The 72,089-nt window shown below is 41.6% G+C and overlaps 1 protein-coding gene and 1 pseudogene across 1 annotated transcript; both read right to left on the bottom strand.

Moving 5' to 3' along the window:
• Positions 1–36,845: 36,845 nt before the first annotated feature.
• Positions 36,846–37,560, bottom strand: LOC126647502 (uncharacterized; annotated as a pseudogene).
• Positions 37,561–38,184: 624 nt separating this feature from the next.
• Positions 38,185–46,122, bottom strand: LOC126647501 (maestro heat-like repeat family member 5). The gene is made up of 17 exons (XM_050329801.1): positions 46,070–46,122; positions 45,214–45,964; positions 43,378–43,645; positions 43,073–43,137; positions 42,811–42,960; positions 42,473–42,627; positions 41,957–42,104; positions 41,566–41,750; positions 41,339–41,476; positions 40,765–40,879; positions 40,222–40,359; positions 39,775–39,951; positions 39,486–39,641; positions 39,244–39,345; positions 38,972–39,074; positions 38,646–38,702; positions 38,185–38,333 (listed from the first exon to the last, which is right to left on the bottom strand). The coding sequence occupies exons 1-17, from the start codon at positions 46,120–46,122 to the stop codon at positions 38,185–38,187; spliced, it is 2,910 nt and encodes a 969-aa protein (XP_050185758.1).
• Between the last annotated feature and the right edge of the window lie 25,967 nt (positions 46,123–72,089).

Genomic DNA, 72,089 nt, shown 5'->3' with positions numbered 1-72,089 from the left:
ATTTCCTCAGCCCATTCAACCTTCAGAATCTGATATACTGAGACATGGGCAAGGAAACAAAAAAGGAAGTCCAAGGAGATGAAAGAAAGGGCATGAAATATAAGTAAGATGTGCCTGATGCAATATAAACTGCTTCAGCATGAATTTTGCTGCTGACTAGCGTTGTCATAATTGATTCATTAAAAAAGAGAGAAGAGGAGGGAATATGAGAATAGAGAACTGAAGAAAAAATAGATTCCTTACTAGGCATATTGGAAGATAATGCTGTGAAACATAAAAGTATCAAGTATTTTTTGATTTCTGGCTGCCAGTGAAAGCCTGACCTGTCTATATTCTGAGATAGGTAATTTATTTTTTTAGCATATTTCTATAAAATATTCATTTTTCCCATGCTAGCACAGTATCTGCAAGCTGTAGTTTATTAAAAATCTTACAAGTAAAAAATGGCAGTAATGAATTTTTTAACAACTCTTTTCTCTCTGAAGATGATCAAACAGTTTACAAGGTAGAAAAATAATATTAAAAATGCAAGTAAGAAATCAAAATCAATTAAGCAAACAAATCTAAGTAGAGCCTCTTAACCTCTTGCTTTCAGCAAGAAAATTGATCAGTGGGCCAAGTTTATGCTTTTAATTAGTAATATTGTTTATTCATTTGAAGTGTTGGGTTTTTTACTTATATCTTTGTTTCAGTAGGTACTCGGTGGGCTGCTAAGCAATGCAATAACATGTTTGCAAACAGCCTATCTTAGTTCCTTGTTTGTGTCATATTTCTTATGCATGGAAGGCATGTGAGGGAGTTTGGGAGGCGGGGGGGAAAGGAGAATGAAAAGGCACTTTTCAAACCTTGCTCCCTCTTCACCATAGGCTCAGACTGACATTGTAGATTTAATGCCTTCAGTCTTTGTAAAGCCCCTCAAGACCACAGGAGCTCCTCAGGTCAGGGAGACAATCAGGGAGAAAATGATCCTTGCTTTGGTTCAGTTACTTTATCAGGGAGATGTCACATCACCAAAAACATCCAGAATCATCCAGCTGAGGAGACAGCATGTTCCGCTGCATGGGTAAAGGAGGATTCCTCTCAAAAATGGCACAAACACAACACATTACTGAGTGGCAAACTGAGAACAACAAAGAAATGATGCAATTCATAGCAACATTCTATTGACTCCCAATGACTTGGTCAGACTGCTATAGTCAAGGAACAGAGATGCCATGTCAAAGCTGCCTTTTCAGATCATTTCCTTTCATGGTTTGAGTTTATGTGCTTTATGGTTCAGTTGCAGCCCAGAACTAAGGACATACTTAAAGACACTTTCAGGTAAGATCTGAAATAGGTAATGGGGAAGTCCCTGGGAAAAGACTGCTGGCTTTGGTGTCATTCCTAGACATGATCAAAAGCCAAGTACTCAAAAAATCTCACGAAGAAAGGAGGTGCTTGGCTAAGTCTCAAACTTCTGGGTCTTTGGCTGTTACTGAGCTCATCAGAGGACAGTACAGCAGCAGAACGGTAGAGCTGTGCTGGTTTATCCCCATGGATCAGTCTCAGTGCAAGGATTTTTGAAGTCTGAAGCCTGTGTTTTGGACTGTTGTTGAGAACTAAATCTCTGCTTTTAATGCACTGTCTTATCTGTGCAGAGTAAGGGACGTGCAGGGTGGATTTTGCTTCCTGAGGAGAAAAGAATAATAGAATAATAGAATAATAGAATAGATTGGGTTGGAAAAGACCTCCAAGATCATCAAGTCCAACCCCTGATCCAACTCTAATTACTATATCATGGCACTAAGGGCCATGTCCAATCTCTTTTTAAAAACTTCCAGGGATGGTGAATCCACCACCTCTCTGGGCAGGCCGTTCCAATGCCTGATCACCCTCTCTGTAAAGAATTTCTTCCTAACATCTAACCTAAACTTCCCCTGGCAGAGCCTGAGCCCATGTCCCCTTGTCCTGTTGTTGGTTGCCTGGGAGAAGAGACCAACCCCCACTTGGCTATAACTTCCCTTCAGGTAGTTGAAGAGAGTGATGAGGTCACCTCTAAGCCTTCTCTTCTCTAGACTAAACAATCCCAGCTCCCTCAGCCTCTCCTCATAGGACTTGTGCTCAAGTCCCTTCACCAGCCTCGTTGCTCTTCTCTGGACCCGCTCCAGCACCTCAATATCCTTCCTGAACTGAGGGGCCCAGAACTGAACACAATACTCAAGGTGCGGCCTCACCAGTGCTGAGTACAGGGGAAGGATCACTTCCCGTGCTCCTGCTGGCCACACTGTTCTTGATGCAGGCCAGGATGCCATTGGCCTTCTTGGCCACCTGGGCACACTGCTGGCTCATGTTCAGCCTCCTGGCAATCAGCACCCCCAGATCCCTTTCTGCCTGGCTGCTCTCCAGCCACTCTGTCCCCAGCCTGTAGCGCTGCAGGGGGTTGTTGTGGCCAAAGTGCAGGACCCGGCACTTGGCCTTGTTGAACTTCATCCCATTGGAGTCAGCCCATCTCTCCAGTCTATCCAGGTCCCTCTGCAGAGCCCTCCTGCCTTCTGGTAGGTTGACACTCCCTCCCAACTTGGTGTCATCTGCAAATTTGCTAATGATGGACTCAATCCCCTCATCTAGATCATCGATAAAGATGTTAAACAGGACTGGGCCCAGCACTGATCCCTGGGGACACCACTGGTGACCGGCCGCCAGCTGGATGCAGCCCCGTTCACCAGCACTCTCTGGGCCCGGCCCTCCAGCCAGTTCTTAACCCAGCACAGAGTGCCCCTGTCCAAGCCATGGGCTGCCAGCTTTTCCAGGAGTATATTATGGGAGACAGTGTCAAAGGCTTTGCTGAAGTCCAGATAGACACATCCACAGCCTTCCCCTCATCAACCAGGTGGGTCACCTGATCATAAAAGGAGATCAGGTTGGTCAAACAGGACCTGCCCCTCCTAAACCCGTGCTGGCTGGCTCTGATCCCTTGTCCATCCTGTAGCTGCTGTGTGATTGCACACAGGATGATCTGTTCCATAACTCTGCCAGGCACCGAGGTCAGGCTGACAGGCCTGTAGTTACCAGGGTCAGCCTTGCAGCCTTTTTTATGGATTGGGGTGATATTTGCCAACTTCCAATCATGTGGGACCTCCCCAGTGAGCCAGGACTGTTGGAAGATAATGGAGAGCGGCTTGGCAAGCTCTTCTGCCAGCTCCCTCATTACCCTAGGATGGATCCCATCTGGTCCCATAGACTTGTGAGGATCCAGGTGGCTCAGTAAGTCACTAACTATTTCCTCCTGGAATACAGGGGGCTATTTGGTTTCCTCTCTCTGTCTACCAGCTCCAGAGGCCAGTTGCCTTGAGGGCCACCTGTCTTACTGGTAAAAACTGAGGCAAAGTAGGTGTTAAGTACCTCAGCCTTCTCCTCATCTCTATTAACTATGTTTCCTCCGAGTCCATCAAAGAATGGAGGTTTTCTTTGCCCCTCCTTTTTGTTATTAATGTATTTATAGAAGGACTTTTTGTTATCCCTAACAGAAGTGGCCAATTTAACTTCAAATTGCGCTTTTGTATCCCTGATTTTCTTTCTGCATGATCTAGCTGTCTTCCTGAATTCTTCGTAAGTAGCCAGCCCTCTCTTCCATAGTCGATAAACTCTCTTTTATCCCTGATTTCCTTCAGAATCTCCCTGTTTAACCAGGCTGGTTGTCTTCCCTGCCGGCTTGCCTTCGGCACACCGGTATGGCCTGTTCCTGTGCACTCAAAACTTCCTGTTTGAAGCACATCCATCCCTCCTGGACTCCCTTGTTTTCAAGGGTTGTTTCCCAGGGTATGCTCTGGACTAGACTTCTGAATAGGTCAAAATCTGCCCTCCGGAAGTCCAGCGTAGAGGTTTTATTGTTGTTTCTCCTTGAATCTCTGAGTATTGAAAATTCTATTATTTCATGATCACTATTTCTAGAGCGGCCTTCAACCACTATATCTCCCACCAGCTCCTCTCTGTTTGTAAACAGCAGGTCTAGCGGGGCCTTACCCCTGGTAGGTTCATTTACCAGTTGATGAAGGAAATTGTCCTCTATACACTCCAGGAAATTCCTAGACTGCCTCTTCTCTGCAGTATTGAGCTCCCAGCAGATATCTGGCAGGTTAAAGTCACCTACAAGGACAAGGGCTGACAATTTCGAGACATCCGCCAGCTGCTTGTAGAATAATTCATCCCCTTCATCATCCTGGTAGGGCGGTCTGTAACAGACACCCATGATGATGTCAGCCTTGTTGGTCTTCCCCCTGATTTTGGTCCACAGGCACTCAACCTTATCGTTGCTGACCCCAAGTTCAATAGGGTCCAGAGAGTCTCTAACATATAAAGCCACCCCTCCACCTCTCCTCCCCTGCCTGTTCTTCCTGAAGAGCTTATAGCCTTCCATAGCAGCACTCCAGTCATGCGAGTCATCCCATCACGTTTCTGGGATGGTGACTACATCATAGCCTTCCTGCTGCACAATTGCCTCCAGCTCCTCTTGTTTGTTGCCCATACTGCGTGCATTAGTGTACATGCACTTCAGGTGGGCTGCTGATTTCATTCTTAACTCAGGCTTTCCATCCTTAGGCTGATCACTGGAGAGCCCGGTTTCAACCCCTTCCCCCTTCAAACCTAGTTTAAAGCCCTCCTAATCAGCCTCTCTAACTTATGGGCTACAGTCCTCTTCTTCTTCCTAGAAAGATGAATCCCATCTGATTTTAAGAGACTAGGTACCATGGAGTTTGCCCCATGGTCAAAGAAACCAAAATTTTGATGGTGGCACCAATTCTTTAGCCATCTGTTGAGGAGTTGGGCTTTTTTACTCCTCTCTTATTTAACTCCTCATCCATCCCAGATAGTACAGGAACTGAGGCAAATATCACCTGTGCTCCTGTCCCCTGAACTGACCGACCCAGTGCTTTAAAGTCTTTTTAATTATCCTGGCACTTCTTTGATTAATGTCCTCACTGCCAGCCTGGACTACCACCAGAGGATAATAGTCTGAGGGCTGAATTAACTCAGGAAGTCTCCTACTAACATCCCTCACCCTGGCCCCAGGAAGGCAGCATACTTCTCTCTGGGATGGGTCTGGGCGACATATAGGGCCCTCAGTTCCCCTCAAAAGGGAGTCACCTACTACAACTACCCTTCTTTTTTTTTTTATACCTGTGGTTGTAATCCGTCTTTTGGACAGGGCTGAACAAGGAGGCTCTCTAGAGGGATCATCTTGGCTGTCCTCTACCTGACTGTCTGGGTCCAGAGTCTCGTATCTATTCTTCAAGGGCACCCTGAGGGGTGATGGGGGTCTAGAAAGAATTCTTTCTACCTCTCCCATTAGGGACCTGTTTCCATTCCCCCCCATCATTTTGATCTGCTCCATCTGTCTTATGGCAGGAGAGGCAGGGCTTTGTCGTCTCCTGTTGGACTTCCTTAGGGTTTAAAAGGGTTTGACTCCACCAATCAATTTCCTTTTCACTCTCCCTAATGCACCTTAATCTCTCTACCTCTTCCTTAAGTTCTGCTACAAGGCACAGCAAATCACTCACCTGTTCGCATCGTACACAGCTACCTCCTACACCATCCTCCAGTACCAACGTCAGGCTCAGACACTCAGCACACCCAGAGACCTGGGTGGCTGCATCCTTCTTCGAGGGGAGTGTCTGAGCAAACACACTCCTAGTATTAACAGCAGTAACGGCTTTTATTTTTCTGGAAACCATTGCTAGCTTTAAAAAGCACACTCACCTACAAGAAAAGGGAGCTGGTTGTGCCCTGCAGGCTTGAAATGCCTTGAAATTGTTGTGCCACCCCCTGTTAGTCTACTCCTGTGGGGGTGTGTGAGCGAACTTCGCTCACGCTCCTGGAGGTTCTTATATAGCCTCCCCCAGCACTTGCTAACGAGCCTGACCCACCCCTCACTCACCTTAATCAGCTCTGAGGAAGAGTCAAGCCTGGACAGCAAATGGCCGAGTAGTTCTCCTGGAGGTTCTTATATAGCCTCCCCCAGCACTTGGGGTGTTTATACTTCTACTGCAACATAATTCAGAATTCTGTTTCATATAAGTCCCTGAAATGTATAGGACAAGCCCCAAGGGACAAAATCATAAAAAGAGACTGAAATCCCACATGCAGAAAGGATCCTTCAGATTCAGGAGATTAATTCTCATAGAAATTCAAGGTCAAGGTGGAAAGAAGAAGACAAAGATTCACTTTGCTATATATTTTCTGACAAATAATTTCTATTATATAAATATTGGAGCTTTGTGGATCCTTTTCCACTGTCAAGAAAGAAAAACAAGATGTAATGTGGTCACAAAAGCAAAACCTAGGTAGTTTTAGTCAAAACAATTCAGACCTAACTGCTTTACCACTGAATCAGCTCATAGAAGATTTATCAATGTCATTGTAATTTCTGCTGGATCCAGAAAGTGGAAGGAAAACCATTCCTGTTGTTCTTGCCTTAATTTTGTTGCTTAAAGAGGTTGCTTCAATATCTGCAGCTAGTGACACCAGCTCTCATTACTCTACTTACAGTCAGAATCATATAATAACTGAAAATAACAGCAGTAACATTAATGCTGCTGTCAGCTTTAGCTTTTTAAAAGGCCTTGGGTGAAGGAAGGACTTTGTGGTTTGAATGCAAATATTCAGTTGGCTGTCACCAGTTAAAGCAGGCCATTCTGTTGCATTCTGGTGGTGAGTGCATTTCTCAGGATTTTAGGATCCATGATCCTGCAGATCCAATAGCACTATACTTTTTCAGTGGCTTGTGCTTATAACAGGTATTTCAGTCCCAATTGTGCATCACGCACTTATAAAACCTTTACAACAACATCAAAGAGGACAAGTAAAAGGTCAAATTCTATCAAAACGCAGGAATACTTTGGAGTGCTGAAAAATTATAAAAAACAGCTTTTTGATTTTGAAAGCTGACTGTTGGTATAATCTTGTCCAGCTGAAGGTCCACAGTAGAAATAAGAGGGGGTTTTTTATGTATTGAAAGTGAAAGTTGATTGATACGATAAACTTGTCCACAATTTTAGGCATGGCTGTCTCTGAAGACAGTAGAGCTTCCACTGCACATAAACTCTGGGTCAAGAAATCAATTAATTAGCAATAATTGAAAAATATGTAAATCCTCATATAAGTGCTCATATAAGATTTAATATTTCCAATTAAAAATTTGGTGTTTCTGAGGAAAAGAAACAAGAAGAAACTGAAAGCCTGCTTTAGAAACATGTTTGTTACAAAAATTTCTACCACTCAAAAATTTTTCCTCTCCCCATCTAACACTCATTCTTCTTTCCCTTCCTTCCTCTCTCTCTCCCTCCCTACCTCCCCCTTTCCCTTTCAATATCACTACAATGCATGTTTCCTTTACCCAGCATATTGCATTAGGTTTCTCTCAGGACAAAGCAACATAAAAAATTAAATCTAAGGCTCAGCTCAAGCATTGCCTTGCCTTCATTTTTCTCTAAATGAATCCAGTGCCCTGACAGATTTCTGTCTGAACAGGAATGCTATAAAGCCCAGTATCTCATTATCCACTCAGCAGGTTTGCTGCTACCAGGGGTAGCACCAGCTTCTTCACATTGATCTGCTTCCAAAGTTTGGGTTCCCTGCAGTGACAGTTTTGGTTCTGAATCTATGATTGAACGAAACAAGTATAAACAATTACAATATTTTTTTCCAAAGCTAGATGATTCTTAGAGACTCCAGTTGCATTTCTGAAGCTGTTTTGTGTACAGGTATCTAACAAAAAAAGCTAAGTTCTTTTTACATGGTCAATATTTAATGAAGTCTTTAGACAGACACTCATTGTACAGTTAAGGAATTGTCTCCTGTAGAATGATTAAGAGAACAAATATCTTCTAAGCTGTTGTTAACATCAGCACTGCTTCTCCAAAATAGTTGGGCAATTAAAGTATGTTCCACAGTGCTTACACTTAAAAATGTCCATTCCAATTTAAATATAAGAGCATTTTCAGTATGTAACAGTATTTGGAAAATTTATATCTACCAGGATGCATTATTTTGACAGCCCTGAGTATACTTTTATGATGTTATGCGTAAAAGCTATCAAAGGCATAGAAATGACTGGTTTACTCCAGTTCTTTAAGTCTGGTGCATACCCAAAACAAGCACAAGATTTCAATATTTGAGATCTTAACAGATAGGAAGAATTTTTTTTTCTGTGTTAGTGATATTGAAATCAAAATGAGGCCAATTGGGCAAGTCACCTTTTGTTTTTTTACTGATATTTTAGTTTCTTTGGAGTGAGTATTGACTGTGAATGTGGGTGTGCAGACCATCTGACGTGATGAAGTCTGGGCCTCAGTTCTGACCTCTGTGTCCTGGCAGCAGCTTCCAAAGCACCTGCCCAAGCAAAACTCTGCAAGACATCATTGTACAAAGCCTCTGTTTCTGTTTAAGGACAGGCTGATACACAAAGGTGGGCTGCTGAGTTTCTGAGGCTATTGAAGTGAAAGTTTCCTTAAAACCTTAAATTCTTAGCCTAGGACAGCACTCACTGCTCCCTCAAACATTTTCATCAGCCATTATTGCCTAAAACGGAGCCCCTGGTGGTCTAGTGGTAAGGGCGCGGTGCTGTCACCGCCAAGACCCGGGTTCGATTCCTGGTCAGGGCCACTCCCGGGCAGGTGGAGCTCGTTAGCCCTTAAAGGCAACCGACCTACGTCCTAAGGACCTCGCTGCCACCGTCCAAGCTCGCTTGGCCCCGGCAGATGAACCTTAGGATTAAAGGGTGGGCTCAGTTCCGCGCACACTGTGTCTCACCTAAAAAATCCAATGCGCAGGCTGGAAGGTGTAAAGACCTTCCCTGGATCTTCACTCGTGAAGACTGGCCATTATATTATATTGCCTAAAACTATCATCCTCAGGTGATTGTGAAGGTGAGGGTTCTGGTGGTTAGGTTTTAAATGTTATAATAAATAAATCTGATAAATAAATAGATATTATAATAATAAGTGCTATAATTTCCCAAGTACAAGGGTCTAAGTATACATCAATGCATGGAGTTCACAAGAGGTCAAATAAGACAAAAAGTAGAGGTCTAGTTCTGACTTCAATGTAGTTCTTCCCATAAATGTCAAAGTTAGGATCCCGTCTCCAGTCTGCCCAAATTTTGCAGTCTAGACCTCTCTCTTTCAGGAACAGTTCTCAGAACAGCAGAGTCTAAAAAATTATTCATTAGAAACACCAGCTTCTGTGTACAGTGCTGAATTCAAATTCGTGCCATTTTCAAGAACAAAGAATTGAAACTTACCCAAGTCTCAGAAAAACACACCTTATCTTCTCAGTAGGATTTTCTCCCAGAGGAAAGTCACTCTCTGTTGCAGAATATTTTAAATCTAGGAGGTGAAAGGAGACAGGAACAGCTTGTGGGAATGTCCTGTTTCATCAAAAAATGCATAAGGGAGTTAACTTTAGACTGTAAATACTGTTCCTTTCTTAAAATAAAGTCAAAAGAAATTGAACTGTTAATTGAAATGCTTATCTGATTCAATGCTTTACAGTTCAGTTTAATTAACATGTTCCTCCTTTTCTGTTATTGTTTGGGCTGATATATAGATTTATAGCTCTTGTCACAGATGGATTTTTTTGATCTAACCTGTCCTGGGATGACTCTAGGGAAATCTGTGTGTCAAATATTTTTCCATGTTAGTAACTAACTTAGTCAGGAAAAGAGTAGTGAGGATCCAGAACTTGCTGAAGCATAATTCATTACACAGCTCTCATACTGCAGGTATTTTCAACAGAAAAGTGTATTTCAGAGCTTGGACTAAAGTTATAGTGTGAGATGGTAGTGCAGGCAGAAGTGTAGGAAATGTATTCTAAAACATGAAGAAAATGCAGCCCTTTGGTCAAATATCTGTGCCATGACTCCTGTGCATAGCCCCTATATCCCAGCTGATTTGGCCAGATGGCTGTTCTTTCTAGAACATAGCTGGGTATACCATTAAGAAACAACTCTCCTTTTCCAGCTATGACAGATAAAGTCAGGAATCATTGGTACTGCAGTTAACTCTTGTTACTTTCTCCTGGGAGACACTGCAGAACTGGGAATGAGGCAAAATACCAATGTGTGGGCAACTCACATACTACGGTGGGACACACAGAGTTATGCAGGCAGGTGCTAAAGGATGGAGAAGCACAGATTGATGCAGAAGACTGATCAGTGCAGAAATGTCCCTGGTGCCTCATTCATGAAGCTTCTCCAGTACTGCCAGAAAGCTGTCACTGTGTTAGGCTGAAGGATTCACAGTGCCCAAATGCAGGGTCTTTTCTCTCTCTTCAGAACAAGACCTGACATTCATGCTCTTTCTGTGTTGATAAACTGGTATGAATTCCCACACTGATGCTCAAGATGTCAATTGACTGTGGCATGCGAAACTGAGAAGTTGCTGGTTATTCTGGGGAGACCTTAATTTCTCACCATCCTGATTGATCTGTACTTCTGCTTCCACAAATAACAGACTTATACACAGCAATTTCAGATCCCACTAAGCCCTAAGAATAATTTACTGTACTAGGCTGTATGATCAATGTCACTTTCTAAAACAAAAAAAGGAGGGGAGCAGAAGGAAAGAAAAAGCTTGAGGATACTATAGAGATCACTAAATTTCCCCAGGCTTTATCCACATAGATATTGTGGTAGGGTTAACAGGATTTGCAGAATTATGATCATAATATCCACCAAGAATGAAACAATATGTTACTGTTACTGTCCTTGTCAGGAAAACAGAATATTCAGCCCCTCAAAGAAAATGTGGACTTGAAAGGTTGTGTATTGGAAATTTTATGAAGAAGAGCTTTCTTATGCACTGTTTACACTCAGTGTGTTTTGAGAAGTAGTGGAAGGAAAGGCAGTTAAAGAAGCCTAAATATCCATCTTCCCTCTACAAGACTGGAAAAATTGTTTCCCAGGGCTTTTCAGAGGGCTGATGGAATGCACCACAGCCAGACAAGGGGTCTGAAACTGTGCTGCTCGTTCATGGAGGCTGACTTCTGAGTTCCTTAGCCTCAAAAGCACCATCTTCTCTGCTTTCAGGGTTCTTCACACTACCAAAAATATTTTTATATTAGATTGAAATATTTGTCAAGTCGCTTGACTCTGCTGCAATGAGGTAAATTGCCCCAAACATCATCTCAGTTAGAGAGACATGCTGAGCAAAGAAGAATCCCATTCCTTTGGCTTCTTTCAATGCAGTAATTCCTGTGGTAGCTCAACTCTTGTAACCAATTATATGTTTTACTGTAAGTGAGATTGCAATCTAAGTAATAGTGATCGTAATCTGACCCGTAAAGTCTATTAACATATTTCTATTGGTAATCTAAACCTTAACCTGTGGTGATAAGTTTAAAATGGATTATGCTGCTATTATTATCTGGAAGTGTTGTAAGCTTGCTGTGTATGATAATGAAAATGTTGATTTGTTTCCCAAAAAATGGTGTGGGTCTTTTTCAGGTAAAAAATTGTGCATTGCTCATCATTTCTTAAAAAGGACAGACAAATCTCCAAGGGCAGTTGGCCTAGAACAAGTTCGGAAGTTTTCACAAACCTGTTTGCTGTCAGTCAGGCAGTGATAAATGACTTATGATGTTTCATATAGGAATCATCACCACAACTGTGGAAATCTTACTTTAAGCAATTCATAATTAAATGAAAAATTACAGTGCCTGTTAGTGCACAAAAGTTTTTTCTCTTCTGATAAATACCTCGGAGATCTTCATCTGTAATATGCATTTCTTAAGACAATGACAATATAAGATGGATGTGTGTATTATGAATATTTGTTGGGGATTTTCCCAGCCCAAACTTTTAAGCAAAGTACTGAATTAACCTGTAATGTAGATAGTAGAGCTGAGGCAACAAAGTGTGTATTAGATGTTCGTTGTTTTCCAGAAACAAGCTTTAGATATTAAGCCCTGTTCTATAACACACATTATTTAATGTATCTAGTGGATCCTGCAGAGCTTGAAAGCAACAGGTGTCTTGTTTTCATGACAGGTTTGCATTAGGTTCTGTGGTAATTGCCCATATATTTGCTCATATGATCATACTGCCCTGAGTTGTTGTAGGTAGCACCAGTCCAAATATTTATTTTGGCATGTCATTGGAAGTGAGAATTGCTGAGGTTTAGAGCAACTATTAGTCCTCCTGGATTTTTGTTCCACATGTTTTTACAGCTGCTGCAGAGACAGATTCAGTCTCCATTTGTCTTTGCATCTGAAGAGATGAGCCGTAAATCCAGTCATTGTTTTACACTAGTAGACGAGTCCTGAGAAGTGTTAAGATCATACCACTGAAAGCTTTGAGGAAAGGAATTGAGACCTTGAATTTGAATAAGAAATCTAGAGAAAGTATTATGACAGCAAGCAATGGTTCTACTAGTAGCCTGTGTTGCCAGAAACACAAACGGTAGCATTTGGTATGAGCTGATTTTTCGGGAGCTGTGGATTTCATTTATAGATAAAATCTATTGCTATAATAGGAGGAACTCTATCAAACACAGGTAAAACTCAGGAAAAATTCTCATCCTGTTACAGGACAATTTTCACACCACACGGAGGTGGTGGATGATATTCCATACAACGATTGCTGTGCAGAACCTAAGATACGCAAATGTAACAAAAACTGGTACTTTATTTTCTTATATGTATTTGTTCATTTATTAATATATATTTTTATATAAGCTTACTCATTTTTTATCTACATGCAAGTCTTCAGCTTTTCTCTGCCTTTTACTGCAACAATAGTCACAGCATTTTGGAATCCAAGTAAGTGGTCAATGTGGCTCTGTACTGCTTTAATTTATACCCCAAATATGATTTCTTTACTTTGGACCCACTCTTATTGTCTCTGCAATAAACAGCAGCTTTCCCATGACAGAAACATGAGCTGAAACTGCATTTTTTATGAAGGGCTGAGGTTTCCTGGGAGTCAAAGCTGATGTACAAGAGAGTTTTAAGAATTACAGATTCATTAAAAAGCAGCTTGAACACCTTTGCATCTTTAACACAGTAAGATAAGGCATAAGTCTATTCTTCTCTGTACACCTTTTTAATCTTAGTTCCCAAAGCAAAAGTAAATATTTTTCACATATACACTCTTAAGGAGGTACAGCTACAGGTTTGTCTCACAGGAAAGATCAGATATTTCTTGTGCTCCTGACATGACCTTATTGCCTGAATGAATGTATCAGCAAAATGATGGTAAATGTGCATAAACTAATGTGCATAAACATTTCCACCAAAATTTTGAGCTGTGGTGGTTTAGGGGGAAAGTTCCACATTACACTATAGGTCTAATTCTGCACATTCGGACATCTGTAACAAGTCAACAATAACAGGAGAGGTGATCAGTGCTTGTAAAATGTTATGTTCAATATATAACTTTTGATGTTATGATTTCATTCTCTGATTCATACAAATTCTGCACCAGAAAGATCAAGTGATCTTGAACATAAAATTGTATAGATTTATGACTTAAATGAAATGAAATAGATATTTAAGCTTTGCAGAGGACCACTGTCCTTGTTTCATCAGTGACAAAAGGATTTCCCAGAGCAAACAAGGGAAAGTAGCAAAGTATATGCTTTCCCATCTCCAGGTGAAAATTTAGGGGTTTTTTCCCCAAACCATGTATTTGTTAGTGAGTTAGAAAGAAAAATACAATGTTCTTTTCTTTTTACTAAACATAAATGGGTACCTTTGTATTCCAGCAGAGAAAACTAAATACTGTGAGGCAAATAATTCTAATTGATATTTGAGTCTAATCATTATCATAATCAAATAAATCATTTTCTTGTAAAAATATATTTGGTTTGCCATCCTTAATCTTGCAGGACAAAGTCATGTAAAGATTAATTTACACCTGTGTAATCTTTTAAACATAAATTGTTGCCTAAGTCTGGAGCTAAGATTGAATTCTGCTGCACACAGGCTCCTTTCTGAGAAGAGGTTTAGAAAGCCAGGGAGTTCCTTCTGCGCTCCATGACTCAATGGGAGGACTTCCCTTATAAATTTTGTCTGAAGTTCCCACTCCACGTGCATCAGCCATCTGCCTACATTTCAGGTTAAAATTCAGAGAATAGTTTCTGCCAGTGCTGGGAACCAGTTGAGAGCTGGGCTCAGGCAGCTAGATTCCCCTGGGTGGGGAAATGTTGATTTTGTTCACAAAATTATAGACCCATAGAGAGCTAGAAGAAAAAGAGCAGTCAAATGCAATAATCATAGAATTATCTAAGAATCATAGAATGATTTGTGTTGGAAAGTACCTTAAAGGTCACGTAGTATAATCCCCCTGCCATGAGCAGGGACATCTTCCACTAGATCAGGCTGCTCAAAGTCCCATTCAACCTGGCCTTGAATATCTCTAGTAATGAGGTGGCCACAACTTCTCTGGTCAACCTGTACCAGGGCCTCACCACCCTCGCAGTCAGGAATTTCTTCCCAATATACCATCTAACTCTGCCCTCTGTCAGTTTGAAGACATTCCCCCTTGTCCTGTCCCTCCATGCTGTTCTCAACAGTCCCTCTCCAGCTTTCCTGGAGTCCCTTTAGGTACTGGAAGGGGCTCTAAGTTCTCCCCAGAGCCTTTTCTATTCCAGGCTGTCTCTCTCAGCCTGTCTCCAGAGCAGAGGAGCTCTGGCCCTCTGACCCTCTTTGTGAAAAGTAATATCATCTTCAAAACCACATGATGACATGCAGAAGAACAAAGCCCCGGGGTTCTTCTGATGTGTGAAGTCTTTTTCTGGTCCAACAAAGGCAAATATCTGCACCAGCAGGATGGCGTTTATTCATTTTGTGTAAAAGGCGACATTTCATATCCCTACAGTTCTGAAATTAAAACTTCTCTTACAGGTCAGTAAGTGCAAATATCTCTGGCTTTTTCTCTTCCCTTCTGCTACTGAGATAGTTTTCTTTCCACTCATATTTGCTATTATAATCAGCTTTACACTGAACAAGGGAAAACTGACTGCACTGGTATATGGGCAAATCTGGAGTTTGCCTTTAAACTCAAAGACCTCACACATCATATAAAAAGTGTAAGATAGTCTCACTTTTTTATCATTGTCAATTTTTTATCAATAGTACTTACAATAGATGGAAGACTTAGTTCAGATATCCGTTCCTTACTGAAATTGTACCTTACTGACAAGGGAAAGAGAAAACCCTAATAAGCACATCCTCAAATGCAGGGAAGTTGGGGGAGAAATGTTCCTGAATGTAGAAATAGTCTGGGCACACTTTATATCCATTATATGTTTATTTTAATCACAACATAAATGAAACAGAAATAGAAAGAAATAGGAACAGTCCCCGAAACACCCACATACTAGCTTAACTGGAATCACCATAGGCAATCAGAAGTGGGTTAGCTCATTTTTCCTGAGTTTCAATGCACAAAGAGTACTGAATCAGGTTTAATGTTGAATGAGGATCCCATAAGCCCTAGCTGGCTCTTTATTTAGTAAACGCTTAAAATTAGGCATGTTGTCAAGTGCCTGCCAGAATCACAGCCCTGCTGCTCTGCAGTATCAAATATTCTCCCAACCTCAATTTAAGGGGATAAAAGGATAAGGATTTGAAAGATGTCGTCCTTCTTTTAGATTGTACTTCCTGGAATTAAAAATACCTTAATTTCACTTATTTTCCTTTTATAGAATCCAAGATATTCTGGTCATAAAAACTTCTATATAAGATAGAGTAGGAACACGGTGCCACTTAATCAGCTGAAAGTCTTTATTTGGAAGTTAGTTAATTTTCTCAATTTGTTTTGAGAAATACATAAATCAACAATTTGTTCTGTGGTTTCTTCAGCTAATTAATATCAATTTAAAAGCAAAAGAACTGGTTAGAGCTATTATTATATTCATGGTTGCCATTATAACTGTAAATGCTTATCTCTTCCTCTTTCGCCATTCAATAAAGACATACGTACCTTAGTACGTATTTTCTGCTGTTTCCAAAGAGATCCAATCCATTGTCTGTCTTCCAAATTTGCTTAAAACAGAAATGGAAAGAGACCCAAAATGGTCATCTACGCCTTTCAATATCCAAATCAAATTCACATAATACTTAACAACTCACAGAGAGACACATGTTCGACCTCATCAAATCAGGTGCATAATTGATATCAAAACCAGCTTTTAAAAATTAAGGGGGAGAAAGGGGGTGTTGGAGGCTACTGTTATTTTAGGGTTTAATCCTTCTTGGATGTGGTGGAGTCACCATCTCTGGGGGTGTTAAAGAAATGACTGGATGTGTCACTAAGTGCGGTCTAGTTGACAAGGTGGTGCGAGGTTGGACTAGATGATCTTGGAGGTTTTTTCTAACCTTACTGATTCAGTGATTCTATGTTGAGCTTGCATATCAATTTTGAGAAACAAATATTAATAAAAAACCAGGGATCCAGTTATTTGTAATGTGACTGCCTTACACAAAGATTTTAGTATGTTACTTGTTTTTAAAAACCAATGTCTCCCTAGAATGAATTAAAATCTATGGAGATTCTATCTGTAGTCTATAAAAATTATTGAAAGAAAGGCGGCTTTGAAAATCAAGGCCATAATCTTGATTATAAAACCAGAAGTTTTGGTGTTAAGTTCCATACCTCTATTTTTTTTAAAAAAAAACCTCCTTCCTTAATTCAAAGACCCAAGATTTACCTCTCACAATGCAGGGTACCCTTCCCCTGGATGCTACAGGAATGTGCCTGCTTTGCCAAACAGTGCTGCTCAAGCAGCAAGAACCACTGATCCCAGACAGCTCTCCGGTGACCCAGACACCACTTGGAAAACATCCAGACAAAGGGGCAAAACTCAGGTACATGTTGATACAAGCTTCAGATTTCCTGTAGATCTGTGGATTACTGTAAGAACTTGAGTTATTCAGGTATTAGTCTTTGAGTTTTCATCTTTTTGGGGCACTCTAATACTACAGTTACAGCATGTATTAAGTAATGTCTCTGAAAAACAATAAGTAATAAGTAATATCTGTGTAAAATATACACTTAATATATATAAAATAGAGCCAATATGGTGTTATGATACTATATTAATTATAGACATAACATGTAATACCATACTAATAGTATCTCATGATTTCAGAGGCTTCACTCTAAGGTTTCAATCAAAACATTATTGTGTATTGTTGCTCCTATGTGGGGTACACTCATGAGAACCACATGTCTATTTCTAGCTCATGAATGAGTTAATGAAGAACAAAATCTTATAAAATGGTAGGAATGGAACAAGAAACAAATACAATGTCCTCAGAAAATTATTTCACAGGCTTAAAACACTCTTCAGGAAGCCTATGTCCTCAGTGGGCAGTTATAGAAGGCACAGATACAGACCTTGATTTGTCTTCTGTGATAGGATATGTGTCTGTTTACTCACAGAATGAGTTAAAAATGTTACACAGAATCTGCAACACAGGACATTTTGAGACATTGACCTGATATAGCCTCATCTCAAAAGGGTTAAAATATGGATTCCCAACTATGGTAAGGGATTATGTTTCAATCAAAAAGCTTCACACCATTTAGAATAATAAGTTAGGAAAGGGAGGTCTGAGTCTTTTGTGAAGCTTGACATTTCCAAACAACCCCAGGTGCTGCATTTGAACATTGTCTTAATACCTGATATGTCATGTCCCTGTTGTCCTTTCCTGAGGGATAAGTAAAGTAAGTGTCTTAAAGCATGTTGGCTTTCCATTTTCCTCTCTTCTCATCTGATTTCATCAGATTTCTGACAAAAATAAACCTATTATAAAAAAATTGCAGAGCATAAGTATTCCAGAAAACCCCTTTCAAATCACATCAATTTTCAAAAAAGAGATGCAACTTCATGTGAAAATCCTGCCATATAAGGAAATATTTTAGTAAGTTGCAGTTTAGTGACTGTGAATATCAATGTATCAAATGCATTCCTAGCAGGTTCTTAACTCTAATGGATGTTACCGAGAAAAGCCTTCTCTGTGTAAGAAAATAAAAAGTGCTGTCTGAACATCTTCCTTAATTACTGATATATGAAGCTACCAATAAGTTTGAAGGAGATGCATCTTCCTTACTTGTTTGTTCATGATATCAACAGTCAGACCTAGGACCAAAGACACACAGTGTTTGATGTGGCATTGAAAACACTGAAATCTGTGGCTGCTATACAGTATCAGGAGAGATATTGAAAACAATTTTTAAAAGTTATTGACTCAGAGCAATGAATCCCCACAGGAGTTTTGAAAAGGCAACAAATGCTGAATATGGTCCAAAGTGACAACAGTAGTGAAACTTCTTCCCTAAATAACATTTTTATCCTTTAAACAACTGCGTTGTCTGGCCTGGATTTTCTAAGGATGTGAGTAATGTTTTGCTTAGACCAACTAGTGAGAAGAAACATAATCACATTTTGGAAAAAAGCAACTCTTTTGTACATCTCAGAATGCCACAATAAATCAAAGATTGTCAGTTGCTGTGGAAGAAATCTGTCTTTCCTTTGAAAAGGAAAAAGTTGAATTTTCTGTTTCCCATATCGACAGGTAGAGTCAGCCTGTTTTAACAACTGCAACTTCCACAAAAATCTTCAGAAGGGTAACAAGCTCTTCTTCAGTGATGTCTGTCTTATTTTCAAGGCCCTTCAGAGACCCAAAAACCCAAGGGCCATTCCAATCTCTGAGTGCATTTTCCTCATATATGAAAGCTTGAAATGTGAGGAATTTAAATATGAGTGTTTTGGGGGTTTTTAAAACACATTTGGAACTTGTGGAATGCATACTATTTAACAGTTTTACGAGGATGGGATGAAGAAAACAAGTGGTTACCCAATTATCATCATATATATGGCTCTAAAAAGCTTTAAGGTGGTCTCACTGATCCATCACCATATGTAAATTGAGCACATACTTAAACCATTGGATGCCAGAGAGCAGTTGGATGTGCAGTGCTCCTGGGGATACCCTGTCACTGTCACCCTCCTACTTGGATGATAAACTGTACAAGAATTATGAGCAATCACACTCAGTTTAACTCCTTTTGCCAGGTTCAATTTCATTCAGAGCTTGCCACACATTTTCATGTTTCCTACTGTGTGCCTTAAATCTAAGGAACATTTTCCTATCTAATTCTGTAGGACCTGTCTTTTGCTAACACATGGGAGTGCAGCTATGTTTTATAGATATTGTCTAGGATGGAAACTGGGAAAATGGAGAAAACTGCTCTTCCTCTGAAGCAACACAGGTAAAGTATTTTACTCTAAGCACTATGTTACATCTCAACTTCCATGACAATCTTCTGTTCATTCTTGGTTATCACAGGGATCACCCTTCTGTACTCAGACATATGTCTCATTTGTCCCAAAAGAAAATGCAGAAGCCGGAAATGACAGACAAACTTTATGCTTAGATAAGGTTCATCAGAGCTTGGTTTTCTGTGCTGTGGGGCACAGATTTGTCTTCTGAGACCTGTAATTTCTTGGGATCCAGTTTTACCATAGACAATAGTAGTATTTATGAACTGCATTTATTTAACCTGTGATGATTATTGTTTGAATGGGCACCTCATATCAAAGTAAAGAAGTTTTATATCCAAAACCAACATCTTATGTTAGTTTGTGCTGGTTGTTAATACTATTCTCATTACACCTGTTTAGACATGAATTAGTGCAGTCCCTAGGTTGCTTTGCTGATTTACCATGAGTAACATGGTAAATGTTCTCATGTCCTGCAGAAGGGTCAAGCCACAGAAATCTGTCACTTTGACCATGACTGTGACCTGCTCTCTAGTCCCTATAAGCCCAGATGACTTTTTCCCACTTCACTGTACAAACAAAGAGTATGGCACAGTCCTAGCCAAAAGACTTTGTTGTTCAAAAGAAGATTAAGAGGGGGAAAAAAAGCTTATGAAGGTAAAGTTGATTTCCAGCATTCAGGATAACAAGTGGTAAGCACACTCCAGAAGCATAGGTAAGAATTTCTTAAAGCAGAGTGTCATGGATTATTTGCTGAGTTAAAAAAGACCTCCAAACCAAGTGTGAACTGCTGAGGGATAATCCTGTCTCTTACTACCACCTTTGAACATCAGAAAAGAGGACCATTTATGGAAGATGGGGTAAAAGAGGGAATTATTTACCTCAAATTTCAGAGGGTTTTCGCTGAGAAATAAAGTGATATATCATTTTTGTTCTTCTTTTCTCCCCAGTGTTCTCAGGATGTGACAATGATATGGAATCTGCACATACAGGTTTCAAAACATTTCAAGAAGATTTCAGCCTAAAGAAAACATCCAGGATCTTATAAGTACTGAAGTATTCAGATAGCAACTTTATTTTCAAGCTCCTTACAAATGAACATAATAACATGCTATTAGTTTGAAAGAAGCTACAGATTTCACAGCTAACCTAAAATAAGAACAAATACGGATCTCTCTAACTTCTGAAATGCATAAAAAACGTCTGTCCTCTTTCTCTCTCTACATAGTTATTGTCCCTTCTGGGTTAGTTCTTCTTCCTCTGATAGAAGGTAGGTAATGAGAAGATGCAAAGTTACACAACAAAATTAGGAACACTTTGGAAGGAGGTAAATTTTCTGTTTGCAGGTGTGGAACAAATTCCAGCTGATATGGAATTAGGACAGCTTCTTATAAAACAGATATCCTACACCTACTGATGACTACAGGCTGTTGTTTAAGGCAAACCACTGAACTGGGAAGTTGCCCTGCCTTCTGGTCCATGATTTATTTTCAGTTCTTGAAATAGTTTCAATTGCATCAATTTTTTATCAGAAAGGAAATTAGTGCTGTGCATAGGTATGGTCCTTTGTTAGTATTTAATCAACTGGACTCTCTTTATAAAGTTTGCTGGTGATTTCTGCAGCTCTTCAGATGTCAGTAAAACATGGACTGTGTCACCAAAAAAAATGAAACAGACATAAAATTTCTCATCCTATTAACATTTCACATTTCTTTCTTTCCACATGTGAATTAAAAAAAAAAAAATCAATTTTTTAAAAAGCAGAAAATCTTTATATATTTTGAGCAAAAAAAGGGGACATTCAAGCTGCAGAATTGGTGCTTAATGGAATCTCACAATTTATTTTCACTTTTCCGACCTTTTTAAATCCTGTTTCCATGACGGAAATCTTTTAATTCAGCTAGTTTTTTCTCTCTAACTTGCATCTCTGTCAGCTTCATTCAGTATCTCCTCAATCTCCTTTTTTCCAGGATTAGTTTGAAAGTCAGACCACCACATCAAAGCAAAGCCAGGCATTTGCTTTATACAACAATGGAAGTGCTACAGCATTTTTCTCTTCCCTCCTGTGGGTATAATAAATTTTGGCTTTACACTGAAAATTGTCTTTGAACAGAATGGCTGCTCTGACTGGAGCCATCCTTCCTGTGTGCACACAGAGCTGTACCTGCTGCCTCTGCTGACTGATATAAATTATGAGTAACTCATCAGTGCCACTGCACCCACAGCCATAGGAGCTGGATCACTTACACATTCAGCAGCAGAGTGCAGATCATGGGTTCTTTATTGCTGCCTTTGCAAGAGACAAAATTAACCTGGCCTGACTTTCACGTTGAAAATTGAGTTTGTGCATTGGCAGCTTTAGGAGTAAAAGTAAGTTTTAAAAAGCAAGCAAAGTCATCTTTTTTACCAGCTACTACTGAGACCTATTTAAAAGTTGGAAAAGTATGGTAAACCAGGATTCGTCATTCCTATTTTGGGATCAGTGCTGATGTGACAAGATGAAAGCATGAAGGCAATAGCCGCAGACATGGTTTTCACTTTAACTGGGATCCAGATGTAGTATTACGCCGCTAGATGTAGATAGATTATCTTGAAAGAAAGTTTGAAATATCTGAGATTCTCACATTTCATTTCAACTGGTGTGCTGGTTTAAGGACATTCCTGGGTTTGGACATATTTATTCTTTTTGTCCAAGTTTTACATCAGTATTCCTTTTACAGAATCCAAATCCTGATACTACATTTGCCTAACTCCTTTGCCTTGCTCCATTTGACAACGAGTGAAATGAATTGTGTGTTTGTTCAACTGAAGGTTTTATGTTCCTTAGAGTTCCCTGGAGTATTCAGATTCCTCTTTTTCCAGAAGTGAAGTGCCTTGCCTGCTGTCTAATGACACAAAGCTTAGCTGTTTAGTCTTTCACTGAAATATACCTATGTAATGCGGAGAGGTTTTTTAACAGTTCCACGCTGTTCACAATTTCTTGCTCTAAAAAACATAAGCTGTATTTTAAACAAATTCCTAAAACAAATACTTCCCTAATTATCCTAAAGATTCTCAGCATGTCTTTCTACCTTCTCTTTCTAGAGACCTTTATTGAGACCTTTGAGCCTTGACTGGCAGATGACCCTATGCTTAGCAGCATCACATTAAATTGTCATGGGATGGCAAAATTACACAGTCATAGCATTGAGTATTTGCCTTCAAAGGGTATTACACTGCATCACCACATTTTTTATCTACCATCAGATTTTGTTCAGGGACTTTCTGCCAATGGGGTGCTGAGAAGAGCTACCTCCTCTCTTCTCATCTCACAAATAACTCAATCTTCTGGTTTTATTGTTTAGACTAGTTGCTTTTGTGTCTTCCTCGTGAAATAAGATACCCCTTTTATGCCTTTTCTTTGGTGTTCTCCCACAGAGCACACGACTGTAAGCTTTTGATTATTTTGTTTCTAAAAAGAACAGTGTGATGTCAGGTTTGTTGTAGCAGTTTTCTCTAGGGAACACAAAATTCGTTTTCATTCCACCTTGCAAGCATAGCTGGCCACAGCTCAAAAAATTCCCTATAGAGTTTTGTTGCACACCACTGAATTCTCCTCCTACTGTGTAAAGATTTCAGAGGGAAAAAAATTATTAAGTACAGTAAATTATACTCTATTTCTTGTGTACATCAATTCATTTTAGATGTGCACCCATATATAAGAACTGACCCTACTGGAGATGTGGGGGTCCTGGGATGGTTGGGGCATTTTTTTTAAGGTATTTGTTTTCTGAAGGAACTTCTACCTTTATTGAGGCCCAGGAATTGACTGAATACCACCTACTGACGGCAAGTTGAGAATACTTTTTCCCTCTCTCTTTGTTTCTATGCACAGTTTCCTTTTTTTCCCCCTTTTTTCTTTTTTTTAATTAAACTGTGTTTATCTTGACCTGCAACTTTTTCATCTTATTTTCTCACCCATCTGCTGAAGAAGAGGAATGAGAGAGCACCTTGGTGAGCCACTGGCAGCCAGCTAAGGTCAACCACCCCTGGTGACCCTTTTTCAAGAACCTGAGGTACCTGCATGCAGAGAGACACATTTGATTCCCTTCCATAGCCTTGTCTTCCACAACTGAGAGAGGAGATTTTGTTTTTGTCGTTGCCCTTGTCGTCATTTCTGATGAAACTGTCTGCTGCATGAATTAAGTGGTAACATATTCTGCAAGGGAAAATTCCTCAGGAGCATTCACTAAAAATGAAGTTGTCAAAATTTATAAAACTATTTAACATATGTGTTCAGACAAACACCACTCCACATTAAACCTATTCGCTGTGTCCAAATTACAATTTAGGTTGTTGACGTTTTCCAGTAATTTTGTTTCCATACAATTTTTGCACTTTATGTGAGCCAAGGAAACAAACACGCAATATGCAAAGTCAATAATTAATTGTTCCACTAATTAAAGATTGTAGTCTAGTCAATGGATAAGGTTAGTCTAGCTGCTACACTATTACCACATAGTCGAAATGATAACAACCTGTTGTATTATCCCTCAATGCAGAGATAGGTACCAGCAAGATTTACACTACATGACATTGCACAGCTAAGCAAAAGCTAAACAAAATTAGGCAATTGATCAACTGATCATTCATCAATTTCTATTTCAACCAAACAAGCTGAAAGAAAGCACCAGAGAGTTGACATAAATCAAGAGAAAGCCTGAGGAATCTCAAGGTCTGCATTTTTAGCCTAACACAAAGCCTGTGCCCTGTTACCTGTATGACAAAAATATGTTCACTGGGCTTCATGGTTTTGCGCTCTACAACAGGAACCACCAGCTGTTTTGAATCCTTATGCAAGAGTTGAACTTTCTATTTTTCTGAGCTAGAAATAAGATTAAAATCTAGTCTATGACCTACAGTCCTTGAGTGAGAAAAACAGTTTCAGAAATAAAACATTTTCCTCTTCTGCATTTCACAGAAGAAATGTTATTGAGTATGTCTTGCTTTGGATTTCTCTTAACCTGTCTTGACCTATATATAAAAGTATAAATACTGTTAGGAACTGTAAAGTCACTTGTGCACTTGCAATTATCATTGCATCAAGTGAGTCAGATTGATGAGTATTCAGTTAATAGAAATAATTCTCTAACTGCTTGTGGGAAATATGTATCTTTGGTTTTGAAAAAACTTCTCAAATTTTAATTACATTAAAATTCATGAGTGAACATATTAAACACATTTTTCCCATATGCACCAAGCACCACATAGATCAATGGTTACCCACCTAAACCACCAAGAAAGCACCCAATATTCACAGTTAATCAATCCATATTTTTATATTATCTATACAATCAAGGAAAAAAAACACCCTCAAACAAATCAAAACCATTTCTAACATTACATCTTAAAAACTGACTCAAAGAAATGAGCTAGATCTCCATATCGTATGAGAAGAATGATACTGTCCCCTATTTCCTGTAATACTGAATTCGAAGTGTGAAAAATATGTCAAACTGAAAGCCCTTGTGACTCATTAGCTCCTTTCCATAGGTAGAAAATAATCTCTAAAAGGACCTGAAGAACCCCTGTGCCACAAAATCCAAGCCTACAGACACCATCTATAGGAATGAGTGGATTTCCAGTCTCAGGCACTACTGTCTTTTCAGTGACACAAATCAGCAGAGGTCTGGCCCTACATCCTCCTCCACCCTGGTGAGTCTGCCACTCAGACTGCCAGTGATGCCATATGCAGTGGCAAAATAACTGCCCCCTCAGTATGAGGAAATGGTGCATAATTTCTGCCCTCCTTTACAATCATTTCTATAGCACTTTGTGCCTTCTTAAACCATGCAAACCCTTTCTGACAAATCTTGAAGTACTTTAATGCTGAATCCCCTGTCACAGCAAGTACAAGGATGTTCTGCCATGGTGAGTTGCCTTTTATTCCTTCTCACAGAGCATCATGTATTTATTACATCCCTGTGGAAAACAGATGAGCCAGGCTGAAAATCTCAAATAATAGACCTGCTCAAACCACATGCTGCTGCTAAAGATTTCAGCTGCTTGCACGGTGTCGCATGGATCAGTTCAGATTGCCCAAACTATAAATCAAACTTGTACTCACTCATTTTGAGGCTGGATCCAATGCTATTGAAGTGAACAGCATTCTGTTAACAGTAGCATCCTGTGTCTGCTCAGCCTTATATTTAACAAATATTTAATTGCTTCAAGAGGTTTTCAGAAGTGGCTGTGTGAATAACTGAAAACTGATGTGTTTACTAATATATTGATGTGTTTACTTTACCAGGTCTTTCTATAAGCACAAGTTCCTGTTCTGGTAGTTGCCTACAAGGATTAAGTTAGTGTTGAAACGAAAGTAATAAAAAAAACCAGATTCTGACACTCCCTGTCTTGTTGAAGATCTCTTACTCCAATGTGTTAATCTGGAGATGAAATGTCCTTTGGCCAAAGATAAATCATAGAGGACTTGGTACAAAAGACATTCAACTGCAAATGCACGTCAGAGAGCTGTTATCCATCTCGACCCTGCATAGAACTAAGATTTGCACACTGTAATATTGTCACACAACTTTTTCTGCAAAGCAGAGAGAAAGCTATCTCAAGGGATAATCTTTCATTAAACATTCAATAGAAGTGACAGACAAGTAAGTTACAATTGACTTATTAATAAATTTCTCCTCAGTCACTCTGGTGAGAAGAGCACAAACACAATCACAGGCTTGGCTGCCTCCTTTGGGATATGGGCCAGAAAGAGGAGTTCTTGTTTGTGGATATGACTACTAGCCCTGTAAAGCTGTGCAGAACACTCTCTTCCCATGGGCTCACACGTCCCAGCTGGACATTCATCTACATATTGCTCTCCAGGGTCATGTAAGGACACAAGGAGATCACGCCTCTGAGCACACTCTATTCAACAGAATGGGCAATAAATTATGTTCGTGGCTTGATTGCTAGTTCTTCCACAATTAGCAATAGTTATTTTCCGTTTTAATATATTGTTTGCATGAGTGACAAACACAAATAACATAATGACATTTCAAGAGACTGCAGGTCTCAACTGTAAGACAGAATCCAACTGTTTACACCTTTGTGTGCTCCTTGGTAGGAAAAGTTCCATCAACTCACTTCACATCTATGCAGGAGAGTTCTGGCAGGGTGGAACCCTGACTTTGACTGCTTTCTATTGATTTGTGATGTTTGACAATGACTGTCATATATGTGGCATTACATTTGCTGTACCACTGAATGTGTCTTTGTCAAGAAAATTTTATAAAGAGAGAAAAAAGGTATGCATTCTATTCTATGTTGTAGAATACTTCATCTGTTCATTAAGGATGTTTTCACATTATCATTTTGTTAACTGATTTGTAGTCCAAGCTTCCTATCAAGGCTGATCACTCATTAATCCCATTTCAAATGCACAAATGTGCATCTGGCTTCTGTCCTGTCACCTCATTCTTTGCATTTTATGTATATCTGTTTACAAGACATACATGGAGAAAAATAGAGATTGAGCTCCAGAACTATAGCAATGGCATTCATTCTACTCTTCTAAATGTCTGGAAGAACTTTGCAAGCAAGCCAAATATTTGCATGAAGATGGGAAATGGAAACAAGAACACTTTGGACCAGAATCCAAGGTCCTGAGTACAAAGCCAGCAGCCCTATTAACCCAACCTTATTGCCTACTTTAAAGTGTGGCAGATACAACTCAACCAAGTTACCCAGTCTTGAATCGTTCTCATATCCATCTGAGCTCTAAGCAGAACCTGTAGCGCTTCAGACTCCACCAGCACAATTCAGACAGTGAACCTGCATGCAAGGAAGCTATCCTGGCACAAAGAAAGTTATAGTCGTGGACACATTTCCCATAACCAAGCCTTCACCATCTGTTTCAGCCTATAAATGCAAGGAAAATGATTGTAATTCACAACTCAATCATGCCATGAAAAGTAGAAATGATTAAACTGCGTGTCCTTTACTTGATACAGTCGCTGTGCTTTTCTTTATAAATATTACAAATATAAATCATGAAAGCGCATTTCTTCCAAAGTAAGAAATCTAAATTTTTTTTTCTTTCCAATCTTTTCAAGCCTTAATGGAAAATTTAAGGATGTGCTCATAAGAGAACCTTTCTTCTTGAGGCCTAGCTTCATGTGTGGCAATACAAGTCTTACTATGCTCCCGTTTTCTAAGCCACTAATAGAAGTCAATTCTACACAACCCACTGCACAGTATATCAACCTGCATGTCATTGTAAGGAAAGCATTAAAGGGATATGATCGTCTCTTAAAAACTTCTGCTACTGTGATGTCTGTAAAAGCATTTTATGATATCGTGCCATTCAATCACAAACAAACTCTCAGAATTTCAAATTTATACCTGCATTTTTATTTTCTACCTGCTTTGGAATGTTTAGGGATTTTGTAACCAGTGGTGCTGTTAAGTGTTAGGGACAGCACCATCACTTAATGTCAAGCCACCAGACCTGTGTTAATTGATTAATGGTAGCAGACAGGTCCATTGCTGAACATCAGAAGTTGCAGCACAGGGTGGTTCAGGAAGTCAGGAAAAGTTTCAGATGGCACTATGAGGAATGGTGGAATTTCAGAACCCCTTAGAGTGTCCCCAGTGATGGCCAACGTGTACAGATAACCTGGAGGGGAGCACCAGAGACATGTTGGGAAATGGGGTCCTTCAAGAGCAGAGCACCAGCATAGCTATAGCTGCAACTGCAAGTTTGACATTGCCTTAATAATGCTCTTCAAAATCCAAAACCTGGGGCCAGACGTACACAAGGTGGAAGCAATGGGGGAAAAGTGGTTAGGACTGAGGTATTTATTTTGGTAGGAGTCTGTACTGGAGAAAGTGAAGAGCAAGGCCATCTGAGGGAGTTTAAGTCACAGATAAGGCCTTGATGTCCTTTGTGACATCACCAGGGGATGGATTGTGACCTTGTGTCTTATATTACATATTGTGTCTTTATTTTATATATTTCCAATTGTCACATTCAAATATGACACCACTGGGTGACAGAGAGTGATGTTACCAAATTGTAGCACCCCCAGGGGATGTATTGTGATATCATGACCCTCACTCCTTATTCAGGCACCATCAGAGACTGGCTCAACCCTGGACACCTGCAAGCGGGAGCAGCCACCAGTCCTTAGCTCTCCCCAGCCTTCTGCAACACGTTGACATGGACAGGGAGCCAAACCTGGAAGGGCTGCCAGAGGCCAGCAGCCAGCCAGGGACAGCTGCCAATACCCTGGCTGAAAACAACTCCTATTGCCCTATGGCTGTGGGTGGCCTCCAGCCTGAGGTCTGGGCAGGACTCTTCCGTCAGCAACAGCATCTCCTGGACCCTGTGCTGCCCTGGTTGCACCAGAGGCTGGTGGGAATATACTGGGACGAGTGGTGGCTGGTTGAGGCCGCAGAGAGCAGCATCCTGAACAGCCTCTGCATGTACGGTCCAGTTGCAGAGGTCTTGATCCAGAGGCTGCAGCATTTCCTCCATGAGCACACAGGACCACTGGTCCGCAGCGTCATCAGCATCATAGAGAGTTGGTGCAGTGAGAGGGCCCTTGGGCTCCTGCACTGCCACACTGACAGGGATGAGTATGATGACTCTGAAGCCACCTCCATCTCCAGCTTCAGCAGCTCCAGTTGCAGATGGGATCCAGCGGTACCCCATGGGAGTCTCAGCCTCTCCCAATCTGTGCCCATCCCTGCAGAGCAGGCCCAGCCCCAAGAAGAGCCAGGGCAACAAGTGGCCACAGGTTCCTCTGCCCAGGGCAGGAGCTGCAGCCCTTCCACTCCCAACCAGGGCAGGAACGACCTGCTTGGGAGGCCAAGGCACACCCCAAAGAGGAGGGACTCCAGGCCCCAAGACACCCCGCAGCCCAGCGAGAAGATTCCCCAGCAGCAGCACAAACAGGGCTGGAGCAAACCTTCATAACAAAAGAAATAAATGGCTCTTTCCCTGACACAGTCTCTAGGCATGGCTTTTTTCCCCTCCTCCCCCTCTGAGCCCATCCTTGGCTAACAGCCCTTAAGAACCCCAGGGCCACAGGAAATGCTGCTACAACCTTAACAGTGGAAGATTTTCTAAAAAAGCTTTGTGGTGGTGCTTGCAGAGAAGCCACGAGTGAAAGATTGACCTGACCCTCATCACAGAAAATACAGAAAACTCCAGTATTGCCTGACACAACTTCTGCCTAAGGCATGAGTGAAAAATGTACAGGTTGCTGATGCACAGTCAGAGGAAAGGCACAACCTGAAGGTACAACCAGTTGGTGTTCATTCAATTAGTGATGGTAAAAAGACCAATGCATTTATATAGAAAAGAGTGATGCAAAATGAAGGTTGGAAAAAATGAAATGTGCATTAAATTTGGGAGAGGAAGAAGAGGTATTATCAGAAACACTGTTCATCTGGACATTAATAATACATATTGATCCTGCTGGTGTGATTAAATGGTGATTCTTTTGTTGGAGAGAAGGAAAAATTAGTAAAGGCAGACAAAGAGGGGGAAAAAAAGGTAATAATGTTTAATAAATCACCTTTCTTTTTTCTGATGTTCCTCCAAACAATAAGCTCAGTGGTTACCTCGAGAGATGCTTCTGAGCTGCCTGCAGCCACAGCTCAGCCCACAAGAGCCTGGATGGCAAGAATTGCTCCCAGGAAGAGGGAGGAGAACTCAGCTGACTAATAGCCTCAGCCAGGGAAAATGCAGAACAGGAGCCTGGGAGCAGCTTGGGAGGTACCCCTCACTGTCCTCTCATGAAAAGCAAAGGACAGGACAAGAGCTGAAAGTCACACACTGCAAAGCCCAGTTCTGCAGTGATACCGACCTGCCTGTTGCTCTCTGATGCTGGCCCTTTTGAGAAATGGCATTTGTGAGTGCAAAGGCTCATGAAACCTCAACCACAGCACCAGAATTCATACTTTGAAGGGACAAAGATATGCTGGAACAGATCAAGTGTTTTTCACCAGTGTTCTTCATGCCAGAAAATGTACTTCCCTCAGAAATATGCTTCATCTGGAAGGAAAGTCTTGGGTGAGGCTTAACTCATTGAATTGGGATTGCCAGCAAGCTACTTAGAGGGGAAAGACCCCCTGGGATAATGGTTTGGGGCTTACGGTGATTTGGGGCTTCCCTAGTAGTGCTGGAGCACATCCAGTTAGTGTGCACTGAATTAACCTTGATCTGCTCATAATGAAAGTCATCCTCTGACCCACATCAACCACTGTGCAAACAAGGTAGTAGCTGCTGAAACCTTGACACTACACAATGCTCAGCTTTGCCAGGAGGGTTTAATCCTAAGGAAATCTAATTGTGAAAAAAAAATATGTGATCTGTGAGCTCGTTGACACTGCACCTATTCTTCTGTGACTGTAGGTCGTTTTGTGACGTTCCAATCTTCAACTAAATTGGATATTCTGGTTTTGACAAAGGACACTCATCATTATGCAGAGATATAACTACTAGTGACATTTCCTTTCTAGATTTATCCTGTTCATGTTCTACAATCTCCCATTGAGGTAGAACTCCTCATCTGGGACTCTAAGACAATCTTTTTAAAAGATTCTCTCCAAATATTTCAAATGACAGAAGAAACATTTTTGTTTTACCTAATTTAGGTAAATCAGTCAAGATGACTAGAAAAACACAAAAAAAAAAAAAAAGGAAAGAAAAACATAAATTTATTTGGTGAATAATTATTTAATTACTTTGTCCTACAGGAAAAAGATAAATTAATTTGTGTTAAAACAATGGATAGGAGTTCATAAATCTAGATTTTAGTACCATCTCTGGTGAAGAAATCCAATTCTTACATAGGGTTTTCAGTCTTCTCATTTGTGCATCTCAGTTCCCATCTGTTTATCTTCAGAAAATGAAGAATGAGGGCGTGATTGCATGAGCTATTCTGTTACTATGGTAATGGATGCCACTAAAAGAGCCCATTAATAAATATTTGAGAAATCTGCAGCCACCTCCTTGTCATCTCCTCGACAACTCTTACCCCTCCCACTTCATATTGTTTCACATTACTATTTTAAGGAAAGGTATGCGCATTTCAAATGTTGGTCTTTACATAAGGCAATCCCATCCTCCATATACACTCATTGGAAGAAAATAAAGCATTTTTGCATTCTATAGAATTTTGTAGGCATGTCTTATCCAGAAACACAGCAATATATAAGCACAGCAATTAGCCATAGACATACCTCCTTTTCATTTTAGGAAGATAAAGGAATTTATTTCCAAAATCTAACTCAATTTGTTTTTAACTCTTGAATGTTCAAAAGGATTGTTCAAGTTCAACAATGTTTGATAAGGTGTGTTAGGAAGAAAACGACCAGGCAGTGATGAAACACAACTGATGTGTGACTTCTGGCTGCTGCCTTGTAACAGTGGCCAGTGGTTGCTGTAAACCATGTCTGGAGTCATGGTACGGACATGGTATTGCTGCTGTTGACTCGGTTCAATAACTTCATAGACCTCTGGCCACATCACGCTAATTTATATGGGCATTTCAATTAGACTTGTCCTTTTGAGATAAATACAAAGCAAATACTACTGCACGTTTAAATGGAGACACTGGCTAAACTATATCAGTTGCTAATGGCACAGATCTTGCTGTTCAGGCAACAAGCAGTTGGGTTAAAACCATCTCAGGACCCATTGCAAGGAGGACAGTGGATGGTCACAACACTACAGCACAGAATTTCAAAATGGAGCAGGTACAAAACATTCAATTGATCTTAAGAGTCTGGTGTTACAACCATATCTTACTGTCAGAGTAATGGATCTAGTTCAATATCATAATGGTTTAGCAACCTTCCAAAAGGTTTAGCAACCTTCCAAGTTGTCAAGAATATGCAACTAGCTATATATTTACATAAGCATAAGATAGTAAATAAATTGATCAATGGAAACTCCTTTAGGGTTACTTGGAGAAGGATTTACTAGGTAGATATTCTGGTGGGAACTTATTACAGAACACCCAACCAGGATGAAGGTACAGATGAAATATTCTATAAGCAGCTGGAAGAAGTCTCGTGATCACTGGCCCTTGTTCTTATGGGGGTCTTGAACTTTAGAAGTTAGAAGTGCCAAAGCCTAGCTAGAACCTAATCTGACCACTGCTGTAAAGGACAACAAAAAGGGTTTCTACAAAGAAAAGGAAGGCCAAGGAGAATCTCTATATTTTGTTGGATATGGGGGGGAACTGTGACAAAGGATGAGGAATTACCTTCTTTGGTTCAGTCTTTAATAACAAGACCAGTTGTTGTCAAGGTACCCAGCTCCCATTAGCTGGAAGACAGAGACAGAGAGCGGAACGAAGCCCCCATACTCCGTGAGGGAATGGTCAACAAACTGCTATGCAGCTCAGCCCCACAGAGCTCCATGGGGCTGGAGGAGTTTCACCCTCAATTAAAACTGCATGTACAGCTTTCCTGGTTCTAGGTCTACACTTCTGATTTGGAGACCTGCAGTTCTCTGTGATTTTGTAAAACAAAATCTGTATGTGTTTACATTCCTAGTCAAAGTTTTTTACTTGGTAATGAAAACAAACAAACAAACAAACAAAAAACACAAACAAACAAAAAAAAACCACACCAAAAAAACCCCAAAAAACAAAACCAAGCAAAAATATATTTGGCTCTGAATTCCCACATGAGGAAGGAAAACTCACCAAACCCTTGCTTCTCATACAAGATCTCTAAACTAGCTTAGAATCAAATACTTCAGGTTAGAGATCAAGTTTCTTTTCATTTCAGTGAAGTTTGATATTGTCTCATGTCAGACGTGAAATCTCTTGAGAACCTCTTCATTCCCATCAGTTCTGGGTCTTTTCTAAAATACATATGTGCTATGGTTGGGGTCAGCCTCTTGGCTAACAGCACTAAAAATTATAGGCAACCTGAAAACCCAGGATCTGCTTGCAGCGGTAGCTGACCATCAGTAGCAGACAGAAACTTTGTACTTTTGCAGAAAAATTGAAAACATTAGAATATACTTTAAATTTTGACCATGTTCTGTTTATCTGGTTTATTTATCCAACCACTGCCTAGAGGTACAAGTGTCATAGACCTGACAACTCCTTTTGCCAAAGGAAAGCAATCTCACCCAGTGACTCTTAAGAATTTCTTTGCCAAGTAGATACAGAAATACTAGATTATATAGCTTTGGCTGTTTTCCTATTAATCATTCCACCTCTCAGGTTACATTTAATTAACACAACAAAAACTCCTAATGCTTTTAATAAGCTGAAGCAACGGAAAATCTTAATATCTATGGCTAGACCCACACACCTTCATGGACAGTTTAAAAGCCTCCTTTAAGTACAAGGAGTGTGTTGAGAATTGACATGGGAAAATATGATTAAAAATACATTTCACTGACAACTGTACAACCAAAAGTATGAAAACTTAAAAGGTTGAGGTGAAACTCTTCCAGGGTTGGTTTTTTTTCAAGTCAGTTGGTGGTGAGGGAAAATGCCATATACTTACCTGTATCTTCTCACATCCATTTTTCCTACAAGAATGCTTCCTCTAGAACTTCAGGCCAGAAAAAGCTGTGGCCTCCTAAGAGTGCCAAACTACCTAGTAGGACAAGCAGAAATCATAAAGAGTGTGGATCAGCAGATGTATAAGCATAAACCCTGCTTAAAATAAAGAATCAAAATTCATATAAAATAATCATAGTAATTTCTACAGAAGCAAAGGCAAAGGAAGCTGTGAGAAAATAACTTGTGCCTTCTGTGTATATTTCAGAACTAGTGTTTGTAATATTCCTAAGACCTGCCAATCGATATTATCTTTACATAGAAAAAATATATTTGTCTCAATATTTCTCAAATGGCAGAGAGTTGCTGGTGGATACAAAGCTGGAATATATTAGAAATGGACTTGATAACACTGAGCTAAAAGTCTTCTGTACAACCACCAGGAAAACCAGTAGAAAAATGTGAAGCTTTTGTGCAATATTCCTGTCACTATCACAAAAATGAAGTGTGATTCAGTTAGACTTATCCCTAATAAAAGGCATCTAAGGATATTGCTAGATAATCAGCTTGCTGAAAAAACACAAATAATAATGTTGTGTACATGTTTTTCACCATGGCTGCAAGGTGATAGCGATAACATGAGCTCAGACTGAGGAAAGGAATTGAACCAACAAATCTCTCCATGAGATTAAAAAAGAAGAAAGCTATTGACATTAAAGACTGTAAGTTGTTCTGCAGAGGGAAAATTACAGTGGAAGATGCTGATATTATATTTTTTTCCTACTTTAGTTTTGAAATAAAAACAAAACCCATGACAAAAATGACACAATCTAGAAAACCATAATATATGTTCAGGATTTTTTCAAAATAGATTTTAAAATAACCTCTTAAAGAGAAGTAACAAAATGTAATTGTAAACAAATAATTGTCTTGGAGATGATGGTTTTCTGCTGAGGCCTTGGAGGTGTCGTAGTCTAGGGTAGTTCACATTTTTAATGGTTATTAAAAAAACAGACATTTAAAGCTGTCAGTGGTAGTGTTTGCAAAGGAGTAAAGGAGGAAAAAGTAAAGCAGTAAGCTGACAGAAACCACTCTCTGATGAATTTTATGTGTGTAACCAAAGAACTACTGGCTTCCTTAAACAAAAAAAACCACCAAAACTGAAAACCAAACCAAACCAAAAAAACCAACAAAACAAAACAAACAAACAAACAAACAAAACCAAACACCAAAACAACAAAAAAAAAAGGGGGGGGGGGAAGAAGAAAAAGAGAAAAGGAAAATTATGAGGTATAAAGTTACACAGTTTGGACTTCTGCCCTTGAAAATCCCGGTCCACATGGTCAGTCCGTGGTTTTTTCCAGCTGCAAATGCCTCTAAGGTGTATATTCTTTTATGTGCTCACAGAGCTATCCAGTGGTTATTTACTGCCCAGGAGCACATGAATCTGACATCTTAATGAATGCTAAATCCTTAGGAGTTGCTTTCCAAAAGTGTTAAGATTCCATATGCTCTGATGGGAAAGTTTAACTTCCTGCCAATTTTTAGCATATCTGGAAATCAGGCCCTTGACTTAAAAATATATTTTTAAAGTATTTAAAAATGCTGTGCAGTCTTATGGCTTTGTTCTACTACTGAAACAGGTACATGAAATGTGTTGTAATTTTCATCACATCCAAATTGATCTGTAAAACTTTTCCTATAAAATAATCACTAAAAAAAAATGAAAAGGCAATCAATGGGCTGCTGGCCTTGCAAACTTCTCCTGCCTTTATCAGAGAATGAAGTCTTTTTAATTAAATCATAGAACAAATTCATCAGTACTAATTAGTTGATTCATACAGACTTGTTGATTTCTAAGTAAAACCACCATTTATTGAGTGGAAATGTGAATACTCCCTTCTACGAGGTCTGTAATATTAGAGATTCATTGTTGACCATACTAAGAAAATTAACATTTTGCCTCTTTTTTTTTTTTTTTTCTGATAGTCCCTCTTCTGCACTCTTTGTGATACCAGATACAGAGTTTATAGCAACGTGAACCATGGGCTGGCAGGGAATTGCAGAAGGCTCCCATGTCAACACTAAACATTCACATTTCCCAGGGCACCACTTCTTGCCTTTAATTTCAAACTACAGCTTACTGCCTACAGTAAAGGTTCCCACCTATAGCCTGTATTTGCATCTGGTTCTTACTTCCCTGTTGAGAAAATAAAGGTGCTTTGATCTCAGATCAAAATAAAGGGAATGGAGAGTCACATTTGGGGCAAATATAGAAAGAACAAATAGATATTTTTGCAGATATGTTGAGAAGTTATTTGCATATCCTGCATAAAAGGCAGAAGAAAGGTCAGACACTCTAACTTGCAAGGTGAGGTTTGCCAGTTTTTTTAGACTGATTTCTTAAGGCCAGACACTGAACCAAATCAGTTAGAAAATCAAAACCGTAAGAATATTTCAGAGAATATTGGCAACTATTCTGTCATGGTGCTTTTTTGCCTTAAATCTCTGACCATCCTTTGATTGGAGTAATTAAAGGAGATAGAAGCAATCATACTGTGCCTGTTGCACACAGTTCCTTGTCAGGAGTAATCCATGAAGAAATGCTGACAAGTCCACACCAGCAGCTGTTGCCATGCAGCTACCAAGCAGCAAATATGTATTTCTGCTACGCTTGGGCAGCAGAAGATGCTTCTGTGGAGCTGATTTTAGTTAGTGTTCACTTAAGATATAAGGCTTTGTGGTCAGCCTTCAATAAGGCAGTGCAACTAAGATTGTGTCAGAATGAAGTTAGTTTATGCACAGACCATGGAGCATGAGGAAAGCCAGCAACTGTGAAGGATTTAATTTCTTTCCATATCCTTTTTTTTTAAACTGCAATTTTATTGCAGTCTATTATTTAAACAGTGAAAACTTCTGACATGTGATTAGCTATGAGGTTGATTAAAGTCTGGTGAATCTTTCACTCATGACTTCTCCGGCACCATCACCCATGTGACCATTGGCCAACAATGACATTGACAAGGCCATGGACCAGAGGTTCAATATATACACTGAAGAGAGGCTATACTACTGGGACTAAGATTTTGGCATCTGGGCCATAGGCACAGAGGTCGTGCAGGATGCTGCTCTGTGAACTCTTCACCAGCCACCACTGATCCTGGTGTATTCCTTCCAGCCTCTGGCACCGCCAAGGCCACATGGGATCCCAGAGATGACACTGTCCTTTATAAAGTTCTGCCTAGATCTCGGGCAGGAGGCCACCCATATGCTACGGCTCCGCAACCCCCTGCTCAGCTGGGGACAGTGTCCCTTGTGGAGAAGACAGAGGAGGCACCACAAAGTGATGGGGGCTGTTTTCAGCCAGGTAGCTGGGAGCAACCCCTGCCAGACTGCTGATCTCTTGCAACTCTTTGGATGATGGCAAACTGTAGATAGTCCTGTTTGTCCTTCTCAGAGAACCTGACAGCCTCTACTGCTCTTCTGCAGAATGGGTACAATGGATTTCTCTTTGGCCCACTGCAGGATAAAGCCCAGGGAGAACTGATATCAACAGGGCAGAGAGAAGCCACGTCCTCCCAAGTGTCCTGGCAAATAGGGCAGGTGTAGTCTATCCAAGTGGCCATACCTGCTTGTTGCAGCAGGCTGGGAAGAGCTGAGGACCAGGAGCTGCTTCCATTAGCAGTCCTGCTTGGCAGGAGTCCTGGTTTGAGCTGAACTTCCCCAGATTCTGCTGGCTGCCAAGTATAAGCAGGAAGGGATGTTGCATTGCAATCCATTTTCCCTTGATGTCACAATCTGCTGCTTCGTGATACCACCCTCCACCACCCACACCTAGTCTACCCACCCTGCAGCAGTGCAGCCCTGAAGGAGCTTCCCAGAAGCAGATGAAATGGCCCCTCAGACCCCTCAACAATCCAGCCAGCAACACTCAGGTAGGACGCTGATGGTGGCTCATGGCTGGGAGAGCGTTCATGGACATCTCCTAGGACAAGTTTCTCAGGCATTCCCCACATCTCTGGATCTGCTCTCATCAGAACACTATCTCTCTCAGAAACATTAAAGCTTCAGCTGAACCACCAAAGGGTCAAGGGCCTTCCGGCCACTTTTTCTACCATGTTGCATGCCTAGGTCACTTGCTGCATAAGGACCCTTTTTCTCCTCTTCCCCAGTGCCCTGCAGACACCATGGACCAAAATAAAAAGCTTCTGACCCTCTCTGTATGATAACATGGTTTTTATATTCCTGTGCCAGGGTGGAAGAAAGTTGTCCTGTGGTTCAGGAGAGGCCAGGAACCTCTTGGCCTTCCTAGAAGGCTTAGAGGGCCCCAGCAGATGAAGCTCCCAGGATCAGCTCTGATCAGAGCTTGGAAAGCACAGGAAGATTCTGACCCAGAGAGAAGGCTATCTCCTCCATATCCTGTGGAGTTTGTCTTGTAGCAGCTGGAATCTGAAGGGCAACCGATGTCTTGGTGCAGTTCTTAGGATGCGCAGTGTTTGATCGGCCAGGGTTGAGATGGAGGGGCTGATGTCATTTGTCATTCCTGCAAGGGCTGGAACACAGAAGAATGGTGCCAAGATCAGCCCCCAGATTTATGAGATCTTCTGGAGCTCTTCTGGCAGGGCCATCCCATTCAGTTCTTCCTATAGTCAGGAGGGAGCAGGCACCAATGGGATCAGCTGGAAGGTGCTGGCCACAAATGCCTCACATGCCCCTGAAACCTCTCTCTGCTCTGCCCTGCTACCTCCTTTACCTGTACAGGGAGCAGAGCTCTTCCCAGCTGGGGCAGGGATTGCAGGTTCCTGCCCAGGCTCTTTACGTCTTCCTGATCAGCCCCAGTTGCTACCCCACTGCCCTCACTCACCATCACAGATGTTCTGGAACTCTTCCTGCTGTCCCCTCATGTGCTGTCCAGCGAGCCCTAGGAACACACACAGCCTCTCACAGCCCCAGTTGCATAGCTCCCTGAAGTGAGTGCTACCAGCCTGGCCAAACACCCTCCTCTGGTTGGGCTGAGCCCACAGCTGGCCCAGATCATGGCACCAGGGGTGAGAGAGGGTGGTGGGAACCATGGCCCTGCCCTTGGAGTTGGGGGGCCAGAGCCACTGAGCTGAATCCTGCTGCCAGTGCAGCAGCCAGGGCTGGGGCTGAGCTGCAGTGGAGCAGGGAGGGACTAGGGCTGTGGCTCACCGAGTAACCTGATAGCTGTCTCTCTCATGGACTCCTGTGAGCTCTCCAAGTATGTCAGGGACTGGCGCCGGTACTCGTCTGTTGTCCTCCTGCCCTCTGACATCTGGAGAGTGCACAAGGGGAAACAGGGAAGGGTTGGCACAGCTCTTCTTTTTGATCAGCTAGCAATGGACTCAGCAGTAGGCAGGAGCACAGCTGCCAGTCCCACACACTGGGTATTAGGGGCAGAGGGTTTTTTCAGGATGGTTTTGGGGCTTTGGAATTGTCCTTACTAGGCACTCACTGACTCTCCATGGCTGCTCCCTCTCCAGTAGTTGCATGAACCTCCTCTTCTTCAGGAACTTGGTTGCTTTTAGTAGGGTTTCCAGAGAGGCCTGAAGAGCAGCAGAGACTGAGAGATGGTACCTCAGCACAAGGCCAGGAGGAGGCTGGAGAGCTGCAGTCCATGAGTCACCAGGGCTAGAGGTAGCTGAGCCACCTCCCATGGGGACACCAGCAGCTCAAGAGTCCCCACCTCTGCCACACACTGGTTCTCATCATGCAGGTGGTAGAAGAGTGGGAGCAGACTTTGGTGCACACACATCTTCAGGTGCCTTTTTCCCTCTTTCTCTACACAGACTATCATGTCTCCAAAGAGGTGAATGGAGAGCAGTCGCACTCGACTGGCGTCCTTGTGGAAAGAAAGAGTGCAAGACCTTAGCACTGGCTGCTCCAGACTCACCTGGGTTTGGGACTCAAAATCCACATAGCACAAAATTTCCTGGTAGCACGCAGCACCCATGGTAGGGGGTGCAGATTCTTACATTGTCAAATAGTGGCAGCAGTGCCTCACCCAACTGCAGAGCGATGGGGGTGGCAATTGGAACCTCTCTGTCCAGGAGCACCTTGCTGAGCACCGGGAGGGTCAACTCAATCAGCTCCCCATCTACATCCTTCAGTAGTTCCATGAGGTTTTTAGTAAGGCTCTGCAACCTTTTGGCCTGTGTGGAATACAGTAATATGCTGATATACAATGGAAGGCTGCTCCACTAAATTCACTCTGGTGATGCAGCTCCATGCTGCTTCCTCTGAGCCCAGACTCCAAAGGCCTGTCCCAGAGGAATCAGGTAGCTGAATGGGGAGGCAGGATTGTTGAGAGCAGCTGCCATAGCTCCCAAAGCCCAGCCAAGTCCAAGGTACTGCATTACCCAACACTCCTCATCCAGCCCTGCGCTGCCAGCACAACTTCAGGCAGCTGGCCCCCTTCTCACCTTCAAGGGATTCTTGCAGAACATGAGGAGGCCTCTGAGCACCAGGTGACGCATTTCTTTGCAGTCACTCTGCAGGTGACTTGTCATGAGCTGCAGGATGGTGTCAACCAGCTCCTCTGTTTTAAGGCAGTTCAGGATCTGAAAGACACAGGTTGCATCAAACAACAATGGGGTGCCTGGCCTGCAGGACCCCAGCATTGCATAGGGCGTGGGTCATGGGCAGCACCCCAGGTAGCGCAGCCTAAAGGCTGTGCAGAGCTCCTGGGCTCCCTGCCCTGTGGAGATCTCTTGCCCACTCTGTTGTGTTCTCCTGCCCTCAGTAGCCTCAGATTCCTCTACCTTGAGGATCCATACCTTAAGCAAGGGCTGGTACTAGGCTGGCAGGAAACACAGGTGGAGATAAGCAGCAAGGGGCCAAGGGCACACAGCAGAACCCCTCCTCTGCCCCAGCTCCACTGACTGCCCTCCCCCCACAGCAGTGGCTATGAGAGGGCAGAGTAGCAGAAGGTAGCTCAGTGAGGCAGCACTCGCTACCAGGTTCACCTCAACAAGGAATGCCATGGCAGGGACCCTCCAGCGTGACTCCTCCCTGGTGAACAGCGTGAGCAGGTAGCGTGCGATCCCTTCACGCATGGGTCTGGAGACACGGTGCATCTCTCTGGCAGGAAAAAGACACCATCAACCCTGAGCAGGGTGGACAAATCTCTACCAAGATGACTCCCAGAGTCCCAGTCTTTCACTACCACCCCTCTCCAAGAGAAAGGCAGTGCCCAACACCAGAAGGCTGCTTTTGGGAAGACACTGGAGAAACACTTATGGAAGTTCCCCAGGCTCTGTCGCTGGCCCCCAGTGCAACCTGCCCTGCCCCAGCAGACTGTCCTCAGTGGGGCTGCCTACACAGACCCCCTGCTCTATGCCATCAGCCCAGGCTCCACAGGAGGGTATGCTGATGTTTTGGGAGGTGGCTGCTCTTATGCACCTGCCTCTCGCAGCCTTTTTATCTGCTGGGTCATCCCCTGGTGACAAGTCCCTCTCACCCACGGCAACAGGGACTATGTGGGGCTCCCTGTCTGCAGGGAAGAAATGATGGGGACTGTCAGGAGAAGGGGGATCTCACCTGGCCAGCAGACCCACTGCATAGCAGTGGGTGTCAGTGCTGAGCAGGGTGTCCCAACCTTTCTTACGTTCAACTGCCAGCACCACATCCTCAAGCTGCAGGCGACACAGCAGCGCTTTCACTGTCAGTACTGCAAACCTGTATGCAGAGCACAGCTCAGGTAATGCAGGGAGCCCTGGCCCCAGCCCCAGGGGCATGGGAGGGACAGAAGGACTGAGGTGGAGCACCTATTGGGGTTGGCAGGATGGTGGTGCCTCTGCCGGCATCTCCTCCAGAAGAAATTGATCTTACTTGGCATCTGCTCTGTGCTGCAGAAGACTTGGACAAGCAGAGCCACAAAGAGGCAGGGGACCACAAACGATGCCTGTGGGGACAAGGGCACCCGAATGATTTCCCACAGTGCCCTGGTTGCCTGAAAAAAACGAAACACCCAGAGACCATGTTCAGTCATTTCTCTGGGTCAGGGGAGGTGCCAGGTCAGCGCCCAGCCTGACTGCCTCTGAACCTGCCTCTAAGCCAGCCCAGTACCTGAGGCAGGGAGATGTAGAGATGGGGGAGAGTGGAGACCCAACAGACAGGGACAGGGAGGAACAAGAAAAGGCCTGATCAGAAACTCACAGCCAGAGCAAAGACTTCCTTGTTCTCCCCCTCAGAGGTGCAGGTGCTGTGCAGTGGCCAGTCCTCCAGCACGCAGGGCAGCTCTGACAGCACCCCCTCTGCAGTCCTGCTCGAAGACACCATCACCTTCCACATGGACACAGCGGCTCTGCAGGTACAGAGCTCTCTGTCAGCAGAGTCTCAGCCACAGTACCATGGCCTGGGCACCCACAAGGGTCCAAACTTGCTGCCAGCCCTGCCCCTGCCCACAGCCCTTTACCAGCAGCAACCAGCAAGACTGTCCCTGTGGGCAGGGTCAGTGCCTTGAGGGGCATGGAGTAAGCATGGCAGGAGGCTCTAGGGCTGACATGGGGAAGGAGGCAGGAGGTTCTGGGGCTGACAGAACTGGGAAACAGAGCAGCCAGAGGGTCCTGGAACTATCCATCAGTCTCTCAGCCCACACAGAATGGCCTCTGCAGGGTGATGGGTTCTAAAGGCTGGTGAGCTCTGAGCCCCCAAGCCAGGTGGGCCTCATACCTGTCACACGAAGGGGCACAGCACAAGAGGGTCACAACCACATCGTTGGGGTGTGCTTGCGCCAGCTTCAGAAGGCTCTTGTCAAGCCTGTGCTCCGCAGACAGATCTGTGTTGGCTTTGAGCCACCGGTACATATATGCCACAATTGTCGGCACCTGGAGGACACATGGGGGAGACTTGGGATGCTGCCAAAGTGACCCATATCCCCAGCAGATAATTGCTTCCACTCCCAATCCACCATGCTGGCCTTGAAGGATTTCGGTTGGGTGCTCATAGGGCCTAACTTGAGGGGACACACAATCTCCAGGAGGCCTGAGCCCCAGCCACAGGCTACTTACGCGCTTCAAATTGGGGATGTCACTCTGTACAAGTGAATTCAGCATGGCAGCACAAGCCTCTGGGTTATAGGAGTCAGAGTTCGCCATGCCCTCAATGGCTGTGATGGCCATTTCTTCACGTTCAGTGGTCTTGACAAATTTCCAAAAGGTCTGCAGAAGGAAGGGCCAGGCAGAGAGGGTTGTCCCATCAAGAGCTTCAATGGTGATGGCTCAGCTAAACAGCAACAGCATGTTCAGCCCAGGCAGGGATGGTAGCAGGTACCTGTATTCTATTGCTGAAACGCCTACGGATGAGCTCCTGCTCTTCTGTCAGGACTGCAACTGGATCTGGCAAAGACCAAGCAGAGCTGAGGGGTTGTGGGAAAGGTTGGAGAACATAGCCAAGCTTCCCCAAAGTTGTGCTCCCCAAGAAGGGCCATCCCCCAGATGTCCAATGAATGGATCATGACTGCCATGTGGATCAGTCTTATCTCCTCTTTTCCTCTTTCCCTGGGGATGTCCATAGGGGATGGAATGGGGCCAGGCTGGCTGCAGCCACTAGACCTGTGTCCCAGCTCTGCTACTCACCTGCCCGCAGTGGCTGGAACTCCTCCATCTTTTGAGGTGGCCATTCTGGGGCGGACCCAGGACCTTCCTCCTCCTTCTCCTTCACACTGGCCAGTCTGGTCACGCTGGACGGTCCCTCTGCCATCCAGCTGTCTGAATTCGAGGGCTCCTGACCCAGGGATGGTAGAGAAGGGGCAACACCAGGGCCTTCCTCCTCTTTCTTTACCGTGCCCTCTCCAAGCACACTCTGAGGTCTTGCTGCCATCCCACTCTCTAGCCTTAAGAGTTCCTGACACAGGGACTGGAGGTAACTAGGGAAAACACAGGGTCAGCAAGGAACAAGGCAGCTGTGTGAGAGATCCTAACACCACCACTCTGTCCCATGTTTTTCCATCATATACCATGTTGTTCCGTCATATCCCAGGCTGTTTCATCATATCCCATGATGTTCTGTCATGTCCCATGATGTTCTATCATATCCTTCAGGAACTGTGGGTGTCACAGCCAACACACGTATTGTGTTGGGTCACAAAGGGCTCTGTGAAATACTACCATGCCCCACGCCATCAACAGTGCCCATGTCACAGTATGTCACAAGGGCCTCTGTAATCACATGTGCCCTGGTGTGGGGTCTGGTTACACCAGGTGCTGCAAAGCATCCTGGGAGTTGTAGTTCTAAGTACTCTGTTACACATGCTCTGTTGAATGCTTGTATGGGATTGGCTTAAGTTACCTGTGTGACGTGGCAGCATTTGAAACTGCTATATAAGCTGGGACTCCTGGAATAAACGCTCTCTTGTTACACACCACGTTGGTGTCGCTATGGTCCCCATGGGACTTATTATTTATTACATTAATAACTGCTACATATGGCGCCCGAACAGGGACCTAAGCCTTATCCTGAATCAGGAAGAAATACGGACCAGACGTCAGGTACCAGCCTATATTTAACGCTGAAGGACGTCCGCCGTGAAAAAGAAAATAACGCCAGGTACCAGAGGAAAGGAAACTCTGATGGGCGAAGGCGGGAGAAACCGCGATTGAGCTCGAAAAAAGGCCTGAATTCGGTAGGAAATTGCCTACGTTTTGAGAGGACGCTCTCGAGAAGAAAAATCTACGTCCCAGGTGAGAGGGCGGGAGAAAAAAGAAAAAGAGAAAGAATGAAAACTTTTAATTCACATGGGCCGCAGAATGTTGCAGGGGCCCTAAGCTTGATATTGAAAAGACTTTGGAGACAGGTTAACAAACATAAAATAGCTGGACTTTTAAAATTGATGAAAATAACTGTTTTAGAACTGCTGTTATTTACAATTCTTAGTGAAATTCCTTGGAAAGAGGGGTGGAGAAGCAGGGAAAAAACAGAAGTAAAAAAGGTGGACACTTTAAAACCCTCGCAAGAGAACTCGTCCACAGAGAGAAACTTTGAATCTTCCCCTCCCCCAAACATTGTAAAGCATGGAACTCCACGTGCTACTGCAGTCTGGAAAGGGGGAGGGGGTCCGAGAGTACGGAAGAAAACCCTTAGAATATACCTTTTTGTACTGAATTTTCGCGGATGCGTAAATTCCAAGAAGAAGGCGCGTGTCGTGGGTTATGTGACTGGTAAAAGGGAACAAACTTTGAATCCCCAAGCCACTAAAAACCTGCAGACACGTGGAGACCACGCCGGAGCATGGGCGGCACCATCTTGCCCATGCCGGGAGCAGGAGGTAATGCCTTCTCTTCCTGTCTCGTGGCCATGTTATGGACTGCCTCTGCTGGAGGCATGCATGGAACATGGTCCGTGCTGGGAGCCGGTAGCTAAGCAACAGCTGCTGTGCCTACCAGCAACAGCGGAGCGATGTTTAAAAAAGATACGTGATAGCCGCTCGACGTTGCAAGCGGCGAGGCCGGCGGCGAGCACAGAGCGCGGGGCTGTCGGGACGCTCGGCAGCCGCAGCAAGTCAGGCCGGGGACGGAGCTGCACACGGCTCCGCAGGACTGCTGGTGGCGGGCGGCGACTCCAGCCCCCCCGGGGCGGGCGGCTCCGGGGCTCGGCGGCGACGGCGACTTCATCTCGCTGTGCCGGCTGGTGTCGACCAGGCTGCGGCGGCGATTCCTGCGCAAACCCAGACGGCAGCGGCGGTGGCACCACCAGGAGCGACGGGCCCGGCGCACAGCGTGGAGGGAGCCGGGCGGCCGGAGCGGCACCGCCGCGGGACGCCTCTGTCCGGAGCCCGCAAGCGGGCCAAGGTCCGGCCGAGGCGCGGCCGAACGGGAGGCGGTGACCCGAGCGCGGAAGCCCCGCCGCAGCTGGTGGCGACTCCCGCCGCGCCCCCGACCCGCGTAGAGCTCCCGACGGAGCTCCGCGTGGAACCCCGGGCCGGGGAGGCGGCCGCCGTGCCTGAGGAGAAGCCGCGGGGCGGCCCCGCAGCCATCCCGGGCGGCCGAGCAAGCTTGCACCGGGACTGTGACACAAGTTTGTAAATACAGCTGGAGCGGCGCGGGGCGCCGAAGGCGGCGCGGCGGCTTCGGCGAGCACATGTCGGCGGCGCAGAGCTGCGAGGCCTTCGCCGCCCGCCTGCACCTGGAACGAGGGCAGCCCGTGGCACCGGCGGCCGGGCCGTGCCTGGAACTGACGACTGCGTTCCACTACAGGAGCCAGCCCGCCCGTGCCGCCGCTCCCCTGAAGCGGACCCCGCGGCCGCAGCAGCGCGGCCCGGGACAGCCGCACATGCGGCACAACGCGGCGCCGAGCCGAGGCCCGGCGGCGATGACCAGCGACATGGCCCCGTGAACGGGACGGGCCACGGCCGCAGCAACTCCGGGAGCCTCAACAGTGACAACACCGCCTCCCCACTCCTGTGAGAGGGGCGGCGGCCCGGGCAAGGACCCGGGCCGGGACCAAAACTATACAGACACTATATTACTGACTGTTTTTACATGTTTTACATATAAGTCTTTAGAAATTATTACAAATGTTTTTGTCTAAAATAATTTAGTTAACTGTCTTTAGTTTTCTATTTAATAAGAGAAAAATTCAACATTTCCTTATTAATACATTTTTAAGTTTCTAATTTTCTTGTAACTTTGTTTAAATTACTAATAATCACATTAACTGAGTATTGTTTCAAATTGTTAAGTTCTTAAATGTATCTAAATAGGTTTAAGTTTGTAACTATCTCGTTTAAGTAGTAATTAGCATCTTTAAGAATTTCTATTGTTATTAACATATTGTAATAGTAACCTACCTATTCATGTCTCTAAGTACACACTCAGAAATATACACACTACTTACCACTCTTATACCTTTAAATTCATTAACTTTTCATATTCACAACAAAAGAAGGGGAGTAGACAGAATATGCATGTAATTAAGTAAGTAAATTCTGAGTCAAACAATTTTCATTCTGACCAAACACTACATAAAAGTTTAAGTTGTATAGCTAGAATATGAAAACAAAATAAAGATTACATGTATGCATGAATGAAAAATGATTGGGGTGGCCACCCAAATGAGTGAGAGATTGTGTGAATGTATGAATGTATGTAAACCATACTGCACCTTATATATGAAACAAACACAACATACACTACCTCTACCAAATCTCATTGAAAAAGAACTCAGAACATAATGTTCCTCCTTTAAACTTTTCCTTGTGTTTTAATAAAGTAAGTTTTCCCCAGTTATATATAAACCCTCAGATTGATAAAAGTTTTTGTTCTACCCAATTGCAAGAAACCCTTAGGTAAATAAGGTTTTTAATTAATAAAGTTTTGTTATTATATAGAACTCTTAAGTATATAAGGTTTAAGCAAAAAATAAGTTTACTATGTCAAGTGAAAAACGTTTTGTTAAAAATTACACTATTTTTTGAATTTACACTGTTTGTATCTTGTTATTAATAAAAATGGGGGAATTGTGGGGTCTGGTTACACCAGGTGCTGCAAAGCATCCTGGGAGTTGTAGTTCTAAGTACTCTGTCACACATACTCTGTTGAATGCTTGTATGGGATTGGCTTAAGTTACCTGTGTGACGTGGCAGCATTTGAAACTGCTATATAAGCTGGGACTCCTTGAATAAACTCTCTCTTGTTACACACCACGTTGGTGTTGCTATGGTCCCCATGGGACGTATTATTTATTATATTAATAACTGCTACACCCTGGTGCCTCCACCTGGCCCATCCCCTCAGTGCTGTTGGCCAGTGCATCCTCAGGGACGCCCATCAGCTCATCCATCAGGGCTTCTTGCCATCTCATCCTCTCAGGGCCTCCCAGCAGTCCAGTTTTGATGGTCACTCATCAGCAGCATCCCATTACAGTGCCACCTAGCCTTGGGCAAGTGGGATCTCTGAGGCTGCCTCAGCACAGATGTTCTCTCACTATGAAATATTTCTTATTATTCCACCTGTAACTAATTGTTCTCTCAGGCTGGGAGGGGGCCACCCCCCAGAGATGGTGGTTTTGAAGGAACACATGCTGAGCTCCTTAATGGCTCACTGTATTCAGCCTCCACTGCTCCTACTTGCTCTTCTCTGACTTGGTTCAGATCCTCGACAGTCCCTCTGACAGCATGAGGGCCTAACCCTGAACAACAGCCAAAATGTTTTTATTTTTATTCACTTTCCTTCAAGCTACCTGTTTGTTGTTGTTCACTTTGGAAACCGATGGGAGACGAGTTCCTTAAAATGTAAAATGGTTACTTTGACCATTCATTTTCCCAATGCTGTGAAACTTTCACTTCAGCTCAGTGCCAGACTGTTAGCTGAAGGATCTGTGCAGATGAAAAAGGACAAACCCAAAAACCTGAACAATTTTTCACCCTTTATCAAGACAGTGAAATAAATATGTTATTTTCTGTGACATACAGGCAAAATTTTCCACATTATTAACCAGGGGCTGACTATACTCCTGATTTTTTTTTTTTCTTTTGGTGATAAAAATTTTTGTTTTGTTTTAGGTCTAATAGTTAGACTTGGGTTGAGAACATGTATAGGAAAGTACTTTCTGGGAAACATCAAAAATTATAACATTGTAACTGTTTAAAACAAAAGCATGCCCATCTGTCTTAGCAAGTTCAAAGGACAAAAGGCCCGACACTTTTGATGGCAATGAAAGGAACAACAAAAAAAAAGATAAAAAGATTGAAGTAGAAACAAACAAAATAAGCTTTAGAAAATCAAGAACATGTGTCACATGAAACAACCATTTCAAACCCTATAAACGTCAAATAAATAGGAAATTGATCACTAAGCCAATCTTCTGCTGTTATAACTATTGCAAAACACAGCAATAATTTTCAGATAAGTACAGTGGAACTAATATATTTAGCAATGGAGATACTTTGCGTGTTCCCTGAAGAGGCATCAAATGAGTAATAGTATTTTCTGAAGCATTTAGTGGTGATTTTAGTTCTAAAGGAAAGTGTTGTTTCCTTGTAAACAGATTCATAAGACTGTGCATACAATATGTTTTTATATTTAAGTTATGGATGAGATAGTATTAGAACCATGCTGTCAGTGCAAACCCAACAGTTTCCAGGCAGTGTGAAAGAAGACATATTTGGAATCAAATGCTCCACAAGATGGGTTTGGACACCTTTGTTTCCTGTGGTTCTGTGATGAGACCTACCCAGGTGAACACATGCTTGCCTGTGCTGGGCTTCCAGTGAAATATTGATGTTAATAAATTAAATTTGATGCTAATAAATTAAACAGATTAAAGAATTAAACTATCCAGAATGCCAGTGATTTCAAACTGAACTTTGAAAACTGGAGTGTTGATTTCAGACTAGAGGAAGATAACAGCTCCACTGTTCATCCTTTTTTTTTCCCAGCTCCTTCAATTGGTGTTGTAAAATTTTCACCTTTTTCCTCATTTTTTCATGGTCAGGCAAACACTTGCTATAAAAACATTAGGCCGCCTAAGTGAGCTCTTTCGCTTTTCCACCATTTATCTGAGGGTGGTTATTGCTCTCTACTGGGATCATACCTAGAATCAGACTGTCCATGTAGAAGAAAGTTGGGCACAAGTGAGAGCCCAGCAACCACAGACACTGCTTTGTCATGACAAGATGGCCTACACTCCTCATTTCTCAAAGCATTCTCACCTCTTTCTCCTTGTAATGGAATATGCAATTGTTTGTCTTGCACAAATATAATTAAGATCTAAATCTCAGAATAAAACATCAACCTTGCATTCAGCTTGCCTAAAGTAGATATACTTGATTGCAATTTCCGTCATTTGCTGTGTTGTGTGCTAATTTTTTTTTTTAACCTTCTATTTTCAAAACAATTTTTTCCAATAGATTTGCCTAGTTCTTAAACAATTTCCTTGTTCTGACCCTAACAATGGTAATTTTATGTGTTGGCCTTAACAGAAGCACATACAGTAGTCCTCAGCTAATGCCAGGGAATGCTGAGTGTGTTTCAGACCTCTGAATTTGTGAAGTACTTGTTCCCATAAAAAGCAGAAGTTCAGAGAAAATGTCTTGTTCTCTTTTTCACCAATTTCTCTCCACACACTGAAATACCCTGAGAATTATACCCCTCTTTCCTTCAATTTAAACTAAAAGTCTAAGTGTTAACAAGTAGGGAAAATGATGGGAGTAGGGCCCAGGCACAGAGGATGAGGGTGTCTGGGCTGAAACTGAGCCTGGGAACTGGGGAGGAGTGTTGAAATTTTTACCTTTGCTTCTCAGTGCCTGAACCCATAATTCAATGTTTGTGCTAACTGACAAATGAATTAACTCCCCCTGACTTCCAATGCAGGAGTGAAATAAAGAAATACCTCTCATAAAGGGTGATTGTATTCATCAGCAAACAAGGAGCTGTTATTTGACTGATCCAGCACCAAGTGTGAAAAGATATCTAGAAGTGATGTTTCCAGGAAAGAAAAATGCTAATTCTTTTTTGCCAGAGTCAAGGTCAAATTCTTCCCACGCTAAAATGTCCTCCTTTCTTTTTTATTTAGGTGAGAATTGAATCTTGCTACTTTCAATATTCTTTTACATTCAAAAAGAGATTTAAACTGTCTTTTTTCAAAGGAGAGAGAGATTATGGAAGCAAGATCGATCCTCCACCTATGTTTAGTTTGGTTTGGTGTGTGTTTGTTGGATTGATTGGTTTGGTTTGCTTTCTTATGGCCTTGAGAATGCAGAAAGGTAAAACCCCTGGCAGTTGGATGCCTGGCAAACAGTTGGATGCATAAGACAGCATCTTTTTTCCCTAGATTTGACAGAGTAAACCCTGCTTTGTCTTTTCCTTTCTTCACCTGAGCCTTTTGCAAGTATTTGCAGTTTATCTATCATGAACACTGACAACAGATACCTTAATTTTTTTGTTTTCTTTTACTTTGGCTTAGGTCTAGAATGTTTTCAGGTTCCCCAGATAAGACATTCTTAACTGAAGGACGTAGAAAACATATGAAATGAGATTTTGTGTCTATGAAATGTCCAGGTCCACAGTACTCTCCTTGACATGAGCTGCAAGATCCAGACAGCCAAGCTTGTATTCCTGGATAAGAAAAGGAAGGTTTGTCTTCCAGTGATAAGCAAGAAGTTTTTCCAGCAAGCTGAGGGGTGCAGAAGGGAACACTTGAACCCCAGAAGCCCTGCAGAATTTGTCTATATCTCTCACATGCTTGTGGGCCTCATAAACAGACAGGCTCACAGACACTCATATGGATGAGGAATAGTCCACACCATTTAGAACAGTATTCCAAAATAATTTCTGAGCTACCTGAGGCAGTTGATTGAACTACCACTGAAGCAGCCAGAATGAGATGTAATAATTACCGAAAGCTCCCCTTAATCCCAGTTTTGTTCTTTTGCCACAGTCCTCACCAGAATATTTCACTGTGACATTTAGTCCTCTTGAAGCTGTTCAGGAAACAAACGTTGTTTCCCCTTGGAAGAGACACAATAAAGCCTAAACGGTCATAGACGATGAGAATTTCTTCCACTTGAAGTACCTAGCCCTGGCACATTTCCACCAGCTCAGCTCAGTTGAGGAAGGACGGAAATCCTGGCTGACCTGAGCAGCATGTGAAGAGACAGAGTGACTCAAACAAGGATATCACAGCTTCAGTTTTACAAGACTTGTGCAGACATCACATGAATCAGTTCATAAACACATTCAACAAAGGCTGGGGAAGGTATGGAGAGATTTTAGAGTCAGGGACAGGCAGCTCTAGAACCTGAAACTGTTGGCAGACAGAACAAACCCAAATGAGCAAGCAAAGGAAGAGGTAGAAGTTGCATGTGAAGTTCACACTAAGTGAATTATTTTTTTTCATCTAGAAACTGATGTGCATTTTCAGACTTTTTGCTTTGTTACTTTGTGTAAGGCAAAGTGTAAGGGGCTTTATATTCTCTGCTCCCACACTCCAAAATCCAGAGATCAAGATGGCCACCCAAGCGCTGGTGAGTAGGCTTGAAAACCTGTGTTTTGAATCCACTGGACTCGAAAGAATGGATATTCTGTATCTGTTGTTGCAGGTAAGATTTACCTTTTTTTGATGTGATTCTACCTCCTACCCAACTACTTTTAGTTACTTGAGAGTAAAGTCTGGAGTCTAGATGTTCCCAGACTAGGCTGGCTATACCACACCTGTAAGAAGGAAGAATATGAATAAGATTCTCTTTCGCATTCTGTAGCCAAGGAATCTAAGAAATGTATGCAAAATTTAACTACTTTTTACTCATTTGGCAGAAATCAGTTTTCTAGGGATTTCTCACTTACATCAGCAAGGTAAGTTCCAAATACTAAGTCCAGATAAATTGTTCAGATTCAATGTACATTTATTTCTTCACCTTCTACTATTCATTGTCCTGTGGTTAGAACAAGTTACCTAAAACACTGTCAGGCCATATGCCATAAATACAGAAATAAATAGGAAAGGATGGATTCAGGACAAGCAGTTAGCTCCCAGAAGATCAAGAACAGTTTGGGTGCTGCATGCCCACCATACCAACATCACCTTAAGGTATACTGGTTATCATAGGTGTTGGAGGAAAAAATGTCTAAGCATCTGAGATGAAAAGGTGAAGGCAGTGACAAAGCTGTGTGCATATCAAAGAGAGTTAAAAGTTTGTTTTCCTACATTGCAAGGAGTTCTAACTTGTCAGTAGTAGGGCATACAAGAGAGTTTCAGTTGAAAGACACCCACACAGAAAAATAATAATAATAATTAAAAAAAAAAAAAAAAAAAAAAAGTGGTAGATTTTGCAACCAAGTAAAAGCCCCAGAGCAGAAATCAGGTTGTAGGGAACTTTCAGTTTGAGCACTTACCCAAGAGGTACCCTAGATATAGCAGGCTATTGTGAACAACCAGAAAGTCCACTCTGAAGCTGAGAAGCTTGCACAAATGGGACCAAATATTGTATATTTGCATGACAGAAATTGTACCTATGAAACACTCCTTTCTGGACAGCTTTATTCAGAGGAGCAGTGTACCTCAGGGAGCATTCCCAAATCATGCTGTAGGCAATTTCACATACTCAAGAACAAGTAATTGCCTTTCAAGTTGATCAAAACTCAGACGCCAAGTGTTTGTTGTATTCCATTAATTGTTGTTCCTATTCTTTTTCTTTTTTTGCAGCACATTAATTTATACATCAACATCCCAACAGCTCCCTGGAGGCAGGCAGCTTCACTCCAGCTGGCAATGTTTCATCAGCAATGGGCTTCTCTGCTCAATTTTATTTGCATCTGCTGTCTCCTTGTCAAAATTCTGTGCACATTTATTGTTGTTTGCAGTTTGCTGTTTCATTCAATTACTTAAAGGTTTTGAGCCCTAGGGATAATCTTGTTGCAAATTGTTTGTGTACTGACACTCTCACTTAATTGTATTAAATGCCAGGATCTGCATTTACAACAGCATTAGCCATACGGCGCAGTCACACAGAGACTTGTGAGTTGGTGGATGTTACAGAGGGGCATAGCACAGGGAAGAAGGATCACCCAACCACACTCTCAGGAATATCTCTGCTAAAATGATACTCTGTGTTGGGGTGGTTGGTGTCAGAGGTATCCTGCTTCTCTAAGTGTGTGAGGTACATAAGCAAATAACTGCATGTGCCTGGTAGGATCCACATCCCCATCCTGCACAGATATATATTTTTTTTTCACTAGAACTTCAAAATCATCATGTAGCACAGACCTGACAGAGATTCCTCCTAAGATTCTTCATGTGTTCTCTGACTTCTGCTTCCTATGTAGAAAATGTTTAAGAAATAAATTATTCACCTTCTTGTTCAAAGTTATTTAATTTAATTTGCAGTATACATGTGTATTCCCTGCATTTTGTTTCCACATCTACATCAGTTTGGAAGGGGGCATTCTGGAAGAGCCCTGGGTGCTGATTTCATTAACCCATCATATAGACCCAAAATTGCCTGGAGATTGTTGGAATAACTGGCCCAATACTGTATCCATCAAACCTTGACACTCATCAAGTGTCATGCACCAACTCTGACACCATCCAAACTTTCAACAGAACATCATAGAATCAGCCTCTTCATCAAGTCCAACCCTTCATCCAACACTGTGGTTACTAGACCATGGCACTAAGTGCCGCCATCCAGGGATGGTGAATACACCACCTCTCTGGGCAGGCCGTTCCAATGCCTGATCACCCTCTCTGTAAAAAAATTTTTTTTCCTAATATTCAACCTAAACCTCCCCTGGCAGAGCTTAAGACCATGGTCTCTTGTGTGGTTGCCTGGGAGAAGAGACCAATGCCCACCTGGCCACAACTTCTTTTCAGGGAGATAGAGAGAGTGATGAGGTCTCCTCTGAGCCTCCTCTTCTCCAGGCTAAACAGCCCCAGTTCCCTCAGCCTCTCCTCACAGGCCTTGTGTTCATGTCCCTTCACCAGCCTCGTTGCTCTTCTCTGGACCTGCTCCAGCACCTCAATATCCTTCCTGAACTGAGGGGCCCAGAAATGGACACAGCGCTCCAGCTGTGGCCTGACCAATGCTGAGTACAGGGGAAGGATCACTTCCCTGCTCCTGCTGGTCACACTGTTCCTGATCCAGCCCAGATGCCATTGGCCTTCTTGGCCACCTGGGCACACTGCTGGCTCATGTTCAGCCTCCTGTCAATCCAAACTCCCAGGTCCCTTTCCACCTGGCTGCTCTCCAGCCACTCTGTGCCCAGCCTGTAGCGTTGCAGGGGTTGTTGTGGCCAAAGTGCAGGACCCGGCACTTGGCCTTGTTGAACTTCATCCTGTTGGAATCAGCCCAACTCTCCTGTGTGTCCAGGTCCCTCTGCAGAGCCCTCCTGCCTTCCAGGAGATCAACATGCCCCCCCCCAGCTTGGTGTCATTTGCAAATTTGCTAATGGTACACTCAATCCCCTTATCCAGATCATCAATAAAGGTATTAAAACAGAAAAAACCTTGGCTCATGGAGCAAACTCATTATCTGTATCAGTTTCAAAGTTAATTGTATTATAAAAATAAAATTATTTCATACAGTATCAAGGCTGACTTTTTCTTGACAACACAAACTTAACTGTAATGCAACACAGATTTCACAAGGTGTTCATGGTGTTGAAAACTCTTTCAGAGAGAATGTCTCTATAGCTCCTGCTGAGTGCACTGACCAAACTGCCACCAAATAACACCATTGCTAGTAACTCCAAGCACCACTATGTATTATTTCCCATTAAATCCTGTCTGTATAATACAGAGTAAAGAAATTAAATGACAAGCCATTGAATGGCATTTGTGGAGGAGATATTGGTAGCCTAGTGTAGAAATCAGATGAGACACATTCCTCAGTTCCAAGAAACATATGCACTTGCTTTGGTTTTCCTTTGTTGCACCTGTGCTCCCCCAAAAAAGAGGACCATTCAGCCTTGATGTTTCAGTGAGGTCAGCTATGAGTGGGTATGGTAATTTGTCTCATTAATTTTGTTTAATTAACTGATAATTCCTCAAGTGACAAAAGCAATTCTGCACAAACATAAATTCTAGTTTTTCAATAGCAAGCTTCTTTATGGCTAGACCTGGCTTTACCCTTCAATCCCTAAACAAAACTTCAGGTAAGTTTTTAATTGATTTCTCAACATATCACCAAAAATAGGGTGAAACAATAATTGTAGTTCAGAAAGCAGAGCTTTATGGAATCATTGCTAGGTGCCTTCCCTAATGCCTCCTTCTGCCTCCAGATATGTTCTTCTTCCATTCAAACCAATAACTAAACTCTCCATGGCAGAGGAACTGAGCTCTAGCACAGCATTTTAGCAGCTGAGATTTTAAAGTCACTGAAATGCAAGGAGAATGCTTGCTTTATTCCCTTAGAAAAGGATACCTAAATTAATTAGTTAAAGGAGGTTCTGCTCAATGGAGCAGAGAGACTGAATTCAAATGGTGTCTGTTGTTCAGCTCATACAGTATGTTTATTTTGGTTGAACTTTCATAACTAGAGGTAAAAGGCTAGTAAGAAGATTAGAGAGGAAGAAATATGGACTTTTTTTTTTGAGGTTGGAAGGTACCAAGACTTCTAATAAAGCCATTTACATGTGTCTTCTTCAAAGTCAAGAGCCAGAAGCAGAAGATACTTTTCATCAAGATAAATTTTATACTCTCATGGGGAATGTAAGGAAGAGGACTGATGTTAATTGTATCACCTAATGCACTCAGGTATGGAAACACATCAAAGGTACATAAGAATCTGGAAAATTAAGTTGCTTAATACACAGAAAATTTCCTTTATCAGTGACCTGGCAACAGTATTCGTATTTTCTTTTTCCTTTATTAAGCCTCCCCCTTCTGCTCTTCTCTATTCACACTGAAAAGAACTCAGTATTTGAAATCCCAGTGTGACATATTCATGGCAAACCAACTCATGCAAAGTAACAAAGCAATACTTAGAGAAAATAGGCAACCAGTAAAGCTCAATTTTTAATGAGAAAATGGCAGGTTTTGCATGAAACAGATATAAATCAATGTCAAGCACTAACACTTGGACTTTACTCAGCATTTCTGGGCATTCATAAAACACTGCTTGAACTTTGTCTTGTTGTCAGTGGTAGGGTGGAAATTAATTACTATTTTGACAGAAGGAAAGGGGAAAGCAATATGTGTGAAGATGGATATGCAGGTTAGCATTAAAATGCCAGAACATATTAACAGAGATGTCAAACAGCAGTATTGGTTCAGACAGCAAGTGCTGTGACAAGTGCTTAATGAAGCTTATCCCTTGTAGCCCTCATTAAGGCCATTACAAACATCTTGTGCCCTGTCAGGCACAGCTGCCAGTGTTTCCTGGCTCGTGTGGCTCATGTGCAGCAAAAGGACACAGTTACCTTGTGGTTGCTCTCACAGTGGCAAAGAAATGTTGTATTGCTTATGACCACCAATATCAAATGCACCATAAATCCAAAACTATAACTTAGTGGAGTTTCCTCAAAGGGAAAGTTCAAAGCAATGTTTGAGCCAATTCCAAATATAACTTTCAGACTGTATTGGTCAGAAAACTGTTTGGAATCAGAGTCCAGTAAAAAGTCCACGTGGTGACTGTAGTGGCTTCAAAAACCAAGCTGAGTATTTGTAGATGGAGGAATGAAGAAAGTCCTGTCAGCTGAAAACAACAACAGCATTCTTGAAAAAGTAGCCAGGTTCCATCTTTCATTGTGATTTCATAATCACGTTCTGGTCCACAACTTGAGATTCTGAAACCGTTTTGCTGAGTGAAGAAAATGAACTAGCAGTGCCACAGTACAAGGTACATAACAGGGTGTTCAGCTGCAGATTTGTTTCATCTGTTCCAGTTTCCACTAATTATTTTACCTTTTATCACACATAAATGATTTAAAGGGTGTTTGAGGGAAAATCATCTCATGGACAGCTCAAGGAAGAAGAATGTAATTAGTTTAGAATAGAGAAAAAAATGAGTGAAAGGACAGGAGGACAAGAAAGATTGTTTAATTCAGGAGCTGACAAAGTGTTTAAGGGGAGAAAATAAAGAAACAAAAAAAGTCCCAAACACAAAACCAAATGTAAAAGAGTTATTGTCAATAGTGAAGAGTAAAAGGTGTTTCAGCATTCCAAAGGCTATTTCGTAGCTTCTAGGTGCACTGAGGAAAACTGTCATATCATACCCTAGTGTTGTCCTCAACATTTCTTTATTTTTTAAACGTCGTATATTTAACTATAACAACTCCTGTAGAACTTTACAAGATTCTCATTTCCTCTAGCTAAAGAAATGCACAAAAATCTTTCTCTTTTAGGAAACAGCACTAAACATTTTGCAGATATACTGAAAATATTAATAATTTCTAACAGCTTCTCAAAAACAAATCAGTATGTATGCACTGTTTTAAAGTTTCCCCTGTTGAAGGTAATACCAAGAGACTAGTGAAAAAGAATATATTTACAAGAAGTATATTTCACTTTCCAAATTGTCTGTTCTTTAATTTGAAACTGGTAAATATTCACCAATAGGTAAAACACTAGAACTGCAGTTTCAAAGTGGTAAAAACTGCAATTCAAAAGTTACAGAAAAGTCAAAGGGGAAAAAATAAAGATATGAAATACCAATAATATTTAAAAGTCAAAGTTATGAGGCCTATAAATTGCATTATATTCTTCATACATGATTTGGGGGGTTTATTTCCATCCTGTCATTAAAACTTTAAACCCATTTTTGGCTCAAACACTGAGCTGTAAAATTCATTATTTGCCTTACAGTATTTGGAACTAAAATTAAATTGTACCAATATCATAGAAAATTAGAAAACAGTCATGTTGACATGTTGACACAAGATGAATGTACTTCTAAAGTTGCAGTATTCTTAAAACACATCTAAGGATAACTTCTCATTCTTTGACAAAGAGTAGGTTGAAAAAGTTGATGCAACCAAAACAATACTAGAGATGTGATTCAGCATCCCAATTATTGTTAAATGTACAATCCACTTTCCAACCTTCTCCTTCCATATCTCTTGTAGGGCACAGCTCCACAGTTCATGCACTACTCTGAAAGAAAGCTCTTAACTCACAGAGCTTAGAGAGGTCTTCAGAAATCAGCTTTTCTAGATGAAGAAACATACAGATGTGTGGGAAACAAGAGTCATGAAGCATGAAGGAAGATGTCACTTCTTTCCTCGACTTCTGTGTTCTCCCTTTTTGTCTATTCATTAGAAATTTCTTTCTAATTAAGTTGCTAGGATGATTCTTTGGGAGACATATCACACTGTGTTTAAAGAAAGACAAGTTCCATCATGCTGGGTTGGATCATTCATAATTCAGGTACTATTTTAAGATCTCAAAAATTAATTAGGAAGATTTTCTAGCTAGTGCATTTTGATTCTTCTAAGAACACCAGTACACAGAGGAACAGATAACAAGGCATCTTTAAACCACTCAGTCGAAAAGGTTCTTCCAGAATCTAATGAAATCTATCATCATGTCAGCATGTCACCCATGGGTCAGCAGGGACTGAGGGGGCAGAAGTGGGCTCCTCACAACAGTATCTGGCAGGAGGGCAAGAGACAGCAGTTGGAACTGGAGACAAGCTGGATGTAAGGAGAAATTGATCTGCCCTGAGGACTGGTAGGCAGTACTGCAGATTGCTCAGCGTGGGAGTTCTTCAAGGGGTGATGACACAAAACCTGGAGCAGTCTGTTTTGATCTAACTATGCTTTGAGGAGGTGGCTGAAAGACCCTTCTGACCTGAGTTTATGCTGTGATGCTACAGCTATGCAGAATGAGCAGATCATGGACACAACACAGAAAAGGCTGAACAAACCAGTTACTTTGGAAATTTTTCTCCAAAAAAGAGGAATCCAACTGTTAAATGTTCATCCTGTCTGAGAAGTCTGCATATCAAGTGCCTGGTATTCCACTCATCAGTAGTCTTCAGATTAAAACCACAGATTCCTTGCAAATCCTAAGAACGGAGGTGTGAACATAAGCTTCCATGACTACAATGAACACTACAATAACTACAATAAAATCTCCAACTTACACTTGGCTGATGCCACTGAAATAACTGTAATGATGGGAAAGGAGCAGCTTAAATGTATTTGGATAATTAAAATGAAAAAGTTTGAGAGGCTGTGGAGGTTAAATTTGGAGGAGCAGATATTTGCCAGAGTTTGAAAGAAGTTTCTCATTCAATAATTTTCCTTCAGTGTTTGTAGTTGCCACCATATTTAGAAGTAAATAAGTGTAAGTGTGCAATATTTTCCTGTGACTTCACTAAACTTCATGGTAGGCAGGTACACTAATAATTAATGTATGACATCTATTTTCAGTGTGGGGAATGCTATTTTTTTCCTCCTAAAACAAACAAACAAACAAACACAAAACACCCCAGCAGGTCCAAGTAAAATTATGAAAGATATTTATCATATGACTCAGTTCTCTGTTATTCTGATCCAGAACTCATAAGGGACATACCCTCCTGCCTAGATTGAGTTATTTCCATTCTCTGCTTGGTTGTGCATGCAAAATTGGATATGAAACTGCAGCCCAGTAAACATGAGTTTTGGCAGAGCAGGGTCTCAGGGCACTCCTGGCCTTTTTGTAACCTGAACTGTTTCAGCTTTTTTAAGCTGTTGGATTTTTTTTTTTTCAGCTTTTTTAAGCTGTTTCAGCTTTTTGAAGGTAACTGTGAACTCGATTTGGTTTAGTTATTCCTTGATTTATAATGATAACAAGTAGCTGTTCTGTGTGGATTGAACTGTCTGTGCCTGTACATTAAGATGTTGTGTATCATAATGCAGAGAGGGGACCAGAGGGACCATCATTTACATATAGATCATAGTGATCACCAGAGGAGAACAGTCTCATGTGTTTTAGGTAAATCTGGTTTTGGCAATGACAATCTGAATCAGAAAGATGGAACTACTGCGAACAAATAGAAAAGGTTACCAACCAAAAAAGTCCAAGTAGATTTTGATAAGAAACTGATAAGTACAAAAGTAAGCCCTAGTGGACCCAAGGCTGAAAAGAAAGAAGTCTCCATCACTAAATCACATGAGGAACCTGGGATGCTGACAACTTACCACAAGCACCACTTCACATTGTACCCATTGCATCCATATCCTGGGATATGTTTAAAGCAAAGTAAAGGATCAGAGAAAAGATGCAGATCAATATCCTACAGATTCTAAGACAGTTTCATTGAGATTTGTTGTCTATGAAATAGAAAATTTAGACTTCAAATGTCAATGTTTTTGCTTGAGCCCTGCTGTATTATCCTTCCAGCAGAGACAGAGATTTAGCCTCCAAAGGTCTTACAAAGGAAGCTAAATGACAATTCAGGAAAGTAAATTTAAAAGCAGCAAGAATCTTTAAGATTAAATGACATCTATGAGAAACTTGCAGGTGTTGAACGTTTAGCATGTTAGGATACTTGGAAACTAAGTAACAGCAACAACAACATCAGTGACAATGTTCCTGTTTAGGAAAAAGAAAGAAGAGGAAAGAAAGGATAAGCCACCCTCACCTCTCATTGATGCATTTGGAAACACATTTTTTGGACAAAATGATAATGAAGAAATGGTAGGGAAGTGATGGCAACCAAAGAGTTATCTGAGTTAAAGAATCATGCACATCTTGGATCTTGGTTTCCCATAATCAGTGAGTCCAGAACTTTTCTTTCATTGCTACCAATAAAACCAGAACATTTTAGTGAAAGAACCTTATAGAACTTTTTTTATAAAAATATACATGGTTATATGGAAACAAAAATTGTGACAGCAAAATATAGATAACATTCAGTTAGGTTTATACAAACATTTCTTTTACAGTCACGTCCCAGGTTCAGATAAAGGTTTATGCATCTCTAATATGGAGTCATATTGCACTGTAAAGTTTTTATGAAATGCAGCTTTTTTTACTCAGAGAAATGTAATATGTCAGATTGAGCAAATATAAGTCAGTGTTTCTGTATTTCTTTCCTATTCCTCTCACAGACTTTGAAAAATATACTTTCATTTACTAAAATACACTAGAATTTTTAACTAAACTTAGAAGAAAGTAGTCCACCAGAATGCTTGTCATGAGATGGTCATGCTTTAAGTTCACTGCACAAACACAGAGTTGAACAGGCTGGCAGCCACCAGCAGCTAACAGCCAGAGTTAAAAGGAGGACCCAGCAGCAGCTTTGTTAAAGACATCACCCTGGGAATAGACTGAGTCACCTCGTGTGCCAGCTCTATCAGGAGCTGGATGCACAACGTGTCGGTTTTTATTGCCCATCACTTCTCCTTGGCTGCTGCATCACCTGGAGAGCCTCAGGGGCTGGGATGACCCTGGTAACATCATCCACTGCTGTGGTTATGCCTTTTTCATCAAAGAACCATAGAATAATAGAATGGTTTGGGTTTGAAGGGGCCTTAAACACCATCTAGTTCAACCCCCCTGTAACAGGCAGAGACACCTTCCCCTAGACCAGGTTGCTCCAAGCCCTGTCCAACCTGGCCTTGAACACTTCCAGGGATGGGGCAGCCACAGCTGCTCTGGGCCACCTGTGCCAGGGCCTCACCACCCTCACAGAGAAGAATTTCTTCTTTATATGTAATCTAAATCTGCCCTCTGCCCTCTGCTGGAAATGTATTCCAGCAAATATACATTTGCAAAAAGAAATTCAAAACCAGTTTCTACTTAATAATCTGTCAGCTCAAGGAAGAATTAAACTCTAAGTTTCAGTCTCTGATTTTTTAAAATCTTTTTTCCCAGATGGAAGAAGTGGTATGTTTGAATAAAAAATACGCTTTTAGTTCACCTACAAAGATAGTAATGGAAAAATAATAAACAAATCCATGGGGATTTTATTCTGTTATTCCTTGACACAATAACATAATTATAGTCACCTCATGCCTGTTATTTCCTAGGCAAGTAATGCAGGAAATAATTACCCTACAAACTCTGAGTCTCCAGTTTCTTTTCTTACAATTCCCTAAAAGGGAAAAGAAAAATATTTATTTACCAATATCCCATGATCAGGGAATATGGCAGTATCAAACTGATTTACCTTGCAAGGACAACAGCCTTTCAAAAATACTAATTGCATAGTAATGATTTTTCATTAAATAGTCCATGACTCAGTACAGTGTCTCTGCCTAGAAGTTGTCCTGTTTAATTCATTTGCTATTTTAATTAAATGCAGTTTTAATATTATTCTTCATTGTGTGTCAAGGAAGACATTGAGTCCAACTTGTTTTATGGGGCAGAACTCAGTAACTGGAGTTGTTTAGTCTTGGAAAGTGGAGACTTTGAGCTTCATGGGGCTTTGTGGCTGAGGAGAGCAGCCAGAGTGCAGAGACTTTGCAGGCTGGAAGGTTGGAGATTGGTTCTGCTCAAAATGTTGGGTGTACTGAAATTCTTCCTTGAGTACTCACAGGTATATGAGTACAACATACCACTTTGCAGGTAGCAAAAAAACCTGAAAACAAAATCAGGATCAGACCAAAACCATTGACACCATCTTCAAGGAAATATTCTGAATACAAAATGCAATATAGGGTATAAAAAAGGAGCTAAAAAATTGTAATTTGTGTCCCAGTAAAAAGAAAGGTGGCATTGAACTCTTATTTTATTCACCATATTTTATTTGGTGATGCATTTTATTCACCATATTGCATTTTTTTTATTCACTCATCTATTTTAATTTTATTAACTGGGATATATTCTATTCAGCAGCAGCTGCTTGCAAACCTTTCAATGTTGCAGGGTGAAAGTTGCCAGGAGAGCTTTATGCAACTGAAATTCCTAAGCCCTTCTGTTCAGTAACTGTGCACAGATCAAGTCCAGTTAACTACTAAGTACATAGGACATAATTATTCTACTTTGACAAAACTATGAAACTGGAGATCAGATAAGAAATCTCTATTTATTGCACCACTTGTTTTCCTGTCTTGGTCTACCAATTTATAACCACAGAAGTTGAAACTAAAAGACAGACCTTTGTTACCTCTGACCTCTTTATAATTTAATCTATATTTTATTTTGGCCATACAGAGAAAAACAACAGGAAAAGAGATGGTGATAAAATTTTTACTGTGAAAGGAGCAGCACGGCAGCTCTGTGCTTGGAGACTGCTGCCTGCACAACATAAAATCCTATCAATAGGAAAAAGAAAATAAACACACTGGCTATAAAGTTGTCACTAATGGAACGGAATCAAACTTCCAAGCTTCTTGACATAACCTTTCAACTTTTAAATTAATCTTCTCAAACCCAGAAACTATGGGCTGCAGATCAATTATTTTCTGAATATGCATGAGCCACGTTTACAAAAAAACCTCTCTTCTAAGAATATGTTTTTTCAGGAGTCTTATACCTAAACAAAGATGCTTTAGTTTTGAAGAAAACATAAACTTCCTATTGAATTACTCCATAAAGTTTTGCAAAGGGTTTATATAGAGTCCTTAATGGATAAAGTTGCCAGTTACAAAGGTCTTGTGGGATATCACTTTTGCTTTTCTGTGTGCTATAAAATAAATTTCCATTCCTGGACACAGTCTTATTAACCTTGAGCAGCTTGCCTTCCAACTAAAAAAATCTCAGTTTCTGTAAGTTACACATGTACTACACCTGATCTTAGCAGTTTAAACGTGCTAGAGAACTGCTTCTCTCATTAGAAATGCATTTTAAAGTCCATCTTTCCCAGTTCTGAATAAAGCCTCTCCCTCAGACACTCTGTGATGAAGTTACACGCCTGTTCTTTTGAAACGCTTAGTAAATGTTGAACTAGAAGTTTTTTGGAGTTCAGGGGACTTAATTGATTGATTGATTGATTGATTGATTGATTTTCAAAATATCTGTGAACTAACATTACAGTTCAAAGAATGGTATTGCCTGTGAAGTGTAGGAAGCTTGAAAGCTTATAATTCTGTGCAGCACTGTTACATTAATATCCTCTCCTGAAACCTGTTGGGTTTTTTTCTGTAGGATAATTATGGGAGTTGTTATAGACAATGTGATTTTGCTTCCTGGAATATTTGGCAGAACTCACATTTATTTTTATTTGTCTTTTGCATCTGGCATTTCTACAGATTTACTTACTGTCTTTCGTTTTTAATTGTTAGGGAAAAAAAATCAACAATTTGTTTTTCCTTTGGAAGATTGTGGTTAATACTCTTGGAAGAAAGACCTTGTTAAACAAGTGTGAAAACACAGAGAGAGGGACAACAACATAAAAATCTTTTACAACTAGTACATATAATCAGAATTGCAGAACTGAGTAATTCCTAATTAGACAATCAAACTTGATCTCAGATTCTATTTTCCTTGTGACAACCTTAGCCTCTCTCAGTTTTCATATGAGGAGCCTGTTCAGCCAAAACTATAATGTTGATGTCCTTGTTCCCTCTGAAAGGGTCTCTGAGGTAGTTTATGAAAAATAACCCAGAAAGAAAGTTTATAAAATTAAAATTTGCAGTAAAATGTTGTAGCTGTTAAACTATTCATAACTCTAAAACCAGGCAAAAACTTTGTCTGATTCAATATAAAGTTTTAACAGACATATTAAGACTAGAGTGGCACTTTGTAACCTTCTGCTTGGAATAACAAGTGTAGATACTTTTTTTTTTACTTTTTGATGAACCAAGAAATCACAATGACATTATTTTTGTACAAGTTCCTCTCATTTAGGAAAAATAAAATTAAGTAATTTATCCTTGTTTAACAATGATTATCCCTGTTTTATAGACACGAAAACAAGAACTGTGCAGATCTGAGAGACTTTTGCATTAGCCCTTCTCCTTACTTCTCAAAAGGTGTTTTTTTTCCTTCACTTCTGCAGTATATCCCAACAAAATTACTGTTCACGTGGAAGCACAGGATCCGTGTTTGTGTTGTGCCTTTTGCTCCACGAGGACATTACAGTCTCTTGTCGGTATATCTGAGCACAAAAACCTGGAGGAACAGCTGATACAGTTCCCAGGTACAGCAAAAATCCTTTTCCATCCTCAAAGGCAACTTCTTCAAGAGGAATTGCAAGATAATTCCTTAAATCAAGGAAAATGTGACCTGCTACCATACAAAGTACAGCCAAAGCAAATAAAAAACCTGTATAGAAAAGAAGGAATTTTGCCAGGGATGTTCATCTGTCTGGATAACTGAAGGATGCACATTGTCCTTGTATTGCATTGCTCAATATTTGCAGTGTATTTTCTCTTCTTTAAATTTCTGTGAGATGAATAAGCAGTTCTAGTTGCTTAACCATTAACTTAAGCTCTGGATCTTAAGAGAATTATCAAGCACCATAAGCAATGTTTGTAGCTTAGCAGTAAATGGGACTTAAGTTCCCCAAATCTACGAAGAAGAAAGGGACAACATAGTTACTCGAGTTAATGTTAATGAAGGGTTTCATGAAAGAAGGTGAAAGAGAGCATTACATTATAAGACTTATGCATTTTAGATAAGTCCTTAAGGAAACATGAGTGGTGGCACTTAGAATAAAGCACATGGAAGTAGCAAATAATGAAAGTGAAACAGGAGACCCCCATGTGATAAAAAGAAATTAAACAAAGTGATGTATCAAAAAAAAAAAAAAAAAGAGACATTTCTGATATATGTGTGATATATGTGTGACGAACGCTGAGGTGGATAGGGAGAGGGAACCCCAGAGCAAGAGGCCTTTCCTTTTACCCCTTGCTCTGAGCAGGAGTGTGCCCTCCCCCTGGCCCCCCCACCCCACGGCACCTCAGGGCCCCCCAGAGGGTCCACCAGCACCGTCAGCCAGGCAGGAGGAATGCAGCAGAGAGAGTTTATTGTTCTGGCTAGCGACTTAAATACCTTTTGGGGAGATCACAGGGTGACCACTGAGAGTTCAGGAGGTGTTACAAACCAACCAATTTCAAGAAAGGGTTAATAGCCAATAGGTGAGTTTCCAGGTATCTCTTAGACATTCCAAGGTACAGTGAGGGATTTTGGGAACAAGAAGGGCTACACAAAGAGTTACAATCACCATCTTGGAAGCGTGCTCACTTTAACATTACAAACTTCTGCATTCTTTTATATACTGCAACATATGTGCATGTGTTTTTAAGCAAAACAGAGGAAGAAGGGCAGATAATAAGGAATAAAGATTTTTAAATTCATCTTTGATGAAGAGCTTTGAAAGATGCAAAGATCCATCCAACAAGAGTATCACACTATTCAAAAGGAAACTTATTAGCACATCTGCAACTATACTACATTCCCACATTTTCAAAAGGTGCTTAAAGTCATAGCAAGGAGAAAAAGAACTCTCACTGCTTAGTGCAGGTCAGTTTATGACAGATGGAACTACATGTGTTCATGGGCAAACCTGCTCCTGTAGGTGAGATACTGGCAGAGTGAATTACAAACACACTCATCAGCTGGGGCTTTTGAAGTCCCAATGAAATGAACTCTTCCAAGGTCTGCCCACATCAAAATCTAAAAGATTTTTCTTTCTGATCAAAGTAACAGTGAATGCAGAACAGAAACATAAATGCACAAATGTCATCAAAGAATGTGAAACATTTTTAGTTCATAGATTAAAACGAAGTCAACAGCATTTCAGTCATTTGCCCTTTTGAATACACATTGCCCATGTGCACTGTTCTCTGTTTTCTTCATAGAACCATAGAAAAGAAAGTAGGTTTGGGTTAACTGCTCATAACATGAAGAGAAAAAAGGGAGCTTTAAGCAACAGGGACTTCATGTTGTTCTCTGTTCCTAATCCACATTTGTTTTAGAGCTGTAGTCACTGTTGAGCTTCTGCAGAGTAGGTTTATGCTGTTTCACGAGTTCAGAGCTGAAGTTACAGTCACTGTTCACACAGTCTGTTTGATGGCCCTCGTGCTTATCTGAATATGGTGTCAGTTTTAGGGATAGGCCCCAATTAAAAGTCTTCAATCAAACAAGACACCGTCACTGTGCCAGCTGGTGTTTACAGTGCGCAAAATTATGTTTAAGCCCCACTTCATTTGCCAGGCAAACTGTGATTGACAGGTTCAAATCAAAACTAAAAGGAAGAGCTTCTGCTGTTTAGGAAAAGTTAGGAAAAAGCTCACATCCCATACTCCATTGCAAAATAAGACACAGATTCCTGATGGCCATGCCAGGGTTGCTCAGCCCTTGGGCAGTTGCTTTCTGGCATTTCCACAGGGGTTTGCATTTAGCCCTGAGGACCCAACCTGTGCCAGGAGATCAATGAGTACAGGAGCTCTTTCTGCTCATGTTGAAACCAACCAGATCCATTCTAAATTTGGTTCATATCAAGCAGGGTACAAACTCCATCATCTTGTGCTAAGTGTTTTGGGACATGCAGTAAAGTGTCAGCAAACAAGTTTCCTGTGAAGTACATATTTACTCCTCAGCCTCACACAGCGTTACACCCTGGGTAAGGGGGGAAAAAAAATACTGTAAACTTTTCCAACTGGAAGATGAGGAGAAAGAGAGGAAGAAAAAGAAGAAACAAATCCTCTCAGCTGAACTGTGGAAGTTAACTTTCTACCCCAGTATTGTTAGAGGAAATTCCCTGTCATTTTTGCAAGCATCTGGAAACATAAATGCTGAATGATTCAGGGCCACAGGTTTGGTAAGCACAGAGGTGGTTCAATAAAATAACATGACAGAGTTTTCTCAGAGCAAATGGGATGCCTGAAAGTAGTAAATAGGGATCATTTGGATTCGGTATCAAAAAGTTAGGTGAGATTATAATTGTATCATGACCTTCCTCCCTGCCCATGAAAATATTGATATTTTTGAGAAAATATTTTCCAATATTAAAATAGAAGGTAATTGGCAATTTAATATCCTTTCTAGACCTAAGAAAAGGACCAGTAGATGAGTTATGGAGTCATAACTAATGAAGGAATATTGGTTTGGATAGTAACATGAATTTATCAGGGAAAAGGGATGAAAATAGAACCATAAGGGAAGTCTGAAGAACCAGGTAGAGAAGGGATTATTAAGTTATATAAAACAATAAGTCTGAATACAAAGGCATCCACTGTTGAGTATATTTATTTCTATATTAGGAGCTCTGATGGGAGCCCACACATTGTGCTTGCAGGACGGTCATACCTCCTTGCAGGACAGAGAAGGAGAATGAGCAAAGGAGCCAGAATCATATTAATTTGGGGAGGAATCTCCACATGTGACATGAATTCACCAGAAAATGAAAGGCACAACTTGGCAGGGGAGGGGGAACAATATAATGGGGGACAGAAGCAGCTATACAATGTTGGGCTTAATTTCTCAGCAAAGAAAATGAGGAGATATGACAGGTCCAAGTGAAAGCTCTAGAACAGTGTGATAAAAATAATCAGACACTATTGTGTCAGCTGGCCCAGCAGTAGCACAAATTCATCAGTAAACAAAGACACTGCAGAAAGCATCCCTAGGCAGCAGGAGGCCAACAAATAGAAACAAAATTCAAGCTTTCCCTAGCTGCAAAGAGAAACAGATACATTGTTAGTCAGCAAAAATTGTATCCTTAGTCAGTAAAGAGAGTTAGCAACATTAGCAAAGAAAGGTCATTTGAGTTAAGAGCAGAACTGACAGCAAATGGAGACAGCAAAGGCTGCTACCCACTATTGTACAGCTGTATAGCACTTAGTATGTGCATGTGTGTATGCGTAAATATATAAATGTATATTATATATGCTGTATATACATGCATAATGTGTATATATGTGTATATAATGAGTGTATCTGATTCCTGAGCGTTTTTTGGTTCACACTGCTTCTCACAAGGGAAACTGAGAACTGAGTGGTCGTAAGTAAGGGTGGTTTTGAGGTTATTGACACCCACTGTGGAACAGTGTAGGGTACCAGGCTACACAGAATCAGCTTAATGCTAGAACATAACATGTTTTAACTAGTTGGTGTTGAAATGCTCATTATTATTATTATTATTATGTATTATAACAGGACTGGCGTTTCCCTGATCTATGATTAAGGGAAATATCAGATTTACATTTCACTGCAATTTTATCCTCCTTTAAAATTTGACGCCACAGAATGAGCAATAGTAAGGTTAACCATAAACAGTGTATTGGTTTTTCTCTCATATCCTGGCTTTCAGATGTGATATGAGTATCAGCAGCATCTCTGCTTTCATTTTCATAAATAAGCAAGTTCAGTGTTGGGATATGCAGAGGAAAGCCTCATGTAAATTCAAACAGCATGGAAGGGAGCATAAAAGATATGCTTTCCACCTTATCTCATTATTTTGTAGATTAGTAAACAATGACTATTTTGAACTAATATTACGCTAAAATGAAAGGCTTGGAAAGAAAAATGTCTACTGACTCCTCCTTTCTCCTTTGTGGATGTCTCATAATTTGCAGTTCTGTGCAAACTATTTCAGAGCAGTTGTTGTTGTTGTTATTTATGCAGGACAGTTTACTGAAATGTGAGGCCTATGTCACTCAATAAATTGTGAGGGCATTAATCCAGGCCTATACCTATACTTATACCTGTATTACCTTGCCATAAAACAAAACAACAACAACAAAACCAAACCAAACAAAAAATACCCCAACAGAACACTAAAGCAGTGTAAGCAACATCAACATAAGGACCTTTGTAACATCGCAATGCCCTACAAGCATTGTATAAACGAGAGTAAAGTGACCACCAAAGTAGAAAACAAGAGTGAGTGCTTTTTAAAGGTTTTATTAGTACTTAAGCCAATACTGAGATGGTATGAGAAAACATGTAAACAGGAGCTCAGTCATAGAACCTGTAAGATGAGAACAGAAAACCTGTTGCAAAGGACTGAAAACAGGCAGGACATGCTGTCTAAAAAGAAGGATGTTGCTGTTCATGCAGGGTGGCATGGAGGGAGGGAGGGAAGGTGGGAGGGAGGGAGGGAGGGAGGGAGCAAGGAAGCAAGGAATTTACTATTGACTGGGAAGCCAGCACATTCAGATAAGGTTTTCATTAAATGCTTCACAAATGCCTTTACTATAATTAACATTCGCATGCTCTTCCCATTACCAAGTCCAGGGAGTTTGCATAATGTTTTCTACTTGCAAAGGCAGAATTTTAACAATCTGCACAGTGATCTCTGTAATAAGGAATCAGACAGAACAACACCAGGAAGGTTAATGAAATGCTGCTGCTGAGGCAGAACTGCCCAGCAGGTTGTCAGAGCCACTGCGCACACAGTTTGTGCAACACCAACACAGTGTGGTGTCACCACTTCAGAGCATAAACTGCACAAATCTGCTTTTCCACCAGGACAATATACAAAGTATTTCATTTTCTTTCTGTTTCCCCTGGGAGAGGGATCTCTCTCTATTCATGGCTATTTCTGAAGGCCTTTATACAACTGCTATAGCCATGACTATTAATCCCCATGAATTTTGCTGTGAAAAACTGTTACGGCAGTCAGGGAAAATAAGAAAGAAAGAAGGATGTCCAATTTCTACACTAACTGTTTTAAATTTCACAAATGAAAGAAGAAATCTGCCAAAGACACTTTCTTCCTTAATCAGGGAAAGAAATGGAAGCAGATGTAGTCTTTGTTACAAGGTTTGCAGTACAAAGAGAGTTGGTCTCTGCTCCTAAAATCCCATTACCTCATTCTGCAGAAAACTTATTTCTCTGTGCCTTCAGTAATATGCATAAGGAAGCAGCACAAGCCTTAGCATGAGCCTTAAGAGTGTAAAGGTCTGAAGGTGGTTATAAATTATCTCAGCTAAAAGTACCTCTGCAAACCTCTTAGCAGTTCTGCATTACAGGCATCAGTGACAAAAGCAGTGCTCTCCCAAAATCCCTCAGTCCTCTCTCCCAAGTGAACCTTACGGATCTGCTCTTCTTTGCAGCACAGCTTCTCTGCATCCAAATACCACTTTGCCTGGATAATCAGAGCTCCATGGTTGCTCACAGCACTCTCTTAGTGTAGATTCACAGAGGCAAAATAAAACACTGCGCTTGATGTTCCTTGAAGAGCCACATTCACACGGAGACACATGGTTCATTAAAACACTCCTTAGCCAGCCCACCCTGAGGAGCTGCCCAATGGCCTGTCTGGGAGAACGTTCCTTCATTACAGGGGAAAAAAAAAAAAAAAAAAAAAAAAAAAGAGAGAGAGAGAAACTTCTAGAGTGAAAAAGTAATTTTTTCCACAAGGCAAAATGCAGCATAAAGGATAAAGCCACTATCTGGAAGGGTGAAAGATCACTCCAATAGCACATGTAGCTAAGCCAGAGACGTCTGGTGAGTGGGCTCACTACTGCCTCCACATCTGTAGTTAGTTGTTTAGCCCAGACCTCAGCAACAGCAGGCCATGGGTCTTGGATTGAGTGCTGAGCTGCACAGGTGCTCTGCATTGCTGCAGTGCTGCCCGAGCTCAGCCTGGGTGTGATGCAGAACTCAAACCAGCCCCACGGAAGGGAGGCCAAAATGTGTCTGTCCTCTTCCCAACTGGCAACCCAAGAAGTGCAATGTCCACGGAATTTTGGAAAGATGAGGCAAGTGTAGTGAAGGAGGTAGAAAATGGAGTAAGCAAAGCATATGGTAAGAAGAAATAAGGAAAACTTTGTGTCAAATATTGAGAGAGAAAATACGGAGAAAGCAACAAAAAAGATATGTCTTACAAAGACAGAAAGGTACAGCCAGAAATTAAAGACCTGAGAGCTGGTGAGGCTTTTATATTCAGTAATGCAACACATTCCCATGTTTGTCTCTGATGGTGACTACAGTGCAAAGGAGATATTTCCTATGTCCTGCCTAAGAGCTGATTGATCCATGTCATGACACAGAAAGAAATCAATGGGTCTCAGCTATTCAGTTGACAACTCTGCTT

Source organism: Myiozetetes cayanensis, unplaced genomic scaffold (assembly GCF_022539395.1).
Source record: "Myiozetetes cayanensis isolate MyiCay16 unplaced genomic scaffold, myiCay2020 scf4, whole genome shotgun sequence".
Lineage (NCBI taxonomy): Eukaryota > Metazoa > Chordata > Aves > Passeriformes > Tyrannidae > Myiozetetes > Myiozetetes cayanensis.
Note: the sequence above shows the minus strand (reverse complement) of the source record. Positions and strands in the feature narration are given on the sequence as shown.

What these genes read in the sequence shown, in the direction of transcription:
- LOC126647501 (XM_050329801.1), bottom strand. Translation starts at nt 46,122, where the DNA reads ATGTCGCTGGTCATCGCCGCCGGGCCTCGGCTCGGCGCCGCGTTGTGC. An exon ending in GCAGTGGGTCTGCTGGCCAG is followed by an intron (nt 40,880 to 41,338) that starts GTGAGATCCCCC and finishes TTTTCCTGCCAG; the next exon opens with AGAGATGCACCGTGTCTCCA. An exon ending in TGCTGCCACTATTTGACAAT is followed by an intron (nt 39,642 to 39,774) that starts GTAAGAATCTGC and finishes TCTTTCCACAAG; the next exon opens with GACGCCAGTCGAGTGCGACT.